Source organism: Rhinolophus sinicus, chromosome 12 (genome assembly GCF_057876585.1).
Source record: "Rhinolophus sinicus isolate RSI-liver-muscle chromosome 12, RSI-T2T, whole genome shotgun sequence".
NCBI classification, from domain to species: Eukaryota; Metazoa; Chordata; class Mammalia; order Chiroptera; family Rhinolophidae; genus Rhinolophus; species Rhinolophus sinicus.
This window is the reverse complement of record NC_142512.1, coordinates 7,489,523-7,561,611: the sequence shown is the minus strand read 5'-3', so window position 1 is coordinate 7,561,611 and position 72,089 is coordinate 7,489,523. Positions and strand designations below refer to the sequence as shown.

Below are 72,089 nucleotides of genomic sequence, written 5' to 3'. Positions count from 1 at the left end.
AACATCTTAAGAAGGTTGCGCTCAATGTGAATGTATTTAATGTCACTAAAATGTATATTTCAAAGGATCAAAATGGTAAATTTTACATTGTGAATACTTTACAAAAAAAATTTGTTAAAGTCAGTAGAGGACCACAACAGTGGCAGATCTGTGTCTAGACTAAACAAAATACCCAAACACAGATTTCCAATATTATCGGAGGGAAGGACACTTGACTTCACCCTTTAGACTCCAGGCAAAAGAAGCATCTCTGCTGCAAGACTGGACATGTCTTGGAATTTGAAGAAAGAAGTATGACATACAATAAGTCAATAACATTATTTGCCTACCCTCTGTGCTCATGGAACCAGCTGTGTGATATCAAGCCACTTTGAGTCCCACTTCCTTGTAGGTCAAAGGTTGATCCATCAGAGCTGTGGGAAGGATCAGTGAGGTTTAGTTGTAATGACTGAAAACAACAGCTGGCTTTCCTGAACACTTCCTACCTGTGAGGTACCTTGTGCTTACCTTGTTTGGGCTGAGGTGCTCAGGGTCAGCATTAGAAAAAAAGAGAGTTGGTCCCACAAGGAAGGGTCGGGTGGAGAGGACCTGGGGGAAGCTTCAGGCCTGATTGTCAGTGGGTATGACAAAGTCCACTGCCTTTCTGGATGGTCTCTCTGAGTGAACAGCTGTGTGGGTGGCCAAAGGTTGATGAGAGAGAAATCTCTTAAGAGAATATGTTTTTTTTTGTTTAAAGAGTCAAGTTCGTTTTTTTGGCTAGGATTCCTTCAAATAATTCAAAGAATTGGGACTTTGCTTTCATCAATCTAGTGTTCTTACCTGCCAAAAATGTTTGCATTTATGAAGAGTAATAGTGTCCTAGGAAAGCCAATGAGCAGAGTTACAGGAATAGACAGCACTCGCCTTGGCCAGGAAAGGGCTCTTCGGTTTGTGGGTTTTTTCCCCACTTTCATCCCACCCCTGGCCTAGCTCCAACTCTCCTACCCCTTGGCTTTTACAGTCAAAGGCTTTTTCCTGGGCTTCCTGCACCAGCTTCTCCAGACCCCAAACTAGACATTCACTTGCAGAAAAGTCTTCCTGAAATCCTGTTCCCACCATTTCGTGTCCTTACTTCTGAACGTAGCGAGCAGCTTTCTTCCTGAACTTGAGCCCCAGTTTGGCATCATCATGGTCAGAGCCCACTTCCCTTCCTCTCTCATTTCTTGTCCAACCCATACCATCCCCCCATCAGCTTCAGCCAAGCCCATCTCCTTAACAACCAGCCCTTTCTTGCCTCCGTACTTTGTCATGAGTCATCATCCATCATAAAAACTCCTCCCTCCTTATCAATTCAAGGCCACCATCTCTTGCAGAACCCAACTCACCACCTTTAGGAAGCATTCCAAAATGGCCATTTGGGTATTGGTTCATCGTGCCCAGTGTCCTCCAGGCCAGAGACTTTCAGTTTAAACATCTTAAGAAGAACAAAAGTCTGGTTTTTCTCAGCATACGGGACAGGTAGTCCCCTGGTGGTGCAGAACAGAAGAGGAAATGGGGAGGGGGTAATAGAACTTCTTAAACAGCTTTCAAGGGATACCCTCTTTTGGACCTCCACTTCTGGAGGCACGTGATGCTGCCATTCCTGAGCCTTGGAGGGTTATGTGGTATAAACGGGACCGCCTTTCATCTTTCCTCACTCAGAGTCAGCAATGAGCTTCCCACATCTGTAAATCAGTTACTACTGTTTGTCCTTATGCTTTGTACCTCCCGAGACGTTGCTGCAACCAAGGCCTCCTCCTTTCCCTTATCCTTGCAGTCTTCTGCCTTTGTTTTCAACCCTTCTACTGCAATGTTGGTGGAGTTTCATAAACACGCATCCAATCTGTCTTCTTTAACTAGAAGTCCCAACTGGTCATTTGTCCTTCTTGCTAAGTTCTTTCTGCCCTGACTGTATCTGGCCTCCCACTGCATCACAGACGCTGCTCTATGGCTGCCACTGTGGAATGCACTTCTCCAGACAGACACAGAAATTTTTTTTAACTGATGACCTGAGTAACCTTTGTTGACTTTGAAACGTGGAGTTGGTCACATGTGAGCTGTGTTTCATTACACAAATGACACATTTGGGTAAGCACATATGAATCACTGAACTCCCTCTAGCATCTGAGTCCAGGTGGTCATGCCAGCTGAAGCCCTGGGCAGGGCACAGTGCACCTTTACCATTTGCCAATTGGCAATGGGGTCAGTCGGGCTGTGTCCTCTGTAATATCATGGGTTTCCCACTGTGTCTGAGGCCCCTGTATGGAAATAAAGACACAGTATCACCAAGGCAAATGTAGCTCTCAACCTGCATGTTCTCATTTCCCCAGGGGGAAACAGAATATGACTCAGGTTACAGCACACGCCCACACACACACACACACGCACACACACACACACACACACACACACACACACACACACACAAACACACACACACACGTATGCCCCTGCTCCTACCCTGACCGATAACACCTGGTACAGGAGCTATTTCCGAACAACAGAGCATATGCCAAACTCCACTTCTGTTCTGGGCTCCATTGGTCCCACAAGCTCCTATCCTACATAGCACTCTAACTGGCCAGGTGCCCCGGAGAGACAAGGAAGAACCAACCCAGGTTATTGGGTTATTCCTTCCCTCCTACCTGTGTTGTGGGAGTTATTTAGATTGGTGGAGAGTTTGGGCCTCAATACAAATAACCAGGACTGCAGACCCCAACTTTAATGAGGTCCGTCAGAAAGAGGACAGCATCTTAGAACTCAGAGCTGTTAAAGCAGATACAGGGAGACTGGTCTCACATGGGAGTGCATGAGCTTCTCGTATGGTTGATAAAGGTGCATTGGTCCCTTTTCTGGGCAAAGCCTATGTGTTAGGCCCTGGGGGTACAAGAAAGCAAGAATCTATGGAAGATGCAACCAGGTAAATCGGAGCCCTCCACATGGCAAGTGTTGTGCCAGGGGTTGTAGAGAGTAGTGTGTGATCCCAAAATAGGGATTAGGGATGACTCCCATGAAAGGTGTCATCTGATGCAAACGATGAGTGAGACTGAGGCAAGCACGGGAGGCAGAAGGAGGTCCGCGCTGGGTGCAGAATTCTAACAACGTTCTACGTGGCCCATGGGAGGGTTGTGGTGGCATAGTGGGAGGTCACAGGGGTTTGGGGCTTGCACAGGCTTGGAGATCACATGAAGAGTTTGGACTTAATCCTAAGAACAAGGGAGCATCACTGGAAAGTTCCAAGAAGGGGAGTGATTCACATGTTGGAAAGACCTCTCTGATTGCCGAGCAAAAAACGAACAGCAAGGGAGGTGTGTAGGCTGTGGCAGGAAGTCCAGACCCCGGAAGTGGGTGCCAGCTAGATGCTGGTGGCTTGCACACGGTCATGCAGAAGAGCTGAGCTCCTGAGGTCGTTGGGAGGTAGACTCTCTGGGACTACAGATGGAGTCACTCAGGGAGAACTCTGGGTGGAGGTCATTTTTCTGGCTTTGGCACCTGAACGGTGACATTTACCACTACAGGGAACCTTAGGGGCAGTTCAGCAGGATTTGCTGTATCTTTCTTACAAAAGAAAAGAAAAGAAAAGAAAAGAAAAGAGAAGAGAAGAGAAGAGAAGAGAAGAGAAGAGAAGAGAAGAGAAAAGAAAAGAAAAGAAAAGAAAAGAAAAGAAAAGAAAAGAAAAGAAAAGAAAAGAAAAGAAAAGAAAAGAAAAGAAAGCAATAATGAGGACTGAAGACATCTCTTTCCAGAATCTCCACGAACCTGAAGAATGGGCCAGGTATACCCCCAAGCTCATCAGCCCTATCTCAGTACCTCCCACTGCCCAGCTCCTCATCTTAACCCTGTAATTGGATTTCATGTGCAGTGAGGAGCCAAGAAAACCCAGGTTGGGGCTGATTTCCGTAGCACCCACAAGCTAGCTCCAGCTATACTTGGTGACTTCAATTGTCACTCTCTGGCCCCCTCACTGGCCTGTACTTACACACAAGTGCATCCCAGGCACCGTAGCAGCCTGCAAACCCACCCTGCCTCCTTCACTTCTGATACATGAGTGCTATTGCCTCCTCCACCTGGAGCTCAGCCCCCAGCCCACCCTCCCCTGAACCCCAGGACCTCACTCAAAGCCCACCATGTCCCCAGGCCTTCTAAGACCCCTTCTACCTAGAGGCAAAGCAGATGACTTTATTTCTATGTTTCATTACACAAATGACACATTTGGGTAAGCAAAATTCATATGTTGACGTCCTAACCCCCAGCACCTCAGAATGTGACTGGAGACAGGGTCTTTAAAGAATTAGGTTAAAATGAGGTCATTGGTGTAGGCCCTCATCCAATCTACTGGTGTCCTTATGAGAAGAGGAGATTAGGACACATGCACATGCAGAGGGAAGACCACATGATGAAACAGGGAGAAGACGGCTGTCTGCAGGCCAAGGAGCGAGGCCTCAGGAGAAACCAACCCTGCTGACACCTTGATCTCGGGCTTCCAGCCTCCAGAACTGTGAGAAATAAATTTCTGTTGTTTCAAACTTTCCCACCCCCACCGCCACCCCCAGTTTGTGGTCCCTTGTTATGGCAGCTAAGCAGATTCATAGTGCTATGATACAGATAAGAAAATGTGCTCCGGGAGTGCAGAGGAAAAGATCAATCAATCCTGACAAGAAGGAGAGTCAGCATCAGGGTACTTGTGTGGGTTCCAGAGTGGACTGGCTGGGTTCAAACACCCCAATCTGCCATTCCCTGGGTGACAGTCCCCACCAGGTATGGGTGGGGAGGATGAAGTGAGATAAAGCAGGTATAGCACGGATCACAAAGTAAGCCCACAGTAAAGGGAAGCTGGTGCTTCCTTAGCTATTATAGAAAAAAACCCGTTATATAAGCTGATGTTGGACTTCACAGAGTGGCATGAACACAAAAGAGCTTCACTGGAGGAAAGGACCTTCCCAGCAGAGAGGACCCTGTGAGCCAGGGCTGGGAGTTGGGCTAGGCTGACCTGGGAAAAGGGGAATCATCTGTAACAGTGAGGAGAGTGGGGGAGGGGAGCCTGGGCAGGGGAATGGGGCGAGAGCAAGGGGAACACTAGGATACCAGACTAAACTTTGTCTCCAAGAAAAAGAAATCCATTCAAGGTTTGTAAAGCAAAGAACTGACAAGAGAGAAAGGGAATGCTGGCCAGCTGATGGAAAAAGGGTCTGCATAGAGGAAGGCAAAACAGAAAAACCAGTTGCAGGCTTCTGTGATGCAAACGAGAGTCCAGTGAGTAATTTTGGCTCTTCTGTTTGCCCATCTTAAATATTTATTTTAATGTTTGTATGCATAAACAATGCAAGAGCCCAGATGCATTCACCTCCTGCAGCTCTTAAAAGATTTCTGTAAAAGTGTTCCTGGAAGAGACAGTTAATGTCTTTGTTCCCTTGCCCTGAAATTGATTTCTGAGAAGCAGGGTCCTGCATTCGTGAGCTGGCTACAAAGAGGATTTCTCCGGTTCAAGACACCTCCTGGGCCAGGCTATGATGAGACTCAGGAGCTCAGGTTTCCAAAGAGAAAAGAGTCCTTAGGGAATTCAGCTGGGAGGTGGCTAATGAATAAATGCAAAGTGCTCACAATGCCCCGTCCATTTACTAATACTCTGCTGTTTAACTTTTTATCAGAACAGTGTGAGTGTGAGCCTTGTCTTTCTGCAGAAATGGAGACTGGCTGTGCCAAACCAGCATTTCTTTCTCAATTACCCACATTATTTAGGTAGCAGAGAAGTTGAAAGTTGTAGGTGACTTGGATGTTATCTAGTTCAACTCTCCTGTTCCGCAGATGAAGAAACTGAAGGCCAGAGAAGGGATTTGCTCCAATTCTTTGGTTCATTAGTGTGGTGGATAACGCTGGAACGTAGCTGTCAAGACTCCCCGGTCCATTGTGTCACAGAGCCCAGCACCCACTGGAGAAGTGCTACCCAAAAGAAATACAATGCAAACCACAGATGTAACTTTTAAGTAGCCACGTTAAAAAAGTAAAATGAAACAGGTGAAATTTACCTTAATAATGTATTTCATCCAGTTTATGCAAAATATACAGACTCCCTCTGGACATACCTCTTATTCCAGGAGCTCATGTGTGCTATGCACCTGTTTGGGCTTGCTGGGGATGAGAGTGGGAAGTAGGGGTCAGACTCTGAATAACAGCCTCTCCAAGAAAAGCAACCAGTGTGCAAGCCCACTACGCCACGCATTTTGCAGAAAATCTGCACTTCTCTCAGGAGCATTAAGCATATAGAGAAATATTCCCATGATAAAAGTGTAGGCTGTGGCAGACATTGTCCCAGCCTACGGTACACAGAGGACTTTTTATCCAACCACCCATTTCCATGGTGCTTTTAGCTGACAAAGGACGCCTGTGGGCTGCTGGTATTCTAGCTATTCCCTGAGGTGGCTGGAAGTGGGTGGCAGTGCCAACTCTTGGAAAGAATGCTGGGACAGAAGTGCCTGGGGAGATAGAGGGACTGCCCCTTATGCTGGAGCCCATGAGGTCAGCCTCGATGACTAATGTGGAATTCCTAAGCCCCTTGGGTCCAGGGAACTATACCAACTTCCAGAGTTCCATCTAGAACTGTACCAGGTTCCAGAATTCCACTTCTTTCTAACAGTCTGGAATTCCACTCTGATTCCTTTAAAAGCTACTGACAGCTGGCTTTGTCTCCACTGTGTCACAAGGCATCAACATACATGTCAGGGCCAAGTCCTTCTTCTCTGGTCTTCTAGACAAGTTCTGATGTTGAGGCCACTAAACAAGTGATCCAACTAGAACTGCTGATAAACAACAGGTTCCCAAGGTAACAAAATCCTAAGAACAAGGCTGGTATATTCCCCGCCACCAGCTGGCCGGAGGCATGGCTACCTGAGTGCTGATCAAGGTGGATGCTCAGATCAATGGAATTATCACGTCCCTCGGACAACATGTAGTCACAGAGCTTGGTTGCACAGTTTGCTTCTAAATCTACACTGCCCAACACATCTGGCTTTGAGCCCTTGAAATGTGGCTAGTCCAAATTGAGATGTGCTGTGTCAACTATGCATCAGATATCAAAGACTTGTTATGAGAAAAAGGACGTAAAACCTCATTGAAAATGTTTACATTGAGTCCATGTTAAAGTGCTAATACTTTGCATGTATTGGATTACATGCAATGGATTTCTAACATGAATTTCAAGCATTTCTGTTTACTTTCAATGTGACTACTTTAAAATTTAAAATGACATAAGGTTTCCCATTTTATTCCAATTGAACAGTGCTGTTCTAGTGAAGTGTTTCATTTGAGAGGCCATTTCCTGGGATTTAATTCCAATGCTATTGGTTGGGATTTGACTAGCAGTGTGGTGGTCGATGCCCAGGACAAGGGGTGTGAGATGGGAGCGCTGGCCAAGGTGCTGTTGAGCACCAGGGACCACCCTGGAGGCTGTGGCTTAAGCTTCGGCTGAGGAACCATCACTTAGACCCACATCTCTCAGGGGCTCCACTTATGGTGCCAGTGGGAAACCTGGATCAGGACCTCACCAGATGAGGTCTGAGCTATGTGATTGCTTCTCATCCTTTCAAAATGGAACATAAAATCTAGAGCAGACCATGGGGGCCCATCAATCAAGGGATCCTTGTGATGATGAAACTGATCTGTATCTTGATTTTGGTGGCGGGAGGATGAACAAGTAATAAAATTACATAAAACTAACTCCATGTGAGTTGACAATAATCTCAAAATAAAAATGTTCAATTAAAAAATCGGGGCCACCCCAATAAACTTTAATTTAAAAAAAATCAGGGCCATATTTGTACATCCATGTTCATAGCAGCGTTACTTGCAATAGGCAAAAGGTGGAAGAAACTCAAGTGTCCATGGACGGATGAATTGCACACAAAATGTGGAAGATACACACAGTGGAATATTATTCAGCCATAAAAAAGGAATTAAATTCTGACACATGCTACCGCGTGGATGAACACTGAACATGTTACAACAAGAGAAATAAACTATTCACAAAAGGACGAAAATTGTATTAGGTTGGTGCGAAAGTAATTGCGGTTTAATAGGTTAAAAAGAATTGCAAAAAACGCAATTACTTTCGTACCAACCTAATATGATTCCACTTATATGAGGTACCTAGAATTGTCCATTTCAGAAAAACAGAAGACAGAATGGTGGTTGTAAGGCACTGGAGAGAGGGAAGGATGGGGAGTTATTATTTAATGGGTATAGATTTGCAGTTACGCAAAATGAAAGGGGATCTGGAGATAGATGGTGGTGATGGTCGCACAACAATGTGAATATGTTTAACGTCATTGAACTGTACACTTCAAATTGGATAAGGTAGTAAATTTTATGTCGTGTATTTTATCACAATTTTAGAAAATGTAAAAATCAGGGCCTTTTGACCTAAAGATCAATGACTTCCTTTTACAATTCACCCTGTTCAAGGAGGTAGAACCAACAAGATATTGAGCATGTTAGTAGGAACCAGACTTACAGCTTCTGGGTGATTAACCTGTAAGAGAAGAAGGAGCAAGGTGTGTCCTTGGCAAACAGGCCAGATGTTGGGGAAGGTGTGGGCCATGGTAACCACACCTGTGTCCATGTCTCAAGCACATCGTACATCCAGACGAATCTCTTACGCCACCCAAAGGTAGAACCAAACCCATTAGTACAGCGTTAGCCTTGATCAAAAATATTAATAACTCTAAAGATTAGGGAGCTAAAAGCCTAGATAGAGATCAATGCCTAGAGCTCACAGGCAGGCAAAGACTAATCCCAGTATTGGCAGATTAGATCTACTCTGATGTGTGAAGTGGGATTGACATTTGAGGACATAGTTCCCAATACCATCTCACTAAAGTGACAAGGTTTTTCCTTTATAAACTAAGGAGGGTTGACTTTATGCCCCCCCCTCCAGTTGTATAGTTGAAACAGCCCTGAGTTTCCTAATTGGCAGGATGGATATGAAATAACACACTGAGTGGAGCAGGGGAGGGGGCCTTTTGCACCACAAGAAATCAACCACCCAAAGGAGAGGACATCAGTGTATCTCCACTGAGTCACTCTGAGTCATAAATAAGTGGGGAGAAGGGAGCTGCCAGGCTGGGAGTGTCTCCCTTCTCCAATCTTCAGAGAACACAGATAACAAGGGTCCAATTTTGGTTATGGGGCACTCCAGAATATAATTTTGTATTCCCTCTTAAATTCACATACACTGGCCAGAAGCCCCTGAACCATCTGGAATGTTTAAGAATGCCAGATATCTTAGCAACAATGTTCAGCCACTGGGGCATTTATTAAGACATGCACTGCCTGTACCTCCTTACTCTTAACCCTCACCATGGCCATCACATAGAACCAGAGCCAGACAGCAGCTTCGGTAGGTCTGCCTCTGACCTTGACGAAGACATGTGGACATCTATATGATTCTGCTGTTTATGGTGTCTCCTCGGCCACTGCTCCCTGAGCTAAAAGATTCAACTGTTTATGAAAAACAGTATTGTTTTCCCTCTTGGTCATCTAAGTCAAGGGAAATTTTTGTGTGGTGATGCATAAATCCCAGAAAGTTTGGTTTTAAAAGTTCTCTAAAGTGTGGGTGGTTCCTCAAGTTTGGCCAGATTTACTAAATATCCTGTGTCCATAAAACAAGCCTGAAGCTTTCACTGGAACACTCCTCAGGAGGCCCTCTGGACTCACAAATGCCCTCGTTAACAGGTTTTGGCAGTTGACTGTTGGATGTATGACTTTTAAACTCAAACTTAAAATCAAAGTTGCTAGAGAATATTGTTTCAACTCAGTTAAGGACAACCCTTTCATGATCCAAAAATCCCTCAATCAAGTCATTATAATGTGTCCCAGATAAGTTAGCTGTTCTCTTTGTTTCACTCAGTCCACCAATAATTATTTCTTACATGCCTGTGTAGCAAATGTGGCAATGCCAATGACTCTACTTCCTCTTCCTTGTGAAGAAAATTACTTGCCTGGGACCCTTCCACAGTGACCAAAGCAGTCATTGAAAATGAAGATGAAAATAGTGTATTGATATGGAAGATGGAAGGGCTTACCAAATACTCGTAGTGTGCATTCAATGCAATTTTTGTAAATATAGAAATAGTATGTGTTTAATGTCACTTTTGTAAATGTATATTTATAGATAGATAGATAAATAGATAGATAGATAGATAGATAGATAGATAGATAGATAGATGATAGATAGATAGATACTCATGTGTATATTTCAATAAAACAAATCCGAAAGGTTATCTACAAAAAGGTTCATAGTGATCTCTAAGTAGTAGAATTCATTTTCTTTTCTTTTAGCTTCTCTGTATATTTTTTTCCAGAGTAAACATGAATTATATGTGAAATCAAAAAATAGGTTTTAAAACAAACATTGGCACTGGAAGATGGTAGTAGATGTGGTAGTTATTGAAAGAGGTTTATGTGTGTGTAGTCTGGGGAGTTCAGAGATCTGGCTGTTATTATGAATATCTCTGCATGAATATTTTAGGCTAAGACAAAGAAAAAGGCAAATTTTGTATTTTCTCTAAGTGACTGGGATTCAAATTATATACAGTCAACCCTTGAACAACATGGGTTTGAACTGTATGGGTCCAGTTATGCGGATGTTTTTCAATAAACACTACAAATGTATTTTCTCTTCCTTATGAGTTTCTTAACATTTTTTTCTCTAGCTTACTTTATTGCAAGAATGCAGTATATAATACATATAACATATAAAGTGTGTGTTAATCAACTGTTTGTTATCGATAAGGTTTCCAGTCAAGAGTAAGCTATTAGTAACTAAGTTTGGGGGAAATCAAAAGTTATATGTGGATTTTCAACTGTGTGGGAGGTCGGTGTCCCTGCCCCCCATGTTGTTCAAGGGTCAACTGTGTGTGTGTGTGTGTGTGTGTGTGTGTGTGTGTGCGCGCGCGGTGTTTGTGTATGTGTTTTTGTGTGTATACTGGGGGTGCCAAAAAATGTATACACATTTAAGGGATGTTATCTACATATTACTTTGAGAAGTTGAACTGAATTACAGTAGCAATGTGTAGTATGACTTTTCCTCAAAAGATAACATTAATCAAATAAATGCTAGCATCACCATGCAACAGACTGGCCAGTCAAAACTAGCAGAAGAACGGTTGTTGTTCAAGGAATGCAAGACCATTTTGAAGTGTTATTTGAAATTCAAGAACGATCTCCTAACTTAACACGCCTTGACTTCTATCTATGGGAGACCTTAAAGGATGTGGTGTACCGTAGAAAACCGGCTACACTGGCGGTACTTCGGGAAGAAATTGAAACAGCCTGTGCAGCAATACAAGTGGACACTGTGGTCAACGTTGCTCAAGCTGTAGTTCGCCATAATCAGAAGTGTCTGGACGCTGATGGTAACCACTTTGAGCACCTCTTGTAATTGCAGAAGTCAAACGTGACTTGTATTCATCTTTTGTTATCAGTATATATTGAGTATTATAATTTTAACGCAGTTTTTTTCCTTTCTTAAAATATGTGTATGTGTATTTTTGGCACCCTCTGTGTGTGTGTGTGTGTGTGTGTGTGTGTACACACATATATATATGGAATATTTAATTATTTATCAAGTAGTCTTTATGACTGCTAGCATTGTCAATGCTTATATTCATTATTGCACCTGTCTTAGCTCTTATACCGGCCTTAACAATACGAATTCCATTACCTATACCATATCCACTAATCAACATAAATTTAGGCATATTATTTATACTCGCTGTATTAAGCTTAGCTGTTTATTCTATTTTCTGGTCAGGATGAGCTTCGGATTCAAAATATGCCTTAATTGGTGCACTCTGAGCAGGCACACGAGTAATTCCATAAGAAGTAACTTTAGCAATTATTCTATTATCAGTACTATTAATCATACATAGCAGCTGCTCAAATCTCTTCCCTCTCTCCTCTCATTTTATTTTTCTAAAAAAATCCCAGCTGCATTGGTTCTTCCCTGCTTCTCCCTCCTTTTTCTGTTCAAGCTCTTTTAACTTCCTTCCCCATTTTGTGTATTCTCACCCCCACCTCCCGGTTTTGGTAGAGTTATACTTTTCTTATGTAGATAAAATTAGCTTCTGTTAGCTTTTCCCTATTCTCTTCTCCAGCCTTTGACCCAAACAGGACAACAAAGGCAGGGCCAAGGAAGATTCCTTCTTCATTTTCCAGGAGGAGGTGGCAAAGATATCATTTAATTGTGTAGATATTTAATATATATGATTAATAGTACTGATAATAGAATAATTGCTGAAGTTACTTCATATGGAATTAAGACATATTTTGAATCTGAAGCTCATCCTGATCAGAAAATAGAATAAACAGCTAAGCTTACTTAATACAGCTAGTATAAAAAGTACACCTAAAGTTATGTTGATTAGTGGATATGGTATAGGTAATGGAATTCATATTGTTAAGGCCATTATAAGGGCTAAGATTGGTGCAATAATAAATATAAGCATTGACAATGTTAGCAGTCATAAAGGTTTGTTATTTCATTTATACACAGACACACACACACACACACACACACACACACACACACACACACACATACACACACACACACAGAAGGTGCCAAAATCAAGGTGTCATCAGGGTTGGTACCCTCTGAGGACTCTGAGGGAAGCATGTGCTCTGTGCCTCTCTCCCTGGTTTGTAGATGGCTGTCTCCCTCTGTGTGTGTCTCTGTCCAAATTTTCCCTTTTTATTAGGGGATTAGTCATATTGGATTAGGACCTACCGTAATGACCTTAACTTGAAGACCTTATTTCCAAACAAGGTCACATTCTGAGGTACTAGGGTTTAGGACTTCACCATCTAAGTTTGGGGGTGGGGGAACACAATTCAGCCTCTAACACCCACTGACAGCACCACAGCCTATGCACACTTGGTCCCTGCAGCCCCACCTTAGAGGTCACTCTGGGGGAACCCCTCCCCTTTTCCCTCACACGTGCTTATTCCCAAGCTGTCCCTTTCTTCCTGTCCTCATAGTGTCTTGCAGAAATTCCTCAGAAGTCTGGTTTGGTGGCCTCACCCTTCCCTGTTTTCAGCCAGAGCACGGGGTTTTTCCCTATGTTTCTGTTTCTCTGATGAATTCAGTGGAGATTGAGGAAACAGGAGAACTTCATAAGTGAACTCAAATCCCCTCGTTGAGACTGAAGCTGTTCCCGTGTTTTGATGCTCACTGGTTACAGGTTTGGACTTTGGGCCTCCAGAACAATGAGCTAGTAAATTTCTGTCATTAAAGCCACCCAGTTTGTGGCACTTTGTTACAGCAGCCCCTGGTGCCAGCCATGTTGAAATGCTGATACTGTGGCTCATGCCGAGAGCGGGTGGAACCATGGGGTGTGGGGCTGGGCCCAGCTGACTGCAGCTGCTTCAGACTGTTCAGCAAAGGCAGTGCAGCTACTGCTCCTGCTGTCGGGGGCTCCCCCTTATTTGCTCAGCGGACTGGATTCCCAATCTAGCTTCCTGATTCCTGATTCCTGATTCCTGATCTGGCAACCAATACATCCCAAAGAGACACAAACTTAAGCCCCAAACCTAGAAGAGCACCACAACTCTTTACTGAAGTTTTTCTTGAGGGGGAAGCAAACTGTGTTTGTCTGCACAGTTTCTTGTAATTAATGCTGCCTACTTTTCCTTCCACTTCCCTTCTCTCCCAAAGTTCTGTGCGGTGGGGGTGGGGTCTGGAGTGGGCTGGATGGACGGCTCCCTGCTCCTGCCCTGTCTATTGCCTGGGACACACCTGGGGCTTGGCCTCATTTCTAGGGGGTTCCTCGGGCCCTTGTGGGGATGGGTCTGCTCCTTAAAGCCTGGGTCTTCTGATGTAGATGCCAGGGAGGGTCTGCAGCTGGAGAGACTGGGGAACAAAGGGTATGTTCTGGCCACGCAGAGTCACTTGGATAAATGCTGGGGTCGGGTGGACAACTAGACAGAGAGGCACAGAGAGCTTTGGCCTAAGGAAAGTTGGGAGGAAGAGCTGGATCCAGGGAAGGGATCTGCTGCTTAGAAAGGCACAAAGGAGCCTCTTCTGGTCATGTAGGTGTAGCAAAAGGTTTGCATTAAAACCCAAATTCCTGGCATGGAATACTGGGGGGAATGTGGCTCATGACAATAGCAATTTACATTTGAAAAAATGTTTTAAATCGTGTCTTAAGGATTCATCATTGGAGGGCTTCTTAAAACTGGCGCGTTTCCTACTGAGGTCCCAGGCATGTAAGCTTTCATGCACAGGCTCCTGTGGCTCCTGTGGCCTTCTCCAGGGAAAGGACAGAGGGACAGACCAGACTCCAGAGCCCTCCCTCAACCTCCACCCCAGACTCCTCCTGGCTCCAAGCAGGTTACCCCACATGATTTCATTGGGAGGAAGGGCTCCATGATTACAAAAGTTTACACACACACATACACACATCACTGATGGAGCTAATGAGTTTTGTGTGAATATAAAATCATTCAATATATAAATATTCAACTTACCTATGCTCTTTTTTCAGGATCGTATCTTCTACATGAAGTTGACATGGATGTCTATAATTCATTTCTAATGTGAAAGATAATCTACAACACAAAGAACAATTCTAACGGGAGCTCTGTCTCCAGGGAAGTTACTCTCACGTCAAAACCAAGAAATTTTCAAGGGCAGGTCAACCTTTGGTTTAGATGCTCTTGGGAGGTCCTGTATGTACCTAATTAGTATTTCAAAATTAAGCCGACCGAAAGGACTGGCTCTTCTTCCCCCAAAGAGACCACAAGATCCAAAATGTTCTACAGAGATGGCGGCTGCCTCCGTGGGAAGCCACCTTCTGGAAAGGCAAATCCAAGCTGGCAGGGCTGCTCGTCTTCCCACAGATGACTGTTCCTGATTCAAAGGCTGTGCTTCCTCAGGAAGCAGGTCCTGGGGGCCATTTTCCTGACATTCCTGTCCTGGAGGACTGAAAGTTCTTACATTTGGGCATGGGGTGCAGTAAGCAGAGTGGCTGGAAGGAGAGACATCAGGTGGCTCCTGCTCTATGCCCTCCTTTAATTCTGTTCCCCAATCTTAGTGGCCTGCCTCCTATATAGGAAGCACTTTGCTAAGTGCTGGAGGTACAAAGAGGAGAAAGAAGCCATCCTTGCCTTTGAGGGGCTTCCAGTGCAGTTTCAGGGAGAGAGTCTTGTGCACACGATCAAATGTCCTGTAGGAAGTGCCAGCTGGAAGGTACACCACTCTAGTCCAAGCGGCACCAAGGTGATCAAGCACCGGAAACTTTCTGGAGCACCTGGCAAGTTCACGTGCATCCATTACAGGGCTTTCTTTATGGATTCTTGGTCTATAAATACCTCTAACCACCACAAATGCACTTTCTCAGAAGGGTAGAATTTCAGCTTTAGAAGCAAGCTTCATATCCATTAACCCCAGCACTGGTGTGAGGATGGAAGCCTCCCCACCCCTTCACCCCACCCCCCATGGAATGGCATTTTTTGATTACCCTCAGGACGGGGTACTCACTACCACCCTAGCAGGCAGGGGTTTGGACTACCTGGGCACCCAATGAGAGGCACCTGGGTTATAGAGCCTGCTTTCAGCTTTAGGGCACATAAAGGCTGAGGGATGATGTTCTCTGTGTGTCTGGTTTGTTCGGCATACCCAGGGCCCCAAGCACAGGGATTCCGGGGCCTCAGGTTGCATCTCAAGTGGTGTAACCGAGCGGCCAGCTGCCAGTGATCACTCTGAATGCATGAAGCTCCTCAGTGCACAGCATGTACCTCTCAAGGCAGCCAGCCCAGCCCAGAGGGTCGGGGCAGAGCACACGGTGCCTTCCACGGTCTGCTCCCTCCTCGGCCATGGGCCTGCAGTAACCTGAGCTTTGACAGACAGGGCTCTGGCCTGGCAGCTCAGCTCAACTTATACATCATGCTTTATTTAGATGTGCTGTTCTCCTTGCCTTGGAGACTTCTAATCTCACATCTCTTTACTTCTGCCATGGCCCAGGGATTTCAGTTCACTATTCCAAATGCATCAAAATTTCTTGCGAGCGTAGGGGCTGTGTCTCTATTGAGCTTTTGCTTGTAAAGTCACATTATCCAAACTAATGTCACCTCCAGCCCCAAGTCACCCTAAGTATGTCTTTCAACCCCTCTGCCCCCTACTGACCCCACCTTTCCTCAGCTTCAATGGCACTTTCAGTACGCACCTTACAGGGAGTATTCCATCACATCCTGCCTCCTGCCTCCCACCACTTTCCTCTCTGCCAACCTCCTCCCAGTAAGCCGCCATCTGAAGAATTTCATCTCATCTGCCTCTGATCTCCTTTGAAGTACATAGTAGATAGAATTCAGTGAAGAAACAAATACAATTTGAGCTCCACCCTAAAAAAAAAATCTCATAATCTATGGGTGGAGGGGCAGGGAAACGATTACAAATATGCAAGAGACACAGGCGGCTCAGAGTCGATAACTGTGGGTCCTCAGTAAACATTTGATTGCTTGATAAACAAGATATGCACACAACTGGTTTCTTCTTTCTCTGCTTGTTAGCCATTGCATCCAAACACCAAGTCAGCTTTCTTTCCTTACAACACACATCTTGGTTTTACGCAAAAATAAGGAGAAATGTCACCATGAAAATCATGGCAATTGCATTGGTGTAATGGTTTATAGTCTTCAGAGCATTCTGTGAACAAAGCATCTGTGTATGCCAGTGATGGCCTAGATGGCTTGGCTTCTCCAGCTTCTTCTAAATCAAACCCTCATATTTTATGGAAAAGATCAGAGGTTCCAGTGACTTTCCTGAGTTCCCGCAGGGAGGTGGACATGAAACTGGAGCTCCTCACTACCCCGTTTAATCCGCTCTGCCCAGCTGCCCCTCCTTCCCCAGCATCTCCTGGAATGATGCTCTCTTTACAGCTCCCCTCAAACAATCTATTGGGCAGGATCTTTGCTTTTAGAAAAATGCTGTGGCGCAGCACAATGAGACCCAACTTACCTAGTAATGACAAGTTGCACATGGCTTTCCAAACTGGACCTGGAAGTTCTCCAAACCATTTGGCCCTGATCACAGACCACCCCCTCCCCGCCCCGTAAGTTTCTTCTGCTTGCACAATTGAAGCCCACAGGAGTCAAACTCTTCCCTAATTCGATTTTGTTATCACTCTGGTGAAGACATTTAAGAAATCTCCATTTTACAAATCTGGGAGAGCTCACTTTTGGGGTGCATTAATTTTAGTAGGGTCCAAGTCTAAGATGATTTCTATGTCAATAGGAATATAATATTAGTAGTAATGCTGGTGAAATGGGCTCTTCAGAAAAAAAGAAAACAAAACAAAAAAATAAAATCCTGATTTGTAGGGTTTGCCGATTTCTGTGGTGTAAATACTCCCACCATGGTCAATTTCAAATTGCCAACATAATGTCATGGACTTGGCAAGCTACCAAGTGTACATGGTGTTGGAAAGAAGTGAGCACACTTGGCTTTAAATGAGTTAATACAAGTGGCTGCTGCAGCTACCACACTTACTGAGAATTTTCTGTGAGACAGGCACCTTTTCAGGCTCACAAAACCCTAGCACTGTACTGTGATTTATCTATAAAAGTAGAAATAATAGAAATAGCTACCTCACAGGTTTTTTGATGATTGAATGAAGTGATACAAAGTAAGTTAGAATAGTGCCTGGCACATAGTAAACATTCAATAAACAAACAACCACAATTGTCATTATTTCTCCATAAATTACCTCATTTAATCTTTCCAACGCCATTTGAAGCAGATGCCCACTAGGTGTCTGACAGGGGCCCCTGCTTGGTGAGCCTGTGTGTGGTTAGAGCTAAGAACATCACGTATTTATTGTCTGCTGGTCTGCGGGGAAGGCAATGCTATACATTCATTTTTGACTCCATCTCCTGATTTACCAGACCTCTCTGAAGATGACTGTGAGGGTTAATTTTATGTGTCAACTTGACTGGGCTACGGGATGTCCAGATAGCTGGTAAAACATATTTCTGGGTGTGTCTGTGAAAGTGTTTCTGGAAGAGATTAGCATTTGAATCCATGGACAGAGTAGAGAAGATTGCCCTCACCAATGTGGGTGGGCACCATTTAAAACATTGAGGGCCTGACTAGGACAAAAAAGGCGAAGGAAGGGCTAATTCTCTATCCCTGCTTGAGCTGAGACATTTATCTTCTTCTGTCCTTGGACACTGGTGTTCCTGGTTCTCGGATTTTTAGACTCAGATCAGGACTTACACCATCAGTCCCCCTGTTCTCAGACTAAATTGTACCACTAGCTTTCCCAATTCTTCAGCTTGCAGAGGGCCGATTGTGGGTCTTCTGGTCTCTGTAACTGCATGAGCCAATTCCTATAATACATCTCCTCTTATGCATCTCTATATATACCCTACTGGTTCTGTTTCTCTGGAGAATCCTAATACAATGACAAAGTGGAGAACACTGGGAAGAGAGTAGAGGCACATATGAGGAAGTTTTGCAACAGAGAAGAGCATTTGACTGAAAAGAACAATACAGACTGAGTGAGAGAATGAGGCAGGGGTGACCGCAGTTGGCTAGGTGGCGCCAACTCGATGATCAGCGGACCCCAGGGGCGGCTTCTGCACCAACATCTTTGAGGACATCCCACAGGCCAGGCCACTTACAGGTGTGTTGGCCCATCTTGCCTCACCCCTGGGCCAGGGCCTGCAAAACACCTGTCAGGTGAACTGGACACTGAACTTTGCGGGAGGACGCTGAGGGTGCCCTGGGCTAAAAGCAGGTGACGTCCTTCTCACCTGACCGGTACTCAGAGTTTATTCATTCCTTTCAGAACGTCCACTTTCTCCTGACCTGCCCTTCTCCATTTCAGACACATCTCAACGTGGTCTTCAATAAGTGGATGAGAGGGTGCCCAGGCTAAATGCTGTTCCCTGGAATGTGCATAAAGGTGAGGTGGGCTCCTCCTGGCTTCTAAGTGCCAAACTCTGGGCACCTTTATTTTCAGTTCATGAGGTTTCAGTGATTCTGTAGCAATAGGTGCTTGGAGGAAGGGAGCAGAAGGCATCCAGCTGACTAGTTCCTGCTCACTGCAAGTCAGGGTTGGGCTGCTTTGGGGTGAGCCTGGGGCTAATAGCTGCTTCTCTGAGGAACTGAGCTCTGCAACCTGGGCTCCCCCACACACTCTCAAAGATGGATGAGGCTGCAGACAGCACCCTTGCCAAGCTGCCCAAGGCAGGGGTGCACAATGGGGGCCTGTTCCTGTAGAAGTCAGGAATATTCCATGAGAAAGAAACCGAGAAGAAAAAAATGTTTAAATATCTGTTTTTGCTTCCCACGCTTCACCCACTCAAAACATTAACTTCATACCAAGCTCCCACTGAGTCAGTGTCTAGGGACTTGAGGCAGCCCCCGGGCAGGTCAGGAAGGGGCGGTGGAAAGCCGTTTCTGCGCTCGCTCTGGCTGCGTGTCAGCCCCACAGCCTAAGCCCCATGCTTCACGCTTTCGGTTTTTCTTAATTATTTGATAGAATCATTCGCACCGGTCACTTCCAACAGTGCCATCGGTGGCAGTTTTTTCTGAATTGTATTTCCCTTCTATTTTGGTATTATTTAAGCGGAAAGAGAATACCTGCAGACTGCTACGTTAATTGGTAAATTCAAGTTTCCTCCCTTCCGATCACACCTGCACCACGTCACAGCTTCAACCCGTTAGGGTTGCAGGCAGGGTTATAACTTCGGGGAAGCGAAGAAGTACAATTAGCTTTTATGCTACTATCACCTTTTTATAAAGTTTGACCTTTCAGTAGGAAAGTGGGGCTTGTTGGTTAACAGGATCAAGGAGCCTACCTTCCGGTATCCATTCTGGTCACTAAGAGAAAAAAGGGCAATTTTACTACCTAAAAATCGCTTTCATTCTTGCCAAGAGGCCCCGGGGCAGTCAGGAAAAGTTTCAGAAAGGGCCTCTGGGCTTACTCTTATCAGATAGCAAATGAGATTTTTAAAGCTACATGAATGAAGACAATTGGACTCTGGCATGTAAATAAACAGACAGATCAATGAGCCAAAATAAAGAGTCCCACAAGAGACTAGAAAACAGAACAATTTAAGAAAGGTAAATTTCCAATCATTGAGGGAAAGATGGATAAATATTGTTGGAAAAACTGGCAAACTATAGGGGGCAACGTTAAACTGAGTCCTCTTTCATGTCATTATACTAAAATAAATTACAGGTAAAAATATATATTTTAAAAAGAGAAAAGCTATAAGAGTATCAGAAAGGAACATGAAGTAATTTTTTCATACAATCTTGGGAGAGGAAAAGAAGCCTTTCTAACTAAGAGAAAACTCAAAAACCGTAAATAAAAATATTGATGAGGTTGACTGTATAAATATTTAAAGTTTCAAACATACCAAAAATACTAAAACTATGTTAAAATAGAAACAAAAAGGTGGGGGAAATATTTGAAAGACAGATTAGGAACAAAGTACTAATATATAGAGGGCTTAATATGAAAATAGGATTTGTGAACCACAAGTAAAAGGCCAACCACTCAATTTTTTTTTAGTGAGCAAAACATATAAACAAGTAGTTCACAGAAGAGAGTGAGAGAGAGAGAATGAGAGAAATAAAAAATGGGGCATAAAATGCAAAGAAAAAAGAAAAAGCAAATTAAAATCTATAAAATTTATTACCAATTAGGTTGATAAAGATTAAAAAGTTTGATCACGCATGGTGTTAATAAGATATGGGGCAATAACTACGGTGGGAAGTGTGAATAGCTGTGACCCTTTCCCAGGGCAGTTGGGCGCTTTCTGTCCACACAAGGATGCACATATGTAGTAACTGCACCTCGAGGAACCCATCTTGCAGATGCACCCCCTCATATGAGCAATGGCGTGGAACACTCTGCAGCATTGTTTGCGATGGCCAAAGACTGGAAACCATCAAAATGCTCAGCCAGAGGAAACTGGCTGAAAACATTATGAACATTCACACGATAGCACATTCTAAAAGGGAGCCATGATTCTACGTGTTCTAAGAGGAACAATCTCCATGGTTGCTGAGTGGAAAAAGCAAGGGGCAGGACAACATGTGTCCTATGACGTGAGTGTGTGTGTGTATGTGTATGCACACACTTGGGTATTCATTCAACAAAGCTTTACCGGCATCTCCTGTGTGCCAGGAACAGTTCTATGCCCTGAGGTGACAGCAGTGAACAAAACACAGAAACCCTCTGCGTTCATGAGCTTGTATTCTTATAGGAGGACAACAATAAGCTATAAGTAGCTAATGTGTTGGGCCACATGGTGGAAAGTGATATGGAGAAAAATGAAAAAGGGAACGGTGAAAAAGGTGAAAGGGAATATACAGAGGGTGCCCCCAAAAAACGTGTACACATTTTAAGAAAGGAAAAAACTATTAAAATTGTAATACTCAATATATACCAATAACAAAAGATGAATACAAGTCACGTGTATACATTTTTTTGGTACCCCCGGTAGTCAATAATATTTTGATAAGTTTACACAGTGACAGATGGTTACTAGAATTAGTGGGGTGATCACATTTTAAGGTATATAAATGTCAAATCACTATATTGCACACCTGAAACTAATATAAATTTATATACCAACTATACTTAAAAAGTTTTTTTAAAAAGATGTGTGTGAGGAGTGCAGGGGAAGGGCTGCAACTTCAAATAAGGTTCTCAAAGAAAAGCTCACTGTAGGAGGTGAGGGAGAGAGCTGTGCCCACAAACAGGGAAGGGACAGCAGGTACGAAAGCCCACAAAAGAAAGCCTGGTGGCATAATGGAGGGAGAGTGAGCAGGCCCAGGAGACTGCAGCAGTGAGAGGCCGGGAGGTGAGGTCCAGAGGAAGGAACTCAGAGAGTCTGTGGGCTGTTTGAGGGATTCTGGCTTTTTACCGAGAGGATGTGTGACATGATCTGACTTCAGGTTTTAAGAACAGACAGAGAAAATTTCCAAGGGATGCCCATCAGCCCATTTAATGGTTGGTCGCCTTTAGTGAGCGGAATGGGCAGGCAGGGTGGTGGGACGGAGAGAATTACTTTGCCTATTCCAGGAGATTTTGTTTCTTTGTTTTACCATGCATGTATTGCTTTCTTCAATTTTTTAAAGAGCTCTTTTGCGCCATGTGAAATGCAAAATGAAGAACTTTCCATGGAAAGGGCCCCTTTTATCCCTGGATGGAGGGATAATTAGGGATTGCCTAGATGTTGTCTTAGGTTGAGTTCCCTAAAAGCAGACACTGAGATGAAAATTTGAGAACAAGGAGTCTATTTGGGAGGTGGACCCAGGGGACACTGGTAGAGGAGTGGAGACGTGAGACAGAGAAGGGAGAGAGGCTGATGCAAGGTGTATCCTTGAACAGATTGCTACTCGGGCAACCAAGGCCCCCTCCTGCTGGGAGCCTAGAGTCCATGTGGAACATGCCTCCGTTATCCACCCAACTTAGGGGTGAGGAAGCTAGGCTATTAGACTACCAACTCCCATTTGCCATTCCTGAGAGGAGCCCCGGTGACCTTGACGCCCTAGCCCCTCTCTCCAGGGCATGCAAAGATAGTTCCCAGGTGAAAAGTTCCCTGGAATGGGATGTCAAGGGCATGTGCATGGATGGGAGAGGACATGGGTTATCTGCTGCAGAACACATTTTGCCTTTTTAAAAATACAGTGTTTTGCCCCTCAAGTTCTTTTCACTCGACCTTCTACAATGGACACGGCCCTTTAATTCATTTCACAAGATGGTGGAATAAATAGAAAGGAATGGAGTGAGCTTAGAGATGAGCTCAGGGAGTTTTGCAAAACCTACATCTCTCCTTCATCTCCTGGAGCCCATGAGAAACCAAGAATGCCCTGGAAGAGGACACGGGTGAAAACACCATCTGCCTAGTGCTCTGGTGGGCAAAAAAAAAGAAAAGAAAAAGTTATTTAAAAATATCTTTTGAAAAAACCTATGGTTTATTTATTTATTTATTTATTTATTTATTTATTTATTTATTTATTTATTTATTTATTTATTTATTTATTTATTTAGAAAAGGAATTGTAGCTACTAGTCCATGTTTGGATATACATAGTCTACCCCACTCTCTCCTCCACATCCATTCATGTCATTCTCTTTCTTCACACCCAGCCCTAAAATGCTCACCTCTTTGAGGAACCCTCCCAAAGGAATTCCACCTGCTCCCATCCAGACCCCAGTGCTGGTCGCCAGGTCCCCTTCCCTTGTCCATGACAGACATCCACAGTGGACCTGGAAGACTTGGATGTATTGAATTCAAATACTCAACCAAATCACTGGGCCTCTCTGACCCTCTGTTTCCTTATCTTCAAAATGACTGGGAGAGATTAAAGGATCTCTGTAAAATGATCTCGAACAACCCCTCCATTCATTCGCTCATTCTACGGTTCTAAAGCAGCTGGATTTTGAGACAGCCCGTGAGCTGACTCAGAACATGGTTACCAAAAATGGAATTCAAAAAGGTTCTGAGCAGTCCCAGTTTTGTTGGAATGAGGGCATAACCTTTCACATTGATAATTTTGAAGGGGACAGTTCTCAATTGAGTTTTCGAGTTCCTGAATATGCATTTTAAAATCACTTGTGAGTTCTCCAAAGGCCGGCCTTAAATCCTCTTTTTCCTCGTCTCCTCATATTTCAGGTTCTGCCTTGGGTTGTTGGTAAGCCAGGTCAGTGAGAGAGGAAATCCAAATAGGTTTGAGCCTTTGTTTATAGATTTAGCTATTGTTCTGCTTATATCCTTACACTGGTTGTTCATTTTTCTTAGGAAAAAGGTTTGCGTTTTGTTTTTGTTTTTTGAGGTGACCCACTTCACCCTCTACCTACCACTCCAAATTTAACTTGGGTCACTCAGCCCACCAATTCTCCCACACTGGCTTCTGCAAGTGTGCACATCAGGCCACCTGCATCAGAATTATCTGAGATGCTTGTTTAAAATGCAGGTCTCTGGGCCCCAACCAGACCCGCTGAATTATGCTCTCTGATCATGAGGGGGTCTTTTTAACACACACACATAAGGCAGTTCTTAAGAACTCTGAAGTTTGAAATCCACTGCTTCTGCTAGACCACCCTGACCTTCTAATGTCTTGAATGTGCTGAATCCCCTTCCACCTGAATTAGCTCTCTATTGCTACATAACAAATTACTCCAAAATAGAGCAGCTTAAAGCAACAAACACTTATCTCAGAGAGTTTCTAGTAGGAGCTTTTGCTAGGTAGTTCTGGCTCAAAATCTCTCATGGGATTTCAGGGGTGTTGGTCTTCTGAAGGGACCAAAGAATCTGTTTTCAAACTCACTCATGTGGCTCCTGGCAGAGGATTCAGCCCTTGTCACATGGAGCCTTCCACAGGGCTGTTCACATGACGTGGCAGCTCATTCCCCCAGAGCAAGTGATCTGAGGCAGACAGTGGGCCCCCAATACTAAAGTCACAGTCTTTTTATAACCTAGTCTTGGAGATGAAATACCATCACTTCTCCCATATTCTACTCATCAGAAGTAGGTCAGTAAGATCAGCCTGACGCTCAAGAGGAAGGAAATCAAGCTCCACTTCTTGAAGGGAGGAGTATCAAAGAATTTGTGGATATTCTTAAAAAGACTACTCCACCTCAACACCTTCACCAATGCAGTTTTTTCTAAGTGAAATCTCCCCACCTTGCCACCACACACACACACACACACACACACACACACACTTGCCATGCTAAATACTACTTGCTCTTCAAGTGTCAATCAAGCATCACTTCCTACCAGAGCTACCCTGTATGGTCACAGGGAGATGGTCCAATCACACAGCTCCAGGTGGTGCTATCCCTCGGTGATCATTGTAGATCTGTGTTTATTAAGGTAATTTTTCAGCAGGTGACTGAAAATAATAGACGCCTGTATTCTCAGATATCTGTCCCAACTGGCAGGTAAGAGCCATCTCAGGGATCCCGTAGCTCCACCTTGCATGGTCCACTGCCAGTCCTGGACTCACAGCAGAGCTGTTAGCACACACACCCCATCCAGGCCTTCAGCCTATATCCAACATTCTGGCTTGAGCTCCAGGCTGTGTGATTGTTTCCAGAAAGTTGGCAGCACTGAAAAGTGTGAGTTCTGGGACTAATCAGGGCAGAATCCCATGGCTATTTGTCAGGCACATCTGTCCTGAGGTGGGTGGCTGCACCATGCCTTCGTTGGAGGAGCCGTGAGCTGCTAACTTCAGGGTGATCCAGAACAGGTACTGTGGAATGGGCAGGGCCCACATAAGCCTGCGTGCAGAGGCCACGCTGTCTGGTGAGAAAGGCTGAAGCCTTGCAGTCAGGTGTCATTTCTCTGCTGGTGTCAGCTTGTGACATTCTCTTAACCTGGGTCTTCCCCATCTCAGAGTCCAGGACATTAAGTAAGTTAAGTGAACACACTGATTTGTACACTCCGTACAAATATAAGGCATTATTACACCAAACCAAATCTGAGGGCAAATTAGGGAGAAAGTCACTCTAGAGCTCTAAGATTTTGCTGAAATCAAATCAGGGAATATTGATTGCCATGGAGTGTTACCCAGCTATTTAAAAGAGTGAGTTAGATCTCTACCTGTTGGCTTCACTGATAGCCATGTATTGTTAAGTGAGAAAGGCAAAAGAAACGTATTTCGTAAGATCTCATATTAGTAAAAACAATGATATTTTGTTAAATAAAGAAAATACTTATTTAGCCGTTTATACCTGGAAGGCCATGGTTGTCGTGTTACATTACTCCAGGGAGTTTTGTTTCCATTGTAGTCTATGTGAAATTGTGTCCTTACTCTATCGCTCTGAGGTTGCGCAGTTCTCAGCATGTGCAACTATACAAGGAGGCCTATGACACTGCAGAGAGCTGGAGGGTATAAAAAGAAAGGTGAGGTAGTCACTACCTTTGCTTTGTTTCATAATTATCCTGTTTTGAGGTCACTTGAGCACCAGGATCTCTGATCATCTTCGTGGAGCATTCTAGAAGCCAGAACTTTCCCACCACCAGGCACATAGGTTTCTCAAGAGCGTACAGGAAAAGAAGCTCAAATATGGGTGCCCATACCACACTTGTACATCACAGCTGACTGACCTGTTTCCTCAGGACCAGGCCTTAGAAGCAGCTGACACTGAAGGAAGTGAGCATGAGAAAGGGAGGGGAGGAGACCCTCAGAAACGACATCAAGACCCACGGCAGCAACAGTTGTAATAAGGAAGAATTGGATCCAACCTGAATATCCATCAGGAGAGGGATGGATAAATGAATTCTGGCACCTCACAGCAATCCAAAAGAAAGGAGGCAATTTATATGCATCTACAGGGAAAGATGTTAAGTGAAAAAAAGCAAGTTGCAAAATATGTATCCCATTAAAAATAATTGTGTGTATTATGATATGTATGCATTGTGTGTATATATACATTAAATATATCTGTATTTGCACTGGGGGAAAAAAAGGTCTGAGAAGGTATATGCCAAACTGTAAACATGGTTACATCCTGGGGTAGATGTCAGGGGCTGGGGAGGGGAGGAGGGGACGGGGATTCCAGGATTTACCCTAGGTGCTCAATAGAATCAGGTGTTGAAAGTCACAAAAGGTGTTGAAGTCACAAAAACTGACCTTTGGCCAAGAGTTCCTAACATTTTTTTACATAAAATACATAGGACTAAAAAAAGGAAGACAAAAAATTTGAAACTAAATAATCAAAGTATTTTACAACAGATGTATGCTAAATGTACTGTGGGTGGCATTAATGCATTAAATAACCACACGTAGCAGCTAGTCTAATGACTAGCAGAATTTCAAAGAAACAATGAACATACACAATATTTCAAGATATGCACAACCATCACGTGGTATGAAAAGACCTGTAATGTCCACTGGTCACAAAGTCATAAGCACTATAAACACTTCACTGAAGCAAATGCTAAAATTCAGTGAGAAGTTAGTGAAAACAAAGACGTAAATTTTTTTACCACCCAAGTTCATGGATTCCTGAATTCTATTTGTGGACTCCTTGAAGGTCCATGGCACTCAGGTGAAGAATGTCGATGATTGCTGCATCCTAGAAAGTCAGCCCTCGGCTCTTGATTACATCCTCCTTTTCTTCTGAGAGGAACCACTTTAGAGAGTTTGTTTATTTGTGCAGATGTAGGGGTTCTTGGGATGTCGAGAGTCAGGCAAATAACCAAAAGCAGATGCCTCGGGTGGAGATATTAAATGTTCTGTTAGCTGACCTAAAAGAGGTCTTTTCTTTCCAGCTTTATTGACACATCATTGACATATAATATTGTGTAAGTTCACGGTATTGACTGGGTACTTTTATGAATTGCAAAATGATCGCCACCATAACGTTAACAAACATCTCCATTCTGTCACATAATAACTGTTTCTTGTTTGTGGTGAGAATGTTTAAGATTTGTTCTCTTAGCAATTTTGAAGTATGTTATACAGTATTATTAGCTATAATCGTCATTCTGGACATTAGATCCCAAAACATGTTAATCTGATAGCTGGAAGTTTGTAGCTTTGACCATCATCTCCCCATTTCCCCCAACATCCCCAGAGACCCTGGTAGCCACCACTCTGCTCTATGTTTCTCTGAGTTTGGCTTGCTTAGATTCCACATTTAAGTGATATTATACAGTGTTTGTCTTTCTCTGTCTGACTTATAAAATTGACCCTTCATTGAGACTGTGCCTTTGCTGGTTTAAAAAATAATTTTTCAATAAATAAAGGCTGCACTTTCATAAATTTGTTCAGTGGTGATGTGGTGGTGATGGTGATAATGATGGAATTGCAGATGGAGGAGGTGACCTTGAAGGTGGTGGTGGTGATCATGGTGGTGATGGTGGTGATCATGGTGATAATAATAGAGATGGTGGTGGTGGTGGTGGTGAGTGTGTTCTGTCCAAGAGCGACACACTCTTGGACATCAGGAGCCGTAATTTCCCCCGCATTCTGGCAATGGGACCTTAAAGAGGACTATCTTTGCTCTGGTGAACTTTCTTGAAACCCTAATTACACAATGTCTATTGAGTATTGTGATTGTCTTTGCTGGGCCAATTGAACTAAACTCCATCTTATGGCAGTGACAATTTTTCCTTGTAATGAAGAAAAGAGAGAGTCAGGGGAAAAGCAGAGGAGACTCTAATATCTCCAGGATTAAGGGGGAATTTGACCTGGATTCTGAATTAATGGAGATGCACTGAGATCCATGTTGGAGGTGGAGCTGCTCTTCACCAGGGAACAGAATTCAGATTTAGGCTTGTGGACCTCCCAAAGTAGCCACCTCTGATAGCAATTGTAATTTACTCTGTCGTGCTTCTGCTATCCCCAAGCCTTGAGGTCAGACGTGTTGACTGTTACAACCTGGGCAGAGCTGTGGTTTGGGAAGTTTCAGGGGGACCCAATGACTAGGTTCAGGAGAAGTGAGACAGCACTGACCTGAGACCTTGAAGCAACTGCTTTTGGAGTAAGACGGATGGCCAGGGTGACAGGTGGCTGTGAAAATGGTTTTGTGTCTGGGTGGTGAACACACAATGGGATTTATAGATGATGTAATACAGAATTGTACACCTGAAATCTATGTAATTTTACTAACAATTGTCACCCCAATAAATTTAAAAAAATAAAAAAAGAAAAAGAAAAAGAAAATGGTTTTGTGAAACATGCAATTATTCCTCAGAGCTTTCCAGAAAGTACCTGGGAACTTCGCATCATTCTCATGGTAGAGGCTCAGCCTCTTCATATCTCAGCATTAAAGAGCTGTGCTTCTCCTACAGTTTGTGTGGTCAGGGTCATCTTGGTCACTCATACTTCAGGGAGCCTGAGTCACTTAAAACAAGTATCCTTTAATTTTGCAATGACAGAAAAACAAATATCAATGAAAACGAAAATAAAGGGAAGGAGGAAAAGAGGGAGAATGGAGGGATGGCGAGAAGGAGGAGATCTATGGATACAACCAAATGGAGGAAGGAAATGGGGCTAGGGCAATGTCAAGCCGGGGGAACCATGGAACAGCACAGTGCTTTCTCCTGGGCTGAAATGCACCCCTTGCCCCAGTCTACAAAAACCTGGCAAGGCTGGCAGGAAGCAGGGACTGTCCGTCATAGAGAAGATACGGAAAACCAGAACTGGGTTTTGCTCTGGAGACCTGGGCAAGTTGAACTGAGGCTCGGTGGGCTAGGGGCAGGTGCTGAAGGCTTGGACTTGGCCCTGGCCTAAGGTCTGTTTGGAAGAGTAAAGGGGCCTCGGGGTCTCTTTGAAGCAGCCCAGCCCAGTCCTGCAGGAGAGAAAGGCAGGCAGAGAGTCAGTGTCCTGCAACAATCAGTGGACAAATGTGGGCACTGCCTCTGTATTGTTGCAAGGGGTCCAGAGAGAGGCCCTGCCCTAAAACATGTCTGAGCTAGCTGACAGCTCCATGGTGCTACAAAAAAACAAATATGAAAGCCCGGGCCAAGCGTAAACTGAAAGCAGCTTTGCAAAGTTTCAAAAACTCACCAGGAGACTAAAATTCAACTTGGCCAAAAATTCCCCATGACCTCACTCCTTTTTATGAGCAGCTGTCCTGACATTAATCCTGCCTCCTTCCATAATCCCTTTTTCATGAGACTGGAGAGAACCTGTCATGAGCCTGAAGCAAATACGCTCTCACAGAACCCTGTGCTACTTTGCAATGTGCATCACAACTGCAACTGAAAACATGACCGTCCAATGTCTCCACTGCCAGCTAGAAACCTGAGTGTGTCTGCCATGTTCACGGCTGGGCCCCTGGCACAGTGCTAGGCACAAGCAAGCCCTCAGCACATATTGGTCAGGTGTCCATTATCGTGGCTGCAAACATGGGAGGGAGAGAACAAGTTAAGTCTGTGAAATCGACCCTTCTGATACAGGCCAGAAAGGAAAAAACTTAATCAACTAGGAATTTCATCAACTAGACATAGATTGGTCCTTTAAAGGAACAGAAGAAATAGGTGTTAAGTTTTTTGTGTGTTTTTTCCCATTAGTTTCAGGTGTACAAAACAATGCACTAGTTAGACATTTCACCCCTCACAAAGTGATAAGTTTTAAGAGACTGTTCCTTCTATCCCTCCAGTATCCTCTAAGGAAAGGCACAGCAAAGGTATTTACTGATCCTTTGGGTCTAGGAGGAACTTTATAATAAAGCTGCCTGCTCAGTGCCTCACACTTTCTACAAAATCTGACAAAGTGGTTTTACCAGGCCCTGGACATGATGAAAGAACCACCTCTTCCCAATCCATTGTGTTTGGGGGGTTAGGACTTAACCATTGTAAATGACTTGCTCAATAAATAGCGAAGCACCAACTATGTGCCAGGTCATGGGCCGGGCTTTGGGAATATGACAGTGAACATGACTGACCTTGCCCAGGTCCGTGGCACCTCCAGACTCACTGTCCTTGCTCTGCTGGTCCAGCGGCACATGGGAAATTGGCTCTGTGTAACTGTGCCCCACAAGGACAGACTTCTAATAAAGACATTTCACCGCAGAAGGAGCGTAGCTGAACCTGAAAGTCAGCAGCCACAGGCTGAACACATCTGCCCCACTTGAGGCTACACCAGCAGGGGTACCACTGATGAAACCGAGGCAGAGGAGGAGGAGGGAACATGGCTATGGAGAAAGCAGCCTGGACTTGGAGTTGAGAGCCTGGGTTCCAGTCCCAAAGGGGCTCACTTACTTCAGTGTTGGCTGGTCAACTAGGTAAGCAAGGATCTAAGCCTGTGGGCAGTAAAATGGACATGGATGACCTCAGACATGTAAAAGTGTGGGCAGAGGGCCTGTTGCACTCAGAATGAGCTTCCTTCCAGCTGCAACTTTCTCTGGGACTAATTCTGCTCCCCACAAAACTCTCCCCACTGGCAGACACACAGAAGCGGTTCCACAGAGGCGGATTTCTAACTTGCCTGAAATGTTGTGGCTTCTCACATCCCTTTCTTACCAAAAATAATGGAATGCTCTAGGCAGGTGAACAATTGAATCCGCAGAGTAAGTGAATTGGTGCCATGAGTCTTGCTGGGCACTCAGCAGTATAAGTTTCCTAGAAAGACCTCAGGAGAGATGGGAGTGTTTATTCGCCCTAGAATATAGAGCCTAGGAGAAGAGACAGAGGTCTCTATACTAAGTCCAATGTCTTTTTCATGACAGTGTTTATCCTGCCTGACCCCATGCAGAAATTGTATCATGGTCAGGATCAAGGTATAGAATATAGGGTGGCAGTGGGCCCCACCTAAACTTGAGGTGTTCCTGAATCCCCTGTTGGCCCTGCTTGCTCCACCCCCACTCCCAAAGCCCCAGAGGCAGCCCACATACATGCTCAGTGCCAGGGACAGGCCCGGCCCAACCATGCCCTACAGGTTTAGGATGTTGTGGGATTTTCAAGTATCTGATAGCTAGCTGAGGCTTTGGGTCCCTGGGAAGAGATGGGGGTGAGGGAGGGGGGAGTGAAGGAGGAAGAGCAAGAATTTCCTGATTACCTCAGTCAGGGCTCTGAGAACATCAGGTCAGTAAATCTCAGGTCCCTGTTTACTTCCCTCCCTAGTCTCCCATTCTATCTTATCCAGCACTGATAAACTGCAGGCTCTGAAAATGTGCCCTTCACTTGATAAGGGTGGGGATTCCTAAAAGCTTCTCGGAATGAATGACTCAGCCATGGAGGAAAGGAGCCACACTGCCCAGATGTGGACATTGGCTTGTGCACATCTCCCAAAGCACTTCTGCGGTCTTTTTATCACCTCTGCGACACACGAGTGGCACTACTGGGCTGGGGTTCCTGCTCCTGGTTTTCTGTCCCCATGGACACACCTTAAGTCCCCGGTTGGGACTCCTGTGTTGTATCACCTGCTCCTTGAGACATCTCAGCTACTTCTGAGGACTCCATCAAAACCCAGGGGTCAAAATCCTCACCTCAAGGTATACATGTTTACCTCCCTGTCCTAAAAAAAAAAAAAAGACTAAGGGGCATTCATGATTTCTACATGAGGACCTGGGCCAACAAAAGGAAGAACTGGGTTTGCTGAACATGCTGCGCTCGTCAATTGTGCTGCTAATAAAATCCACAGCCCCTCTGTGTGGTCCTACCCCAGCTTCCCATTCCAGGCGGCTCCCAGGCCCCCCCAAGCATCTGGCTTGCACACACCTGTACCAGCACCTTTGTTTATGCAGTTACCTCCTTGAAGACTTTCCTGCAGCCTCTTATCTGTCAAGCAGCTGAATCTCCTCCAATACGTGCTCCCAAGCCATGGCTGGGCAGTGACAAAATGTGAAACTATCTGCTGTCCCAATAGCCCCACCAGAGCGAAAATGGCCAGCAGGCTCAGTCCTGTTGCTGAGGTTAAACATCAACTGTTTAAATGCCAATCGTGGAATTCGCAAATGGGTAAACACCGTACTGTGTGCGGGAACCAGAGAATTTGTTCAAAAGCAGCTACTCGGTATGTGTCAGAATGGGGCCTTAGTAACAGAGAAACACAGCAGGCCAATAAAATACATATTCTGGTGTTTCATAAACCTACTACAGCAGGGAGACTAATAGAAACAACTCTCCTGCCAAACAGAAAATTCCAGATGGTGAGGAGATAAATAAGAAGAGGCTGTGGAACATCAGAGAAAGCTAGTTCCCTCTTAGAAATGGAAGTTTAATATGTTTCAAGTAACCTGAGACACCCCAGGCCCCTCCAACTTGAATAGGCAGATGAGGTTACATTAGGAATAATCCATGTTCCATTCCGTGCCCCACCTGCTCGTGTTGGATGGACTTCAGGCCCTGGAAGGGCTCCACGCCTGTTCTGGGAGCACCAGGGATGTCTCTCGGCTTCTCATGAACAAAGCTGGTCCCGCCAAGTGTCCACTGGGCTCTACCAGACCTGGCTTCTGCTTGTCCACACTCAGGGCACTGGGCCCCTGCATGCTGGTACGTTGTGAAATCAAGCAGAAGCTCTCTCCCCAACTTTTCATATGTACTCCAGGGCCTTCCAGAATTTTAGCAAAAGAGTTATTTAAGAATGTGAATCATGGGTCCCCACCGCCATGGAGCTCAAGGTGGTCTGGATCAGGAGAGAAAGCTAAGCAACAGACACGACAGGGTACTCGGGATCACCCCTTTTCTCCCCATGATCAAGTCTTAATTACTGGTTCCTGTTGGTTTTGTCCATCTGCTTCTTCCCTGGGAGAAAGATTTCCCAGCAGCCTCCTCAGTGCTCATGCGAATGTGGCCAAACCTGTGAACCCCAGCTTGGCCTTGAACAGAGTCCTCCATTTCAAAAGGAATTACTCTTCTTCCTTCTTAAAAGTGCCCCAGGAAGCAATGCAGCTGGACTGCAGTCACAGATGCAAGCAATTCTCATCACAGTATAAGGTGCTAATGAGGTCTTTGGCTCATGCGTGTCTTGTTATAATAGACTGAGAATTAAATTAATCTAAACAATGCTATTTATAAAAACCTTTATTTAAATTTAGAAAGTACATACTTTCATAAAAGCAATTAAGCACCTAGAAAAAATATTTTTTTAAAAAAACAGTGTGACTGCTCTGCCCTCAAAGCAATAATGCCAAATCCCTAGAAATTCTAACACTCAAAGAGACTCTCTAATCCATAGCTTCCCAAATCCACTCTGGCTATAAAATCCCATAAAAGGATAGAAGAGATAAAAATTCTTGTTGGAGGAATTTATCATCTGCCTCCATGTCTATAAATGCTCCCTGAACACAAGATACAGTTATTCAAATTCACTGGAAACCACCTATACTTTTTCAAGAATTTATTCTGGCCAAGAGCTGAGAACCCAGCAATGGGTCTGGAGTTCCTCATCTGTGCAGCTGTCTCAATACAACACACAGCAGCCAGACTTGAGTACAAAAGTTTCCACGACACTCTGGGATGGAGAGAATGCATTTGTAGGGCAAATTCAATTTTCTCAAATGGTATTTATAGCAAGTACCACATTGCATCTTCTAAGTCTCTGTGAGGAAAGCAGGATGGATATTAACTGCTTCAGAAATACAAACACAGAAACTCAGGTGAGATCAAAGAAAAGAAAAGCCACCAATGGAACTATGCTTAGAAGATATACCCCAAATCTGAGACCAGCTGGGTATGCCCATCATAACAAGATCCCCTTATGTCTAAAGACAAAGCCTGTTTGCTTTGAGACTGAGTTGAGGTTAGTGTTCCTTGCTTTGGGGCCAGTTAGGAAGAGCTCAGAGAATGAGTGGACCAGTTCTAACTGTGATCTGACAAATAATAACTGGGGTCCAGCCAGGAATTTCTCCTCCACCAACTCCACCCCACAAGATAAGACTTCAAGAAGTATTAGGGGAGAAAATCCTTCATTTCTCAGCAGGGGACACCTAAGTCCCTATTGCCACTTTGTAAAACCTCCAAAGCAAAAACATGTCAATACAAGGTTCAGATGCCAAGTGGAACAGCAAGGTGGGATCACTGGGAACCCTGCCACTCTGGTTATTAAGCTAGTTTTCTCTTGGCTTCAAGTCCATCCTTTTATTCTATACTTTGAGATGCTGGGGTTGGGATTCTGCAGACCACATTCCTGCTTTCCACCCTGATTGGCTCTGCCCATGGGGCGTTAGAGGGAGCCTACCAGGCTGGAGGACGAGGAAGCAACTTCCTGGTTTGCTTCCTGCTTATTTCTGTTGACTTCCTATCCCTATTTCTTGCCCCTAGCAACGCTTCTTGTTCACTTAGGCAGTGTCAGTTCCTTCCAGAAGCATTCGAGTCCAGTTTTTGGTTTTCCCAAAACTCACAGAACCAACCTCAGCCAAAACAGCTTCCCCTCCTCAAGGGCAGGGGTACAATCCCCACAGGGGCTCTCCTCTGAGCTCATAGACACCAGCCCCAGCTGAGGAACATCCCCACTCCCCCACCTCAGAAATCTGAGATTCAGCCCACATGCCCCTTCTCCAAGGGTCTAACTTTCAGTAAGTCCAATATCTTCCCTTTGTTCCCCCAGCCCTGGAGGTGGTAACTGTTTCCTGCGGGTGCTACCTCCATTGATAACTTCATGTTCTCTTCCTGCCTTTGCCTGGTTAATAATTCTTTATATTAAATTATCTCTGGTAATATAACTGGTATGACTTCTGTCTCCTGCCTGGACCCGGACTAGTTAGGTCCTTAGCATCTATGGTGGGAACTAGAACCTGGGGCTTCCCAGCCCCATTTGATTGAGATGCTGGAAGGGATGTATCCACCCACCCACAGTCCAAATTCTGATCTGGTTTATCTCAGGCAACCTCCACACAAGCAGGGGAAGGTTCAAATTTAAAGGACATAGTGAAATCTGTGGCAAATGGAGCTTAATTGCTGTACAATTTCAGAGGGTAGCTGCAGGGACTCCTTGCAAAACATTCGAATGTTTTTCCTTGCTGGGCAGAAGTGAGCTGTATGGAAGTATCCTCATTATAGGTTTTCGAGAAAAGATGATCTTGTTATAGTTTGTGGTGGGACAGTCTCTGGAATCCGTATGCAAGTGTACAGGCTCTGGAAAAACAGTGTGCCCCGGGGCCAGCACAGAGAAAGCATCCCACACAGATAACGTGGGCTCCGTGTCCTCGCACACCACGTTGCTGGGTGTCTTGGATGACTTTCTCCTTCTCAGCTGGATGATGCTGGAAGACTTGTTCTGCCTCAGTGTCCGTCCACTTTCCTCAAGAGCTTTCATGCATTCCAGTTCTCTAGCTTTGCTTTTCTCAATGAGTCTTGTCACCATCAGGGAGGTATATGTGACATAGGCTGACCAAGGGTCATGTTTTTCAAGCAGTTTCAGGGGAAGCCCAATGTTTTCTGTGAGTTCTACCAGCAAAGAGAAATTAGGCAATTTAGAGGCTCTCGCAGACAATAATTCAATTCTTCAAAGAATTGGAGGGTGTTGGAAATACATTCTGAATTTCTCCCCCTCACGCATAATAGCCTTCCCATTCCTTGTGTTCAGTGGGAATAAAATCCAATCCAAAGTTGGGAGACAGAAGGACATGCCATAGAGTTTATCAATTAAAGAACAGCATGATAGTAAAGAGTGGGAAACTTGGAGTCAAGCAGGCTTGGTTTCAGATCTTTGTATAATATCAAAGTTTAGCTCTGAGCTTCTATTTTTTCACCAATAAAAAATGGTTACTATAAGCCTCTTGTAAGGATTAAGTAAAGTAGTATATTTTAAGGGCTTGGGACAGTATAGCTTAGGGCTTGAATGCATGGCCTCTGCACTTAGACTGTTTGAGTTCAAATTCCTTCTCTTCTAGCCCTTGTAAACCTTGAGCAAGTGTCTTAACCCTTCTGTGTAAAATGGTGGTTAGAGTAAGATCAACTTAATAGGGCTTTCTTGTGGATTAAAGGAAATAATTTATGTAAAGCGTCTAGCACAGTATCTGGCATATAGTAATCAGTAAATGGTAACTATGAAAATTTTGGCTATGTCTCCTTGCCTGCATTATTTTATTTCATCCTTATTGCACCTTAGAATGAATATTATACCCATTTAACAGAGGATGAGACTGAGGCTGACTAGGTGGCACAACTAGCAAATGGTGGGTTTGAACTCAAGTCCAATGGGCTCCAAAATTCCTAAACTTTTCATTATAGCCACTGGCCAGAAGTTTTAGGTGTTTGGGGGTGAGGGGGCTTGACTAGAAATTCAACACATTAGTTTACCAAGCAGCCTTATTCCTCTGTAGATATCAAATCAAGGGCACGTCAGTCCTTCCTTCTTCCCTTTGAAACGTCACTCCATTAGTGGGAAAATGCCTCAAAATTACTCTCCTGCAGCTTTTACCTCCCCCTGTTTTCTCAAGTGGTGCATACTTCCCTCGATTTTATATTTCTTTGGCCACTTCAGTAGGAGTTTGGGAGGCAGCGGAATTAAAAGGTTCATCTTGCCACCTCCAACCTGAATTCAGTAAAAAGCATTCTAAATGGGGATAATCAAGAGACAGTGCAGATCACACAGTTATTCCCAGGATGCCTCATGGGTGTTCAGGAGCTGGAGCTCATCTGGGGACAGATCTGTCAGGAAAGAACATGCTGCAATGGTATCATTCTGCCCAAGGAAAGCAAGATGTGTGATACAACGTCTCACTAGAAAATGTGCCTCAAATCTCCCAGGCACGGACTTGACTGTTCATCCTTGTCTCCTCAGAACAAATGCAGAATTCACAGATCTCACAGGTTAGGGCATTTGCTTATCTCTGGCAGAGGTGAAACTAAAACTGTCTAAAACTATCTAGAACAAAATGAGCAGCCACCTTCTTCCACCTCCCAAACACGCTATAGTCTCTCTACCAGTGTAACATGAGTGGCCACCCCTGTGCCCCACCTCTTTGTCTCCCCACCCCCCACCCCAAGTCCTCCAACTTTAGCGAACCCCACAGCAGAAGCTCCCGTAGTTAAGCTCCCATGCCCTACCTTCGTCTGTCTTCATCCGTCTTGCATCAATCCTCTTGTTCATTTTTAGAGGGTTCTTCACATCACAGGTCCAAGTACCTTTGGGAAAATACACTCATTAGCCAGAGCCATGGCAGTGACCTGAGAAGAAAGCAGTGACCCTGGGATCCCAAGGGAAAGATTTCTGCATGATCCTGCCCTCAGAGATGAGGACGCCCCTCCCATGGAAAGGAAAGAGTCTGGGTGAGCCCAGCACAGGAGGTCATGTCAGTCTCTAGGACTTCTGCTTTCTGGTCTTTGAGCTTTCAAGGACTGATTTCTGGGCACCCTGGGGGCTGTGTGGAGGTTGGACCATGGAAAAAGTGAAGAAAGAAAGGTCCCCACTTCCCAACCATGCCATCTTCTCTCCCAGAGCCCATGTGTGGTCATGTTACTGAAAGTGGGTCTAGTTCCTGCCCTCCGGGTTGCACTTCTTAAGCCTGGCACTGGTTGAGATGGGCAGCTGCCAGGAGTTAACTTCAGGACCCCAGGCACAGGTTGACATAGGGAAGTCTTCGTGCTCTATGTGGTCTTGTATGCGGGCAATTTGATGGGCACAGTGGTCTCATGGCTCTTGAACTTAGGGGTACCTGTCCCTGGAGGGCTTGCTATAATTCAGACTGCTGGGCCCCACCTCCATAACTGCTGATTCAGCAGCCAGTGTGCTAAAGCAAAGGTGGGGAGGGAAACGCAGAAGATTTGTAAGGTTTTATTATTAACTACCTAGTGTAATGATAGGAAAGAGATCCAGGAGAACTTTTCCGTTCCTTTCCAGTTCCAGAACTGGAAAAGACACATCTGAGAATTTTTATCTGAAAATGTGTTATTTTATATGTTCAGGTTTGCCATTTCTGTGGCCTTTGGCTGTTTAAAAGTACCATGAGGGCCGGCCCGGTGGCTCAGGCGGTTAGAGCTCCATGCTCCTAACTCCAAAGGCTGCCGGTTCGATTCCCACATGGGCCAGTGGGCTCTCAACCACAAGGTTGTCAGTTCAATTCCTCGACTCCAGCAAGAGATGGTGGGCAGCACCCCCTGCAACTAAAATTGAACATGGCACCTTGAGCTGAGCTGCCGCTGAGCTCCGGATGGCTCAGTTGGTTGGACCGTGTCCTCTCAACCACGAGGTTGCCGGTTCAACTCCCGCAAGGGATGGTGGGTGGCACCCCCTGCAACTAGCAATAGCAACTGGACCTGGAGCTGAGCTGCGCCCTCCACAACTAAGACTGAAAGGACAACAACTTGACTTGGAAAAAAGTCCTGGAAGTACACACTGTTCCCCAATAAAGTCCTGTTCCCCTTCCCCAATAAAATCTTTAAAAAAAAAAAAAAAATGTACCATGAAGCATTTCTATCATCACCTGCCAGTGCCCAATGAAAAAAGTCCCAGGTGGTTTCTAGCAAGTTCCCAGGTAATGCTGGCAGTGTTGGTCAGGAGACCAAATTTGAGAACCATCACGCTATGGAAATGCTTCTCTAGTGAGCACTAGAATTACCTGGAAAACTTGTTAACACACAAACACAGACCCCTGGTTGCCACCCTTCATGACTCTGATCCAGGAGCTCTGCTTTGGGGACCTGAGAATTTGCATTTCTAATTAACACCACGTAATTCAGTGGGTCTGAGGGCTGAATAATGACTCTAACTCCTTCTTTCAGCTGACTTGCTCATGTGTGAAACACTCCCCTTAGATAAGCAAGTCCCAGGTTTTCTACCCTTTTTCTCTCCTAATCAAAGAACCATTGTGGAAGGCAAGTGAGTGTGTTGTCTGCAGGACAACCTTAAATTCCACTGTATTTAAAGTAAATTATTCACAAATGTCAGCATTTTATTACACATCTAACAAAAGATAGCATCTTAGAGATTCATTCATACTCTCAAAAAAAAACAATACAAAACAAAAAAAAAAACTAGTTTTTGTCAAACCTCCTCTGATCCAGGAGTCCCTGCTATTGAGTCTTACTAACAATCGTGACAATACATTTTTAGGAGAATTTACAGTATCATTTTTCTGAGGCTGGGCAAGAAAAAATGGATCCAATAATCCTTTAAACTTGAGAGAGTTTTACATACTAGTAAGAAAAGAAATTGGAAGTGGAAGCATCCTATTTCTCCTTCTCAGACCTGCCATGGGACCTCAGAATTTCAGGTCATCCCTTCCAAGTCCCCAAAAACATCAAGTCTGTCATCCAAGTGTTACTCAATCTGTCCACCTACAATGAAGGGAATTCTTGACTTATCTTCCATATTTGTAGACCTGTTAGGAATGCATTTGTACTTCTTCCCCTATGTACAGTAGGGTTACTGAATTATGTCAGGTGGTGGGAAAATGTTTTGAGCTGGTGGTACTTTCAGAATTTTGGATAATTCCTTTTATTCTTCCTTCTAAGTTTCTAGCTAATGATCCCTGAAGCCTCAAAGAAGCTCAGTTATTAATGAACTGTTTGTTTCAACATGAGCTTGTGTCATGCAGGATCTCTGGTCCCGCTCCCCACATAAGAACACAGGATATGGTGAGGCCGAAAAGGAACAACAACGGAGCCATAGATAGGGGAGTCACACCACTATATTCTCGCTGGCAGCTGGTTGAGACACGCAAGCAAACATCTGCCAGTACCCCAATGAGGGATCTTCCTGCACCCCAGTCACGCTGGCGCCCCGGCGAGACACAGGAAGTAGGATCCACGTGACCCGCAATCCAGCATCCATGCTTGCTAACCCCACTTGCTAGCCTCAATCCGCCATCCGCTTCTCTGCCCACCAACCAACAACTCCTTGCTAACTGCAATCCGCCCTTGCTAGCTCAGCCACAGCAGTTATATTAGTGACTCATGGCTAACTGGTTACAGCTGATGGCCAACTAGTCACAGCTGATGGCCATCTACTATCTGAGCCAGCACCTTTCCATGTGAGGTTGAGAGCCTGGAAACTGCTCTCTGGGGCTCTGTCCCCACAGCTTGCAATTGTATAACCCACACTCTTGCTCAAAACTTCTCACTCGTTAGCCAGAGCCACGGCAGCGACCTGAGAAGAAAGCGTCATCATCAGACCCCGACAAAGCTCTCCGTGGCTGCTAAGGACGATTCTCGAGAATGGCAGGTTTTCCTCATACCTGCTGATGCGGGAACTAGGAAACTATAAAACCAAGGGAGGGGATGTTTGAGACAGCCTCAAAACTCATGGCGAGGACTTGTTTGTTGGAAAATAAAAGGAGACAAATAGTTGACATTAAGTCTGAAGACAAGCTGTGGGCTTTTATAATTTCCTTCAACCCTGGCACAAAGGTTCCATTTTGTCTCCCTATAAATGAAATGCAAAGCAGCAGTGTACAGACAGGAATAGCATTGATGGGAGGGGCAGGAGGCATACCATTGAAAGGTTTTCTTGTTTCTCCTACGGGCACGAAGGCCCATGTTCAATCCTCCCACCCCTACCCAATCTCTTATCCCACCATTCCCAGAATCTACTCTGATATGCTGGGTTTGGCCTAAATAAATTCAAAGGAGTTGACCCTTGCCTGGAACCTGCCACAAGTGTATGACCTTGATCATGATCCTTACCATCTCAGGACCTCTGTTATCTCACTTACGTGATGAGGATGGGGATGAATTCCTGTCTTGCTTCTCTCACAGAGGCATGGCTGTTATAATAAAATGTCTGGAAATAAATGTGCTTCTAAATCAGTGATCCCTCAGCTTTGCTGCACATTGGAATCACCAGGGATCTTTTCAAAATTCAAATGCCTAGCTCCCACCCCCAACATTGTGATTTAATTGGAATGTGATGCGACACAAGCATCAGAATTCAAACCTCGATTCTAATGTGCAGCAAAGGTTGGGGACCACTATTATAGACTCTAAACTAAAAAAAAAAAAAAAAAAAAAAAAAAAAAACTGCAGATTTATGGGATTTACAGAGTGTTAACTACATGAGAGATAAGAAACAGGTACAGGAGATTATTTCAGTCCTTTGGCAGGTCTTAGACACATATTTTCATTCAAGAATTCTTCGTTATATGTATTCTACGTACTGCATGCGTATCAGTGACCTTTAAATACTTAAAATGACCACGGAATTGGTCATTTCCACCACCACCTGCCAATACCGGAATTGACTGACTTAGATCAAAGGAGAACCAGTGCCTTAAAGGACTGAGCTAAGAAAACTGTGGCTGTAAACGGTATTCTCATGAAAGCTAATCTCACTCTCTGTCTGTAGCCATAAGCTGCATCCTTATCTCAGGAAACCATCTTGCAACAGGATTTTGTGGGTTCCAGGCAGGACTGATACATGAATGCACTGTATCAGTTGACATAAGTCAACCCCACTCAGATTTTTACCCCCAATAATGCTGTGAAAGTAGTGCCATTTGCATACTCACGACAGGCAAGACATTATCTTAACCCAGGGTTTCCTAAGCTGTGTCCCCTAGAATGCAAGAATCTCATAAAGTGTTAATAGGTGATACTTAAAGGGGAAAAAAATAAAAGATCACCCTGTACGGCCACATAACTTGCTTAATCCAAGGGGCACTATTTACATCGTCCGTGGTGCTGTGCAATGTAAGTTTACCAGGCCTGTCCTCAGTCAGGTGTTTGAAAACTGACATGTTCAACACATTCCTTTAGCGCAGGACTTCTCAGAGCCTGTCCTATGTTAACTTATTCTGTAACTCTCCTAAAGATACACTGATTTCCTCTAATCTCATTTGACCATGGAATCATTCATTCACTCATTTATTCATTCACTCATTGGGTGGGGCATCTCATGGAACACATAACCAGGAAAATGTGTGGATTCTGAAATCCTTCTGCAGCCCTTGTTTCAGAACTGTGAGCATCAGAGAATGTTATGACATAAGAGGATGGAAGGACGAACTTAGGGTATAGCTGGGTCTTCAATGACTCACTCCCTCTGAAATCAGCCTCAGAATGTTGGTCCCACGAAAGTGTCCGTACCCAGAAAACAAGCCAACATGAGGGCCTAGTTCTCTACTGGAAACTAGACCAATTTCCCTCTGTTCAGCTTCTTTCCTCTCATCTCTGCTCTCATCTGCGGGTGTCTTGTCTTGCTGGTGTCTCATCTCTCCCTTTCCTCCCTCTTCCATACCAAAGAGTCTTGTCTGGCGCCAGAAACAGAACCAGTTCTGAAGCAGGAAGCTGATGCAGTTTCATTTCACCTCTGCATGGTATCCTCCTCAACCTCTCATTTCCTCCCCCGCCCTCTGTTTCCTTGTCTGCCCGCTGGCTGCTCCTCATTTATTTTTGGCTGAAGAGGAAGCTGCCACTTAAGCCAGCAGTGTCTTGGAAGGCTTATCTCTAAGATCTGGAGAAACATTTCTGGGCATGAATCAATCTGGTGCAGTGTGTGTTTTATGTGCTGATATCCATCCTGAGTGTCCCCCCACCCCCACCCCTTCATCTTACAGGCTAAATACATGCTCTAAGGCCCTGCATTTCAGACCTGGGAAAATGCAGTGCACACACCACAGACTTCCCACTAGCCCCGCCTTATCATGACTCTCTCCACCTCTTTACCCTGCCCTGTCCCATGGAAGCTATGGAAAACTCTTGCCATGGTCTCACCTCTACCTGATGGGCTCTAGGTGGGGTGCATACAAGACAATGGTTTGATGTGCCTTTGGCAGCACTGATGCTGGGGAGCATTTGGAATCCTGGAGCTGTTAAGATTGAGGGAAGTAAGGGTGGGATGAACAAGCTGGCCTTTCAGGAAAGAAGAGGGGTTCTCTCCCTTCTCCCTGTGCCGGCCACCTTTTCTTCCTCGTCACTGTCCCTCCCCCAAACATACACACAACTTCAAGGAGAGGAGAAACAAACCCATTACTGCCCTTTGTTAAAAAATCAAGTTGCCAAAAAATTACGAATAGAATTGCCATATGACCCAGCAATCCCTCTCCTGGGTATCTACCCAAAAAATCTGAAAACATTTATACATAAAGACACGTGTGCTCCAATGTTCATTGCAGCTTTGTTTACGGTGGCCAAGACATGGAAACAACCAAAAGGTCCTTCGATAGGTGAATGGATAAAGAAGTTGTGGTATATATACACAATGGAATGCTATTCAGCAGTAAGAAAAGACGGTATAGGAACATTTGTGACAACATGGATGGATCTTGAGAGTGTAATGCTGAGTGAAATAAATCAGACAGAAAAAGCAGAGAACCATGTGATTTCACTGATATGTGGTATATAAACCAAAAACAACAAAAGAACAAGACAAACAAATGAGAAACAGAAACTCATAGACACAGACAATAGTTTAGTGGTTACCAGAGGCTAAGGGGGGTGGGGGGTGGAAGATGAGGGTGAGGGGGATCAAATATATGGTGATGGAAGGAAAACTGACTCTGGGTGGTGAACACACAATAGGATTTATAGATGATGTAATACAGAATTGTACACCTGAAACTATGTAATTTTACTAACAATTGTCACCCCAATAAATTTAAAAAATAAATTAAAAAAAATAATCAAGTTGCATCTGAAGGGAAGCTTTGGTAGTTGACACCATGTTCTCATATAGACTATGCCTCTTTCTGGAGGGAAGCAGTTATCTCTAACCTCATCTGGGGTGGGGAGGAGGGAGTCTAATCAGAAGTGTCCATCTTCTAACACAGATCTGGCATCATCAATTCACCAGTTATGGTGGGGGGTGGGGATACCCTGCTTGTTGATCATGCTTCTGTGCTCTATGTATTTTCTCTAAGGACTATGTGTTTACCTTGAGACATGCAACAGTGGAAATAGAGTTCAAGTATCTATGGCTATGCAGCATCAATTCAATCATTCGTTCATGCATGATTCAACAAATCTATGTTGGTACAGGTCCTGCGCTCACCAAAACACATCGTGAATGCTCCACATTCCCTCTTGCTTTGGGGTCTACCTTTCTCAATGTCAAGGGTTCACAAAGCAGGTTCGTTTCCCATGGAGAATCCATGTCATTTTTGTCATCGGAAAAAAAGTAGAGATATCCCTGTGCATCGGCCAAAACAAGTCACATCAGTCAATCTGCAGACAGCTATTGTGTGTCTCGTGTGCCAGGCCCTGCAGCAGGTGCTGGGGACACAGCAGTATGAGGCAGAGCCTTGGAGCAAGGAGCTCACAGACCCATGAGGAGACAGACAGCGAGCTTCCTAACTCAGCCTGAGTGGGGAAAGGTATCAAGAGATGGGTTCAAGAACAGAGGGTGGTTGTGCTGACTCTTGAAGGACAAGGAGGACGATAGCCAGTGGGCATTGTTTACAAGTCAGCCTCAGTGTTTTCAAATCCTGAATGAAGTGCTTCTTCGCTCAGGGGCCACATTCTTCTTCCAGGGTGCAGATCACACGGGCTGTTTCCAAGCGGTATGTTTTCTGCCTATGAACTACAGTGTTGAGTTGGCTGAATAAACGCTTACAAATTCACTACAGGAAGAAGCACTGGGCATTGCACACCTATCAGCTACAACTACAAATTTAATTTTATACGTATCCAAGGAATACGCACTCATAAATATAAAAATTACCATCTTAAGACCCATTAGGCACAAAGCACATGTGGCCATAGTATCTATAGATCAAGTTCCAAATTTTAAAATTAAATTTTCAGAATATGCCAAACAGACAGAATCAGAGGAGAGCTTTTCAACCTTTCCTTCTGTGGACACTTTAGGGTAGACTTGCACATTAATAGGCAGACAAGAAGGAATGGTACGGAAAAATAGGCAGCAAGAAATAGCCCTGCAATCTTATATTCAGGAAACTGAACATGAAAGACTTTAGGTAATTTGCACTCAGAGACCCCTCTCTGCCTGACAGCTGGCTCATGAGCAATGCGACCATGAAAATGTGTGGCCTCACAATGTCTAATCAATGTGAAAACGGAAGTCCTCCTCCCCTGCGATAAAGTGGGAATTATGAGCCTAGGGAACACATGGGGGAAACAGACAGGCATTTCCCAGGACTGGCCTCAATCCCTGGGCCAGGCCACCTCATTTTAGAAGTGCTCAAAGCACTAGCAATCCAGGTTAGCATTTGTTTTGAAGAAGGTGACTTACTTTTGAGACTTTGCCTAGAAGCAAAGAACTAACTTTGCTGCTTTATATAGGATTCAATTATTCCCTCAGCCTGTTGGCAAGTCCTCAGTATCACACAGTTTTCCTAGTTCACATCCAAATGTGAGAAAATCCATCCATCGCACGTTGTACCCAAATCTTGGGTCACAGATAAACTCAGATAATGATTAAATCGAAACTCCCAGTGGTCAAGGGTGAGCTTACCCCAGTTGAACCACAGTCCAAATAAATCGCCTCCTGAAACTTAAAGAGTTTGACTGTACTTTGCCCTGAATCACTTCGTTCATACTCAGCAATAATTTTACTCCTGAAACAAGTTACAAAATGGAAATTAAGCAAAAGGAAAATGCAATATTTGGGGATGAAGCAAAGGAAGGAACGCTTTTACATGGTACCCAGCACTGGTAAGGTTGGAAGATGGAGTGAAGAAGGCTAATTTCAATGCTACACAAAGACAACTCTATCCAATGAGCAGAAACCCATACTCCCTCCTACGTGTGGCCAGAATCACACTCACTAGCAGATTGTGAGGAGGAAGCAGAACAAACCATCTCCTTTCCTAGAAGAGCAATTCAAAGCATGTGGCATGTTGTTGATGGCCACTTGTATTTTGCTACATTTATTTGTCTGTGTCCTCATAACTGAAAAAATATATAAGTATTATAGAAAGTTTGGACAAATGTTATTTTGTAATCTCACAATCCCAGTGCCATCACACAACTATCACTTGTGTGCTCTCATCCAGTTCTCACATGGTTAGGGTCACAAAATACACATATCCATTTGAATCCATCATTTTTGCTCTAACTTTACATTGTATTTTCTCATGTCCTTAAAGATTCCTCATAATTACTTTAGAGACTGCTTAATAATGCATCAACTGAATGAACCAGTATTAATCATGTCTCCATTTAGGGACTTTAAGTTGTTTCCAATGTCAGCCACTGTAAGTGAAGAGCTGTGTCTTTCAAAATGAAAACTCATTGGCGCTTTTTCACTTTTTATAAATATTTGTACAGCAAAATCCTCAGAAAATGTTGGATCCTGATGGTTGCTAGTCTCCCCAAAATTTCATTTTTGCCAAAGCCACTACCCCTCCAATGCTGAGACGTGAGCAGTGTTTTCCCTGCTCCCCTATCTACATGGACAAACAGCAGGTCAGATGTTTGCTCCCATGGTCTCTAGGGTTCTTACCAGCTCCAAGGTCTACCATTCATTGGAGCACACTGACCGTAATGATGAGGCCAGAAACTGAAATGGTGTCTGTGAATGAGTGCTGCCAGTGCCGATGTGAGGCAGATTTCAGATAGGAGAACTGGAGCCAGAGTCCCCCACTGCAACCCCAGTCATAGGATGGTCAGGGAAGAAATTAAAAAGAATCAGCTCCCCGTGGCCAAGACCAGCTATGCACAGGGAAACTGCCCCCAAAAGTATCCTACACATTGTGATGCTTTGTTAAAACTGGATGTCCTAGCAAGGACATAGCAATAGGGTCAATGGAAAAATCCCCTCTAAACTTTCAAGGTTTGGTGCCTAGAGCTCAAGATGTAGGAGCCAAGTGTGGCCACCCAACAACCCTCTCCAAACAAGGAGGTGCAAAATACTCCACCCATTTGTCAAGACATGGGGTAATGGTTGAGGGGCCAAAGAACTGTAAAAAGCAAACCAATTTCCTATAAAAGTAGAGAAAGCATAAGCCATTTAGTGAAGGGGCCACCAGTCTCAATTCCCCACCCCAGCCCCATTATAAGGAGGCCATTCCAACAATATTACTCCCAATAAAAATTATAGATGCTCTTAATGAGGTCCCTGCCCCATCAAGAAATTGTCAAATTGTGTCCCATATTTTCTATTGAGAAAGCAAGGAAGTGTAGAAAAGATCCTTCTAAAATTTGCAAGTTTCCTCTAGCACTGTGCAAAGGATGGAGTACCATGGACTTGGAAATGTCAACATTTGTTCTCTGAGAAGTGAATGGATAAAAAGGGAGATTCCTTGGCTATACGACTTGGTGAAAGTGGCACCTTCTGTTCTTGTTCACTCAGCAATCTTCTGAAAATTGATATATCAAATAACACATAGGTATATGTCTCATTACAAATTATTATATTGGCATCTTAAATTATAATCATTTTCCTTGGAGTTTGGTCAAAATTAATCACTTCCCCAAAGCCTGATCACTTTATATCTTTAGTACCACTGGGACCTTGATAGATTAACCAAAATATTTTTCTAGGACCCATCTCTCTTCTAAGAGATTCTTATTTCCAACAGCTTATTAAACAAGTTCCTCTAAATGCTGCCTTTTCATCACATTTAAATCTGTTCAAAACAAAGCTCAGTATTGATTGTCACCCCATATTTCTACAAACATCTCCTCTGTCTTCACGTCCTGCTTCTGTTGATGACATCATCATGCTTCCTGCCCCTCAAAGTAGAAACTCAATTCCTCCTTCCCTCTTCCACCCCAGGATCAGGGTCCATTTTCCAAACAGGTTTTCGAACTTCTATTGTCTTTCCCCCAGTTTATCTTCCACATGGCTAATGCAAGAATTATCATTTATAAATATATGCATCCGTTCACTCAACAAATATTTACTGAATGCTTATTACGTGCCAAGCACTACACCAGACATGTCATTCTAAGCAGAGAAAACCAACTGAGAAAGATATGATCACGCCACACTTCTGTTCAAAACTTATTTACTCCTACTGCCTACAAGATAAAATGCAATTCCTTAGCATGGTATACAAGACCCTTCAAAATGTAGTCTCAGAAAAGCTTCCCAATCTTGCTTCTATCACCACGAGTGTCCCACTCCACACACCCAGACACACTTAATACTCCACTGACTATAGCACCCACGCTCGCCAAGCTCTCATGCCTTGACTTCTTGGCATGACCTGTTGCCTTTGTCCTGAATTCTCTTCCCACTCCCCACTTCTAAGGAACTGTATGTCCTCCAAAATCCAGAGCGTAGCTCAGCGACTCAGGGAAACCTTCCCTAAGCCTCCCAGGAAGAGAGTCTGTCCTTCCCCTGTGCTCTTGGGGAAAGACAAAAATGACCCTATTACAAGTAGCATTCACCACATTATACTGAGAAAATTGTTGGGGATCAAAAGGTGTAAGGTTTACTCAGTCTTGGGTAAACTGATAAAATTGTGATTGAAATCTGAAAAGCTGAGGATAAAAGCTGACACCCTACCCCCTGTATCCCTGAGATTTTCTGCCAAGAGTGCTTTGTGAGATCATCACCAAAGGAAGTGTCCTCCCTCCTGACCCTTCTGGTACCACGTCCCCAGCAGGTCTCTCAAGGGAGGGCTGTTTCTCCCCTCATGACCTACAGGTTTCTGGACCTGGAGGTGGGTACTTGTCCGCCTTACTCCCCACTGCCATTCTCAAACCATTTTCCTTCCTGCTCCTTGGAAGCTCATGCCATCAGACTATACCACCCCATCCACCTGGTTGTTGCCCCCTTCTGATCCCTAGCCTCTAGCCCTCAGTCACTGACGACGTTAGCTCCTGGCACACTGGCTTCCTTTGCAGCTTTACTCCTACCATCCTCAGTGGTTTCTTCATCATCTCATGAATGAGCCATGCAAATCTCCAGCACAACCTTCCTTGACCTACCTCACCTCCATTAACCTTGTCTTCGCCTCAGTCTCTGCCACCCACCCCTGCGGTCAGTCCACTTTTCTTATCATTACCTATAACCACAATCTCAGCGATGAGCATCCCACTCTGTGCTCCTCTGTCCTTCCAGCTCGCCCCCTCAAGCAGCTCCCCGTCTAGCAACCCCTCTATCTGGATCCACTCATTATACCGCCCTCTCTCAGCCATCCCTTCATGCCCTCACTTCCTCCTTCATCCTGTTTAAATCCCATGGTATATCATTATAACCTCTTGCAAATGACCTTCACCCCCCTTACCCATCTCTCCCTCTAACCATATTTGCATGAGCAAGCCCCAGTTCTAGTTAAACCCAATGGGTGGGCTGTCTGCGTGTGCCACCTCAGCAACTAAACATGGTGAGAGAAAAACACAGCTGTGCTGACTGGTCTCACATGAAACAATGATAGCTAGTTTCTGTGCTGTGCGCTACGTACTAGGTACAGTCTAAGCACCTTACCTATATTAATGATAATAATTTAATCCTCACAAAGATCATATGTATTAGATGCTATATGACCCCCATTTTATAAGCAAGGACACGAAAGCCCATAGGGATGTTCACTAATACATCCACAGTCACACAACTAAGTGACACAGCCAGGTTTTTCACTCAGGCTGTCTAGCTGCAGAATCCTCTTAATATTCCACACTCTCCCTCATCTATCAGTCAGTGTAACTAGCCCACCCTACTATCCCTCCTTTCCAAGGCTTTTCACTTTCCCACTCCACAAACAACTGTTTCAAACCTCCTCATCACCTCCCCTCCCTCTCCCTCTCAGCTGATGCCGTTGCCTCACCCTCCTTGGGGCAGTAACCAAGAATCTATCAGGAACTCCCTTGTCTCTCCTGCCCCACCCCATCACACCTGTCAACCGCTCCTGTGCATGCTGCCTCCCCTCCCACTACCATGGATGAACCATCCCTATTCTCATCAAAGAACGCCTCTCCATTGCATCCGGGGCCCCTCCCCTCGTACCTCCCTACATGCAATGGCCCTGGATATAGCCAACCACTCTCATGTTCTTGAAACATTTTCCTATTTGGCTTCCATGACACCACATGGACCTATTTTCCTCCCATGTCACTCCCCACCCTTCTTCTCAGTCTCCATGGATGATTTCTGAGCTCCCTTCTTTGTTTTATCTCCACAGGACCCCAAGGTGACATCAGTCAGTTCTGTGGCTTTACATCTCATTTTGGACAAATCTTAACTCTAGCCTGACCCCCTTCCCAACGTCCAAATTTATATATCCAACTGCCATCTGTACCTCTTCATTTGTATAGTATCTAATAGGGTGTCACTCTTCATGGTTCCAACAGAACACTTGACCTATTCCCTAATATGTTCCTCTCCAGTCTTTTCCATCTCAGAGAGAGGCACCAATTCACCAAATTGTGCAATTCAAAAACCTAAGGGTTGTCTTTGATTCCTCTTTCTTCTTATTATTAATACAGCTGATTCATTACTCTCCCCCCACCACCCTCTAAGATTATCTAACTTCTCTCCACCTCCATCCTTACCCAAGACATCAACATCTTGTCACTGGACCACTGAACACCTGCGAGGTGGTCTCCCTGCTTCCACTCTTTCCCTTACAATTCCTTCTCCACAGAGGACCCAGAGTGATAGGTTTTAAACATAAATCAGATTAAATCATTCCACTGTCAACACCTCCTGCTGTCAACAAAGGCTTCCCATTCCATTTACGATAAAATGCAAATTCCTTACCTTGACCTTCATCTAGCACGCGCCTGTCCTTCCAGCCTTAGCTAGCACTGTTCCCCCATCACTCACTGCACCAGCCACAGTGGTCTTTCTCCTCTTCTCAACATTACCAAGCCTGTTCCCATGTTAGGGTTCTTCTCCAGCTGCCCCCTCTGCCTGGGATGTACATTTCCCTTATCTTCACCTAGGTTGTTCCTTCCGAGAAGTTCCATTCAGCCTAAACGTGCATTTTCAGTGAGGGCTTCATGGCTGCCTAAAGTAACCACCAGTCACTACTATGTCTCCTATATTAATTCTCTGCATAGTATTATTCCTGATTGACATTTCTTATGATTTACACCGTTGTTTATTTTCTCTTAACCAATGAGAAGGTAAGTTCCATAAGAACAGGGATCTCATCTATCACATTCACTGTTCTGTCCTCAGGCACTTGGATCTGAATCATTACATAAACAGATGTTATTGCAATTGCCACAGCAATTTCTCCTGGGATTTCTAAGGATTATTGGAAATCCAAACATCAGGCAGCTGCACACTTGTTCAGTACACAAAGGAAATCATGGACTACAATAGCCACCACTAGTGAAGGTCAACTGGCAAAATGTGGGACATTATCCTAATAAATATGATGAATAAATGTGGCTAATGGAATAGCCTGGGTTCAAATCCGAGCACTGTCACTTACTGCTTTTAAGTGGGCAAATCATTTCCTCTGCTCTCTCTCTCTCTCTCTCTCTCTCTCCCTCTCGCTCTCTCTCAGCTTAAACTTTACCCATCTATAAAATGATAATGACATAACTCCTTTGTATGATTATTGCAAAGATTGAATGAAACACTGCATGTGAATTGCCCAGCAGAGCAACAGTACAATAACTTGGAACCACAGCAGTCCAGGAAATGTGAAGTGAAACCTGTCTGATATGAGAAGTCCCTGGGGCCTAAATGTACTGAATTCCAACTCAAGTTCTACTCCATTTTTCCTCTGAACCTCCATTTCCATTCCCACTGATCCAATATGTGCTCTATCCTTTCCACTCCCATCCAACATGACCAGGTGTGTGTGTGTGTGTGTGTGTGCGTGCGCGCGCGCGCGCGCGCACATGTTGTACATACGCATGTCTCATCTCCACCAGATGCAGCACCTGAGGTATCTTCCACCTGTTATTATTAGTGGATGTGACTGCCTTTTCACAGATGTTTTCTTCCCTCAGAACGATTGTAAATTTAGATGTGTGGCCCCTGTTCTCCAGTCCCTTTATCTCTCCTTCCAGAACTGCTCCTATGACACTCCTTTTGGGTAGCCAGCCAGCCTTCTAGATGGGCTTATATAGAACCCCACTCTGTGCCGCATCTATTAGGACCGTTTATCCCATTGTGTGTTACTTGATTGATATATGTCTCTCTCTTTCCCTAAACTGTGTTTCTGAAGGCTCAGAAGTAACATAATTAAATTCCAGTTAACTCTTGGCCCACATTTGTCTACTTTGAGAACTAATTATGGTCCAAACCCAAGGTCAGACCGACTTACCTTGTTTAGATATCCTCTTGTGCTCACTTCTCCTGTCTGGAAGATTTTGTAAGTCCCTGGTGCAGCTCATCTCACTACGTTTCTGAGAAACAGAGACTAAGAAAGGTAAACTGGCAAAATATAACAGAATGTAACTATTATGGATAGCTTTGGGGAAAAAATGGACAGTTGAATATATAAGAAACTGTTACCTGTGGTTAAAAGAGAAAATAGCAATTATCAATTCCTGAGAGGTTAAGAAAGCTCTTTTGAAATTAGGTAGAGATATTTAGTTACTAGTTTCAAATGAATCTTTCTAGGCACAAATATACACAAGTAGTACACAATGAAACATACTTCTAACCACATAGAAAATATGTATGGGTAATATGCCAGGAAATTTTGAAGTTCTGACAAAAGGAGTTTTTGTTGAGTCAGAAATCTAATTAAACAACAAGGGCTGTAATGTGTCTCCTTGGCACAGTGGAGGAGGGATGCATCAAATGCTTGTAAAATCTGGGAACAGGGCCCTCATGGAGTGTGTAGGGTGGACGTCCTCTCCCCAGCAAAGGCCTGGCCTGTAATAATCCCCCTTGTATATCACTGCAGAAAACCCAGCTCTCTCCTTGCTGTTCTTGTGTTTCTGTGATATTGTTATATACGTATTTCAGTATCTCAAGAGGGCAACTGGTAAGAGAACTAGCCAAAGTTCCTAATATAGAAAAGCTGCCTATTAAACAATTGTTTGGAGTAAAGTGTAGCATAGAATTAAGATCATGTGTTCAGTACAGGCCAACTGCTTCTCAGTTATGTGACCAGAAACAAGATACTTATACTTCCTAAGTCTCAGTGTTCCCATCTGTAAAATAGGGACAATAATAGAAACTCTCCGTGGATTGCCATGAGGATTTTTGTCATGAGATAATTCATATAAAGCATTGAGTATGAGGCCCAGGCCCACTGGTTGGACTGTTATCCTCTGCATTAATATACAGGACTGTGATATCTTCCACAATGCCAAAACAATGTGGTCCAATTTTCAGAGTGGAGAAATTAGTAACAAAATGCATCTCACCAAAAACAGGTCAATAAGTCGAAGATCAGGGAAGAGACTGGAACAGCAGGAGGTCAGAAGATGGGCGCAGGGAAACCTTCCAACACAAATGTTGCCACATGATTGTCCCCATATCTCACCCATCCCACCCCATTTACCCCACTCTTTAGATCCCAACAGCCTTGTTTATACCACTTATACCCTCTGCTCGCCAAACAGAGACCCTCTGGAAATCATCCCTGACCTGAGCAGGTCAGTCTGAGGTGCCTGTGTCCACTTGTAGTCACATGTATATTCACTTTCACACGTATACACATAGCCCTGAGTGGGACATCTGTATAGTCCCTGAGATGAGAGTCTACAAATCACACACATGGGCATGCGTGAACATGTGCACATTTGCATATGCGCGCGCGCACACACACACACACACACACACACACACACACTCACCCTGTTTAACTCTCCTAAGTCACCAGCCATGTCTGCTGTGCAATCTCCAGCTTTGATATCCCTTGTCCCAGCTGAGTTCTATTTCTCTTCTCAGGTCACTGCAGCCTGGTCTAAAATGACTTAATGAGTGAAATTGGGCCAAGAAGTCTCGCCAAATTCCTCCTGGGAATAATCTGGAGGCTTAGGTATGCAAGCAGCATTAAAGGGGACGCAGGGTGGAGCGCAGAATTTCAAGTCAGGAGAATTGGTTTCGAAATCCAGCTTCACTTTTTTTATGTCTAACCTTGAACAAATTACTTAACCTTTCTGGACCTCAGTTTCCTTGTATCTAGCATGAGAAACATCCTGCCTTACAGATGTTAAGACGATCCAATTAATGCAGGTAAAAGTATTTCATGAACCACAAAGATCTTTTGTGTTGAATACAAAGACTCCTGAACTAATGGTTTATGACTGGGGGCTCATTTTGGTAACAAGGATGCTGAATAACATTGGCATCCAAGGTGAGAGCCAGATGAACTCTAGAAAGCAGCTGTATCGTGGCGCTTTATTCAGAGAGTAACAAAGACCATGTAGAGGGCAGCCAGTATGGATGCTGTTTTAGACTCATCTGCTTTCCTTGGAGTGGAAGTGGGATGAGATGGGAGAGTCAAAGTTACATGTAACCAGTTTAGAAATTCAGAATGATGTGCCTCTGAGAAGTCTTCAGAATGCCTTGCCAATGAAGGTATTCACCTCCCAAGAGGAGTAAGAGTGAACATGGAACTCATTTCCCTCTGCCCATCATAGCCACTGGCTTACCAGAACTGCTGGGATGGCAGGGCCCACAGGCTGCACAGACTCAACAGCGGCTGGGCCCATATGGCCTGAGGTAGGCAGCCGCCAAGATGACCCCAATGACCCTTGATTCCTGGTACTCACATCCTTGTGAAGCCCCCTCCCCTTGGGTATGAGCTACACCTAGCAACTCACTTCTATCAAATAGAATATGGTAAAGTGATAAGACGTCACTTCTGAGATTTGGTTATAAAATTTAGCTCTCTCTCTCTCTGTCTCTGTCTCTGTCTCTGTCTCTCTCTCTCTCTCTCTCTCTCTCTCTCATTCTGAGGGAAGCCAGCTGCCATACTATGAGCTGCCCTATGGAGAAGCCCATGTGTCAAGGACTTGAGGGAGGATTCCAGTCAACAGCCAGCAAGGAGCAGAGGCCGTTAGATCAACATCCTGTGAGTAACTTAATCTTGCCAATAACCATGTGAGTGAGATTGAAAGTGGATCCTCCTGCAATTGAGCCTTCAGATGGGACCACAGCCCCGGCCAAAATAGTGTCTGTCTCCTCCTGGAGAGTCCTTGAGACAGGCAAACAGTTAAGTCACACACGGATTCCTGACCCACAGAAAGTATGAGATAACAAGTGTTTGTTTTAAGCAACTAAGTTTTGGGGTGATTTGTCACACAACAAGAGATAACTGATACGAGGCCCTTACCAGACATTCTGAGGAAAAATCCCACCCATGAGACTCAACAGAGAAAGGCTTTCTGCCAAATAATTCTGCCAGTAGTGGGAGCCATTTCACTGAGTAATTCCTCCTTTTAGTCCACTCCCATCTCTAGAAAACAATATCATTTCTGCTTGAAGAAGGGAACTTATGTACATAAAGAATTTGTGGCTATAAAATGTAAAAATGGAGCCATTGCTAACAGTCAATTTTGACAAGGCCATTTGGACACAGCAAACATACTGAGGTGGTCAGAAGGGTCAATATTGGAGTAAGGGATGGGACAAAGTGGGAAGGAGGGCTCAGAGATGCTGCTAGAGTGCTTGCCTTTCATATTACTTAAGAGGAATAGAAAGCTGAAATTTTAGTGGTTTCTTTTTAAGACCAAGTAAAAATGCCCTTGGCATCATGGCTTTGTGAAAGCAGCCAGATCAAAATGCCAAGTTCTATCAGTGAACTGTTTTATCTAACACTACTTTATAAATACTGTTTGGGTTCCACCTGAGCCCTGAAATCAGGATTGTCATCAATCTTCCCATCATGCTTGTGCACACACACACACACACACACACACACACACACACACACACCATAAAGGGATTCAGAGTTACAGGGTCTAAGAGCACAAGGTCTAAAATGATGTGAGTTTCAAGGCCACCATCTGTCCCATGTTCTATTCAGATTTGGGTTGTTCCAATTCAAAAGGCGGGACAACACCTGCTAAGAGACTGGAGCTTCACCAAAGACTCCACAGAGAGCAAGTCATTGTAGGGTCAGTCCTATGAGTGTCCCCAAATTGCTCATCCTCCTAGAACACAAGAATTAAAAAACTTTATTTGTAGTAAAAGTAAAAGGCACTTTTATGTTTGAAATGATCCTATTGGTTTCCTGACGTTCTCTGTATCTGTAAAGCCATTCATGTATCAACACTTAAAGAGAAGAATGTCTCCCATGGTCCCTTGTGGTTATGTCACCATTGTTTATCTTCCTCAGCAATAAATAATAGCAATAGGTACAGGTTACCACAATCCCAGACAGGCCCAGTTCCGAGAGATGTAACCAGCTGGGCTGGGGACATGTCTTTCTTTATAGCTTAACATTCTATCCTTCATGTCACTAGAGTTCTTGGTTCCTCAATTTCCTCCTGGGTAGAAACAAGGATACGTATGGGTGTGTCTGCTGCTCTACCATCTCCCATCCAGTTCTGACCTCCTGCATATCTGAAACCTCCTGGCACAGCAGGCCACAGAAACAGGAATGCACTCAAGTTTCCCAATATCCCACCAAATTAATTCCTTATGAGCCCAACTACTGGGTTTATACTAACAGAGAAAACACTGCAAGGCCTGAGCTTCAAAACTCGGCTGATTTTCACTCCCTGCCACATTTCAAAAGAGAAAAGCTAACTTTTGCCCTCTAGGGTGGGAAATGTGAAAGGCACAGTGAAAGCTCTGAGTGGAGACCACAACAAATCCCTCCTGGGCGCAGAGCCCACAGAGCCAGGCTAACAGTTTTCCATCCACTGAGTGGAAACTAGATGCAGGAGGTACCCAGACGGACCCTGTTTTCGCTCCCATGCCAACTGCTGTAAACCTGTTTCTGTCCTGTTGGAGCTGCAATGTAGAGCCAGAAATCTGGAAGAATTTAACAACCAGTCAGTTCAGACACAGGAAAACATTGTTCAAAGTAAACACTGGAATCCCTCCCTCATCATCCAGGAATGTGGAGCCAGCAGGGTTGAGATCAGCAGCTTCTCAGAAAAGCCCTGGCTATGGGGCTGTGCTTGGGGCTGCAGGCTAGGAGGGCCAGGCCGGGCTCCAGAACTGTTTTCTGGCTAAGACATGGTCAAGGCTGGGAGGTCAGCACACGGGGCTTCTCCCCTTGAGCGCCGTGCTGCCCACAGCTTCCGGCTACACAACTCACTATTGCCCCGCACCCAGCTTGCATGCGAGGGCCTCACGCTATGCCTGAACTTGGGAAAAGCTGGAGGAAAAGTGCCCTGGAGGAACTGAGTGGGGCTCAGGGTGCTGGGGACTTTCCATTTCCTTTGCCTGCGGCAGGCTGTGAAAGAGTCACTTTTCCAAGAGGAAGAAAGAAAGCTCTGTGTGCACGGGGAGGGTCCAGTGCCTCCAATCAGAACATGTGTGCTAGATGGGATGTGGCCACCAGCGTTCACAGTTCTGCGGACTGAGCCTTTAATTCCATCTTCCAAAAGCCATGTGCCAGGTCCCCGCCCCATTTCCTATGGCCCTGGGGAGCGGAGAGAGGACTCACTTCACTGGGGGCTGCATAATGGATCCCAGAAAAACGTTACGCATTAAGTCATTTGTGTCACTGTGTTCCTCTGCCTCAGCTCCACCCACGAAGATGCAAGCCTGAACAGAATTGTTAAAAGGTTTCTGACAGTCAAAATGTAAAAGAAAATCGCAAGTTAGGAAGGGTTCAAGGAGAAGAACGCAGAGTCCAAAGATTTGCCACAGGAAGCCCTGAGCCCAGGCCTCGGGGTGGGACTGCCAGGGCGTGTGGAGCAGCAGCAACAAATCAGGCGACAGCCTCTCTGTCCCTGACCTTCACCACGGCACTCACCCCACTCCTCAGCCCTGAGGGATCCACAGACGGCGTGTTTAATCCGCTCATTTTGAACCAGGTGAGCAAGAGGGACGCCGTCCCTCCTCTTAGGGAGCATATGCTCCAGACAAGAGATCATCCAGGTGGCCCTGGGGCCAGCAGCAGCATCACCTAGCATTTGCTAGGAATGTGTTTCCTCCCGTCCCACCCTGGCCTGCTGCATTAGAAACCCTGGAGTACGGCCCAGTGACCTATATCTTAACAAACCCTCTAGGTGATGCTGACGCACAAGGAAGTTTGCAAAGAATGCTTAAGAATCACCCAATCTAATTTGTCACCTCCTCATTGGATAGTAGAGAAAAAGCTGAAAGGTTAATGGTTTGCTGCAAGGAAGTCATAGACAGGGCGTGTCAACATGCTCCTAGATGCAAAACAGCTGTGCCAAACTGCGGTGTCATTGGAAACTTGTGAGTCCAGTTTCAGAAATACTTTCCACCTCACTTTGGTCACCCTTTACTGGTGGTTTCTAAATGCTATTTTGAAGAAGAGGTGGGAGCCATTTCTCCACTCATGGGCACTCAGACAGCTGCGATCTCTTTTAACTTGCTGCCGCCACTCAGCTGGGTGCATCACAGCTCCATCTGAAGGCGACTCGGAGAAAGCTGTTTGCCCTGTTGTCTTTGGGCTGCCCCCTCACCTACTTCTTGGTGGGCATAGGGGAGAGTATACAACCAGGCTTTCTAAATGAGTTAATTTTTAAATAAAAGTACCACCCAATAAAGTACATTTTCATTTGTCCATTCAGCAAATGACTTTCATGTTGCCAAACTCAGTTATTTGCTTTGTATTTGTTTCTTAGCTCGTCTGACCTATTGGCAACAATAGAACCCACTGGCCACTCTAGAAAATTCCTCTTTTCCTGGCTCCTTCTTCCTTCTGGTTTCACCACCTCACTGCCTGCTCTTGTAAACCCCTGCTGGACATCTCTCCTTGGGTGTTTTCTAGGTGCCTCAGAAGTACCCTGTTACACACACACACACCAAAACCTGCTCCCTCATTTGTCTTCCACATTTTATTAAACAGCACCACTAACATACCATTTGCCCAAGAAAAAGGAGTATTTTTTCCACTTTCCTTCATCCTCAAGATCCAAGTTACCACCAAGTCCTATCAACTGAGCCTGTAAAAATATCCTGAATCCACTCTTTTTCTACATTCTACTATTATGACAATAGCTACTACTACTACTACTAACAATAATGATAATGTCTCACAGCACGGTGCTCATGTTCCACATGTATTAACTCATTGAGCCTTCCCAACAAACCTGAGTTAAGTGCAATTTGTATCCCCTCTTACAGAGGGTAAGACTGAGGCAGAGATGCTCAGTGACTCGCTCAAAGCCATACATCTGTTCTGGTGGAGCCAGGATTCGGTTGTGGGTAGCTGGCCCCAGGATCCATGTGACAAGACACCATGCTCCTGGGGCCGCCTCCATAACCACAGGATACGCTTGTGGCCTCTGGATGGCCTCCCGCTTCCACTCTTGTCTCCATTCAGCAGGTCCTTGAATAATGTCATTTTTGTACATCGTTTCATTATAACGTGGACGAGGTGCCAGAAACTTAACTCTTGTTTATATCAATTAGCCTAAAACTGATTTCATTATGTGTCATTTTGCTTGAAGTCACAGATCCTATTAATGACATTAAGTGAGGACTTACTATACAATTTATTTTATATGCCCTGCAGCCAGAGTGGCTTTTGAAAAACAGAGAGCAGTACTCAGTCACTGCCCAGCCTAAATATTCCTCTAAGTGTTTCCACATAGCCCTTAGAATGCAATACCTACCGTGGCTGACTACCTCCCAGATCTCTCTCTCCTCTGTCTCTTCAATCACATTGCTCTTCTCTCTCTGTCTGAAACTCACCAAACTCTAGCTATTCCCCTACTTGGAATGGGCTTCCCCACAGATTTTCGCAAAGCTGGCTTCTGGTCATTTGCTCTATGTCACCCTCTCAGAAAGGCTTTCCCTAACTTCCTACTCTAAACTAGCCTTCAGTCCATCGCTATCATATCACCTTATGTTATTTTTATTATAGCACTTATCGTTATCTGAAATTGTCTTAAACTTGTTTGTTTACAATTTATTTTCTGCCTGTTCTCTTAGAATTTAAATTCCATGGGATGAAGGAACTTGTCTGTCTTTTCTCCACCTATATCCCAGGACCTAAAACTGTCTAAACACTTACTGAAGCACCTGCTTGTACCAGGCACGTGGATCAAAGGTGAGTACAGCAGAATCCCTATCCTGATGGGTGCCACCATCTGTAGTTCTACTATACTACAAGGGACGTTATGACAAAAGGAAGCACAGGTGTCATGAGAACATCAAAAGTGATTTCTCACCCAGCCTAGGAAACTCGAGACGACTCCCTGTAGTAGAATTAAATTCACTTCATTTCAACAGTTATTCTGAGCCAGATCTGCAAGTTACAGAGATGGATGAGACAGACCAGTGATCTATCTCCTCAGTGCCAGAATCACCTAAAGAAAGAGCATTTTAAAACACAGACTGTCACCTCCTCACCAGTTTCTGATTCAACAAATCTGGGGTGGGGCCTGAGAATTTGCACGTCTAAAGCGTTCCCAGGTGAGGCTGATGCTGCTGGTCTAGGCACCACACTTTGAGAATCACTAGATTGGACCATTTCCTTGCCTGAGACCTCAATGACTATAGCTCAGCACGATGCTATGTGTCACGTGCTCTGATGGAAATCAGGGCAGATGATATGAGAGGGGATCACACAGCTTACCCAGGAGAAACCAGCACCTGAGTTCAGTTCTGAATGACAAGTAGGCATTATTAAGACAAGGGAAGAAAATCATATCATGAAGTAGCATGATGTGATTTTTAAATTTAAAATCGATTTCAATATTGCTGAAGCATAAAGTATAAAACCAAGATTAGCTGAAGATGAGACTGAAGCTAGCACCGGATGCAAGAGCCTTGAAAGACGAGTAGCAGAAAGCCAGGCTGAATAAGAGCAAAGTGAGCATAATATACTCAGAGAACTACAGAAATTATGGCCAACACGTAGGGTGCACATGGGCGGAGGGAAAGGATTGTAGAGAGAACTGAATTGTAAACAAAGATGGAAGTCAAACCATAATGATCCCACCTTGGGGTTTGTGCTCCCTGTTTCCTCTGCCTAGAACATTCATGCTGAAAAGCTATATCTTTATCTTGCAGGCACTACGGTGACTTGAAAGGCTTTAAGCAGGCAGTAGCATTATCAGCTTTGCCTTTCAGAAAGATCCCTGTGGCACAGACCTATAGCTTCCTACCAAGGATTTGCACAGCCCGTCCTTCATATCAACTTGATACTGGGAGTCAATTGCCTCGCCAAGAATTCTATGCCCCCCATCTAGTACCTAGGTAGTCTTGTGTCTGAGTTCTGGCTACCTTTCAGACCTGGCCCATGAATGCTCCAATGTGACCCTTTATTGTTTTTTTTTCCCCATTCACAAGCTCGAAATAAAGGAATCCAAAGTTCATGGCAGTGAGAATGAACACAGGACAGAATGTGATCGCAACTAACTATAGGGATAAAGGAGAGACAGGGGTCTAGAATGATGCTCGGGTCCCTAAGTTGGGTGATGGAGACAAACAATAGCAGAGAGCCAATTTGGGGAAGGATGCTTAGTTTTATTTGGGATATTATACAAAATCCAGGTAGTTATGCCCAGTGAGCAGTTGTCCATATGAATCTGGTATCCAAGAAAATGGCGATGGTTATAGATATAGATTTGGGGGGGGGGGGGGAATGAGACTAAAGATTGTCATTTATCTCATTTACATAAAATGAGTTGAGAAAAAGAATGAGAACTGAACCACGACTGGGCAGAAGCCACCAGAGAGAAGAAAGAAGTGTGGAAGTACTCTCAAGAAGCCAAGAGAAAATACCTGCCGAGGAGACTGTGATATAATTTAAATTAAAAAAAAGAAACGTTTTTTCTTTGTCCTCTTCCTGGTACAGAGCTCCTAAAACCTTTGGAACTTACTGCCGTTTGTATGCTGCTGAAATGGCTCATGGCAAGAGCCCTAAATAGCTTCAACGTGCGGGGCAAGTGGCCAGAAAGACCAACCTTGTGATTAGAGCGTTAGAACTTTCAGCCCCACCCGAAGCTCCGTGGTGGGGGTGGGGCTGGGAATTGAGTCCTATTCGTCAATGGTCAATGATCTAATCAATCTTGGCTACGTAATGAAACCTCCATAAAAATTCCTATACAGTGAGGTTCTGGGAGCTTCCTGGCCTGTGAACACAGTGATGTGCTGTGAAGGAGCCATGGCTGGAAAGGGCATGAAGCTCTGTGCCACCCCCATCCCTTCCGTTTGACTGTTCCTGACTTGTAGTCTTTATAACAAACTGTAAACGTAAGTAAAGCATTTTCCCGAATTCTGTGTCATTCTAGCAAATCATCAAACCTGAGGAAGGGGCCATGGGAACTCTTACATTTATAGCCAGTTAGAAGGACAGGTAGCCTCTGGGACTTGAAACTAGTGTGGGAAGTGGGGCCAGTCTGTGGGACTGAGACCATAGCCTGTGGGGTCTGTGCTAACTCCAGGTAGATGGTGTCGAAATTGAATTGAATAGTAGGACACCCAGTTGGTGTTGGAGAATCGAAGAGTTGTTTGGTGTAGAAAACCCCACACATCTGTTTTCAGAAAAAAGATATCCCAGAGAGGATATGTCAGGAACCACAGAAACATCAAGAAACTCAAGGACCAAATGAGCCCACTGAAGTTGACACTAGAAATGCATTTATGAGGGCAATTCCATTAAATGGCAGGATAAAAGCCAGAATTGGGAGAGCTGTGGAGTTAATGGGAAGGGAGGAAACGAGGACAATGATTGTAATAACAAATCATAATGGAGGCCTGTCTGTGCCAGGACTGCCTTGAGATGATATATGCTTCATTTATTCCTTACTGTAAACCTAGGAGATAATGTCACCATTCTGCAGAGAGAGAAATAAACCTCAGAAAAATCAAGCAACTTTCTCAAAGTCCTACATTGAATAAGTGGTTAGAATTCAAAATCAAGTCAATCTGATTCTAAAACCAGTGTTCTTAACTAGTATGCTGTGATTGCATATATAGAAACCCAAATCATCTACAAATAAACTACTAGAATTAGTGAGTTTAGCAAGGTTGCTGGATATACGAACAGCATACCAAATCATTTGCATTTCTAAATATCAGACATAAACATAAAATAAAACTCCTAAAATGATAGTGTGTACAATTGCTTCAAAAATATCAAAGTTAAGACTAAATCTAACAAAAGTTGTGTGAGTTCTCTCTACTGAAAATTACACATTATTGAAAAAATAATCTTTAAAATCTAGATAAGTGGAGGGATATACCATGTTTATTGTAAAAATGTCGACTCTTCTAAAACAGAGCCATAAAATTCAATGTAATCTCAACCAAAATCCCAACAGAATTGTTAGTAGAAACTGACAAGCTGATTTTAAATTTTATATGGACATAAAAGAGCTAAGGAGAGAGAAGGCAATCTTAAAGATGCACACACTTGAAGAATGTAGTATGCTGGATTTCAAAACTTATAAGCCCCCAATAAATTTAAATTTGTTAAATATAATTATTTAATAAAATAATTAAAACAGTGTAGAATTGTTGAAACAACAGATAAATAGACAAATAGCATAGACTAGAAATCTCAGAGAAGTTTCTCTATGGCTCAGCACTGGGTGAAGGACAGTATTTTCAATAAGTGGTGCTAGATCACTTGAATATCCATATGGAAAAATAATTACATTTAACTCCCATCCTCTCAAAATATCCAAAAAATCAAGTCCAGGTGGGTGGTACTTACAAATGTTTATAATGTTAGAACTAAACAATAAAACTTCTAGATGACATAGGAAAATATCTCATGCCATCAGGACAGAAAAAGAGTTCTTAAAGTTAAGAATTTCTGTTCAATGAAAGATACCATTGAGAAAATTCAGATACCATTAAGAAAAGACAAGCCTCAGCGTGGGAGATTTTTGTACTCCCTATACCCAAAAAGGGCTTGTACACAGAATATATTTTAAATGTTTAAAAATCCCCCACAATCAATTTTAAAAAGACCTGAAAACTAGAAAATTGTCAAGAGACTTGACTAGGCTCATCACAAAAGACGATACCCAAACAGTAGAATAAACAAATGAAAAGGTATTCAACCTCTAGGAAATTTGCATTAAAACCACAATGATATGCCAATCTACCCCCATAAGAATGGCTAAAATTTATGTACACTGATAACACCAAGTACAGAGAAGATGGACAGCAATGAGACTGCCCATAATACTACCAGTGGGAATGTAAACTGAAAATAGTTTGACATTATCTATTAAAGACAAACATGCACACTCCATGACCAAGCAATTCCACATTCAGGTTCAGAAATGTGTAACATGAAAATGCATGTCAAAGAAGATTTAGAACTGCATTACTTATAATAGCCCAAAACTTGAAATAACCCAAATATCTACCTAGAATAAAATAGATAGTGGAGTGGAGTGGAGTGGAGTGGAGTGGAGTGGAGTGGAGTGGAGTGGAGTGGAGTGGAGTGGAATGGACAGCGTGTCATGCGGGAGACCCTGCTCGCTGCGCCATTTGTCATGTGGGAGACCCTGCTCGCTGCGCCATTTGTCATGCGGGAGGGCCTGCGGGGTCTCTGCTCCCGCTCCCCATACAAGAACGCAGGATATGGTGAGGCCAAAAAGGAACACCCACGGAGCCATAGGTAGGGGAGTCATACCACTATATTCTCTCTGGCGGCACTATACTCTCACTGGAGGCTGGATCCACACTGTCCGCAAACCGCCATCCACGCTTGCCAGCCCAGCCGCCATCTTCCTGCTAGCCCCCATTCTTTTCTCTCCTCTCTCTCCTCCACTCTCCTCCGTAGCCGCAGCAGTTATATTGGCGGCTAATTGGCTAACTGGCTACAGCTGACGGCCAATCAGCCACAGCTGACGGCCATCTACTACCCGAGCCAGCACTCCTCCACGTGAGGCTGAGAGCCTGTAAACTACTTTCTGGGGCTCTGCCCCCACACAGCGATACATTCATTCAATGGAACACTACATAGCAATGAAAATAAATAAACTATACTGATGTGCAACCCCAGTGAATCTCACAAACATATTATTGAGTGAAAGAAGTCAGGTAAAACAGTGTCTGGGAATACACTTCCTCAGTGTAAAGCAGGGGCATGATTACCACAAATTTAGGAGAGTACCTGTAATTACCTTTGAGAATTAGAGAACTGGTAAGAAATGGGAGAGGATGGGGGGAGTTCTGGGGATTAGCAGTGTCCTACTTCCTGACATGGTTGGTTGTTACCAGGTGTCCACTTTTGATAAATCACAAACATGTAAGCTGTATGTCTTTGTTCACTTAATATAATTTCAAATTTATTTAAAAAAAAAAATTTTTAAGAAATAAAGATGGCAGGGCTGGGCAAGGAAGTGAGAAGAGTGGACAGACATAAAGCAAAACTAGGGAAATGAAAGATTGCGTGGAAGAATTATTGGCTATTATCTATAATCCAGCCACTCCGTGATTGTAGGGTTACCTACCAGTGGGGGGGAGGGGATTGGTGTGTGTGTGTGTGTGTGTGTGTGTGTGTGTGTGTGTGTGTTGTGGGAAAATGGGTTCTTGGTGAAAGTCACAGGGAAGAATTCAAGGACACACCGATCAAGCCAAGCAAACAAAGCCAAGCAAGCAGAGGATTTATTAAAAGAAAGGAAGTGTACACTCCCAAAATAATGGGAGTGGGCAGGCCAAGAGAACAGCAAGTGCCCCGAAGAACAAAGAGGCTTAGGATTTTATTAGAATGAGGGCACAAAATATTCAAGATTTAGGGATGGCGTTATAGGCACTCCCAGGCAAGTCCTCACTGACCACTCCTTCCTGGGAGGTAAGATTGTCTTGTCCTTATTTAGCCTTTGTCAGAACTATCATGGCAACACAGGGGGTGGAGATTTTCCCTGCTTTTGTAATGCTAATAATATTACAATCTATTATAATTAGCTAAAGTTCACCTGAGGGGCAAGACGGGGTCCTGAGCCACCAAAATCTAGCTCTGGCTGGTCTGGTAGCTGCCCCTTTTCTTAAGAATAATCTCATCTCCTCCTTCCTTTGTCTCCCCTCACATCCTCCTTGCTTTCCTCTCCCCTCTCTTCCCAAGGCCCTGTTCTTTCTGCCTACAGTAACGCATGTATTAGTGTGGGTATGTGTATGCGTATGAGGGTATATGTGTATGTGTGTGGGGGGGTGGGGAGGTGTGGGTGTGTATGGGTGTATATGTGTGGAGGTGTGAGTGTGGGGGGGTGAGTATATGTGGGTGTGGATGTGTGCGTGCATGTGGACGTGGGTGTATATGTGTGGGTGTGTGGACACTCGTATGTGTGTGTGGGTGGGTGTACGTGTGTGGGTGTGGGGGGGTGTGACAGAGAGATTCTCTTTAGCATCAGTGAGGAGACTTGGACTGAGGTTGGGGGAAGAAGAGGAAACAAAAAATCGGGTGTGGTGGAAAACAAGGGGCAATGCGGTGGGGAGGGTGAGGGTCTTTGTGAGTGTGAGTGAAATAATCATCCCTGGGCCTGGCTGGAGAAGAACACAGCCACCAAAGATGTACTGCAGGCAGCCCGCACCTATTAAAGACCTGGCTATCAGCCAGTGACTTTGGACTGTAATTAGCAAATTGACTCTTGTCTCTCTAAGGCCAAAAGTAAGTGTCTAAAACCAGAACAAAATCTTTCTTTCCCATGTTCCTAAAAACCTTAGAAATTACAAAGGTAAAATAAACATTTATTTTAGAAATAAACAATGAAAATTGAAAATCAAAGTAGGCCAAGCATTTCTCAGGCAGCAGGCCTGACCTGCTACGCATTCCTAGTGTCTGGTTTCCACCAGGCACTCACTATAACTTGGCAAACCTTTTCTTCCTTTCTCATTGATTCCCTGGCACATTCCACACGGCTCCACCCTCTGGGAGCCATGGATTCACTGACCATCTTCTCTCTCTGCTGCAGACTCCATTCTGGCCATTTACGAGAGGCCACAAACGTGAAGGTGGCCCATTCCAACTTAAAATACCTCCTCCTCAACAGCCTCCTTTGAGCCTGTCTCCCTGCCTATCTGCCTGTCCTGTCATCAGAGATGCTGTGGCGTGAGGAACCCTGGGACTGCGGAAGTCCCATGAGGTCCTGGGGAAGAAGTAGGTAGGGTGAGGGTCAAGCGGGGGCTTGAGAAGTCTGAGCTGAGATGCACAGGCTGGTTGAAGTTTGAACAGTGAAAGACCAAGTCAGGAGCAGACAAGCAATAGTAGGAGGTCAAGCACACAACAGAGTCAGAGATCAGACAGGGGCCAGGGACTAGGAGCTCCACCACGAAGGAATATGGCATCGGAGCTCAGGCTTGCACCCTGGTACCAGATGCTAGGTTCACGTCCTGGCTCTGGCATCTGCCAGCTGTGTAACTTTGGGCTGGTTACTGACCTCTCTTGACCTCAGTTTTTTCTGGAAAAGTGGGAATTGGATGGGCGTGAGGATGGGGATGGGGCTGAGGATGGGAAGGGGGATTAGATAGCGTGATGATGGGCGTGGGGGTGGGGACTGGCAGGGGAGGGAGAGGAGATGGGCCTGGGGGTAGGGATGGGCATGGAGAGGGACATGAGCACGGCTGAAGACCATGGTCCAAGCTTGGTAACAAGTCCTGGGATGGAGAGCAGTTGTGCTGACATCCATTTTCTGCTCTCCACCCTCGTCATGCCTCTCCCATCCAGCCTCACTCCCTGCCTCTTCTCCAGTGTTTCCAAATGTCCATCTCCATTGTCCCCTCCCTTTCTGCTTTCAAACATTCCCAAGAATCCCCTCTTCTGAAAAATTCTTCCCTTGACCCCAAGCTTCCTGACTTCTATTTTTCTCCTTTTCTCTGCCAAAATTCCCCAGGGAGGGGCCTGTACCAGCTGTTGCTCTTTTCCTCGCTCCCCAAGGCCCGGCAGCCTGGTGTGCATCCTCAGAACCCTGACAGTCACTGGACAGGAAGGAACAGAAGGCCCAGCCATCAGGGTGCTCTAGAAAGTGTGAGTGTGCTGGCACACACGTACACACACACACACAGACACACACACACAGAGACACGCACACAAGCACAGAGAGACACACAGACACATGCACACACACAGACACAGCACACAAGCACAGACCAAACACACATGCACTCATGGGTACACACAGAAATACACACACTCATAAACATATGCACACACTGGCACAGAAACACATATACACACACATAGAGACAGCCACACAGGCATACGGACACACACAGAGACACACAGACGCAGAAATACACATAGGAATATACACACAAACATGCCCACACAGAGACACTCAGACATACCCAGATACATATACACACAAGCACATGAACATACACACACATAGGTACACATATGGAAATACACACACAAACACATGCACAGACAGACATAGACACACACCAACATACAAATACACAGGCACACACAGACACATCAGAAACACACACAGAGACACACACACTAACCCGTGCAATAAAGCAGCCAACAGGCTCTCAGTTTGATTAGAGGAGCTGAGGAGAAAACCCCAGTGCTACCCATTGCTCAGCCTGATGACTCCAGACCTCTAATGCTGGCAGAACCAGGAAAGCAAAGTGAGAATGCTACAATTGCCACACCTAGGGAAGATCCACACGTTCCAGGCCTAACCGTTCCATGACTGGGGAGGAAGCCATCTCCACATTTTGCTCAAGTCCCAGCTGTAAGCATTTGGAAGACATCCCTGAAATAACGTCAGCTGAGAAAGGGAGGGAAGTGCTTGTCAGGAGGTCTGGAGGAAGACTGTGACCTTGGGACCCAGAAGGTCCGCTCCCTGACACTGGGCAGAGCCTGAATTTGAACCCAGAAAGCCTGGCTTCCCATGTCCTTGCCCTTCTTTGCCTTTCTGCTTCTCTCATACTGGCTTGATGTAGCTCAAGCAAGTGTAAAACCAGAGCTGCCAACTCAGACAGAGTGGCCTCTGGGGTCTCTGGCTGCCAGAAGTGCCACCCTGGGATGGTGCCTGGGGACTGGGCAGAGGCAGGAAGGGAAGCACTTCCTCCTCTGTAGAAAGGAGAGTTTCCTCTCCTCTCCCCGCATCTACCCTGCAGTGCCTTCATTGATCATAAGATTTGCCAATTGTTCTTCTTTATACCTTTCATGTCCCTTAAATAAGTGACATGAATATTCATTATTACTTTTTTAAAAGTCTGCTGTTCCTTGTGGCTGTTAGTGATCTTCCCTAGAGGTTTCTATAGGTTCTGCATAGTAAAGGCACTTACCAGTCCTAGCTTCACATTTCCTTGCTGCTGAGCTCTGTCCAGATGCCAGGCATCTGTGGAGGAAACTCAACACGGTGCCCTGCCCCCCACCACCCAGGAGGAAGCTTGGGTAGAGTGTGTGCACGTTTGTTTTGGTTTGTCTTCCTGTTTAAATAGAGTTGTCTCCCTGACTGCACTGGAGAATCACCTGACCATTTTTAAAAACTGAGCCCTCTGCAGACAATTAAGCAGAATCCAGGCCATGAGGTTTGACATCGCTATGTTTTAGAGTCCCAGGGGGGTGTGCGACCAGAATTAGAACCACTGAAGGAAAATACCGGAGACTCTGGCAACCCTCAACAAGGACAGGCTCCTGTGAAGGGCACGGCCTCCTGGTAGTTGGGTCTGCAGTTTTACCTTCCCCCTGGACTCTCCTCATGGAGACACCTGGTGTTCCTGTATGTGAAATAGCACCCCACCCAGGCCTACCTGAGAGGTTTCTGAGCTCCCCCATGCTTCCTTCAGTATCTTCGTGGTTCTCCTGCCTGGTGCTTATGTTTGGTCTGGAAATGTCCCAGAGACTCAATCCCACTTCCCCTTTGTCCTCTCTTTACTGCTGTCAGGCATCCTCTCTCTGCCACCCACATCTGGTCCAGGAGCCTGAAGTCAGGGGTAAATGGGGGCATTGTGACATCAGCAGTTGCCATGCCCCCACCCTTGAATCTTCTAACCTTGTTCTCTTCCTGCTGTGAGCCCAGCCCGATCCAAGCATGCAGTCCTCAGACCCTAGTGTTGGAACAATCCTACCTGCCACTATAGTGAAGTCCTACTATGTGCTGGCCTTACATGTGCATGATCGCATTTGAAATCTCTGATACTGGAGGAGCAAATGAGATACTTGAGTTCATTTCATTTCAACAAATATTTATTCTGCACTAGACCTGGCCGGGTACAGAGATGGGTGTAATCGGTGGTTGACTTCCACAATCATCTAGAGAGCCTAATAAGACCCAGTTTTCTGGGTCCCACCCCAGATTTTCTAATTTAGTAGACCAGGGATGTGGCACAAGAATTTGGCTTTCTAACAAGCTCTTTTCAGTATCCTTCTGAAACAGGATGCTCTTTGGATGAACAGGAGAGAGAACTGTTGACACCAAAAAGCTATTTGGAATCAGCCCCTCCCCCTCCAGTCCAGTGACCTGTCCCATGTTTGCAAGGGGGCACGTGTGCACTTTCTAATCTCACCTGTGACCCCCAACTCTGAAAAATGCTCCAAGAATTGAGGAGGACCAGCACAGAGCAGGCTGGGAAGTATGGCCGTGTAACCGCCAGACAGAATCCTGGAGCCAGACTGGACTTCTCTATTACAGAATCATCGTGCCCTACTGGTAATTCCTCGGTAATGTTTCTCCCAGTGTCCATGTTCTCTGTCCCCCACCACTCCAGTCTCTGCCCACACCCTGTCCAGCCAGGAACCTAAATTCCCTTGGCCTCTCGGCAACCAAAGCGAGCACTTCCCATTGTCTCATCTTCTTCAGGGTTCTCTGGAATCTGGAGAGAGAGGCACATGCTGGAAAAAGGCCAGGACTGGACGGCAAAAGCTCTATCTCTTTGTCGCAGCATTATCACTAAGTGGTAGGAAAACTCACCCTAAATGTTCCCTACCACGTACCCAACTTTCCTACTGCCTGAGCAAGAGCCTCATTCAGACCCTTCGTCACTGCTGTTCCTCTCCAAAAGCCTTCCTCAGTCCTCTCATCCTCCCTTCTCTCCAGACTCCAGATCCACTGCAAGTCCAGTCCCACGTTCCCTTTGAGTCCTCTCCCACTCTGTAACTCCCATGCCTCTAGCCTCTTTTCGGGTCTCATGAAGGACACTCCAAACAAGGGCCGGAGAGGGCATGCATGGGCAGGGGAGGAGATGAAGTCTGAGAAGGTTCTGTCCTCTCTCTGGCAAGTGTCAGGAAGACTGTGGACATGTTTATGTGCACAGGCCAGGGGCTGGGAGAGCTTTGAAGTGTGGGGGATGGCAGCTGACCTACCCCACGGTTTCACAAGAACCTCCAAAGACGGGACACTTAAAGCCCTCCTTAGCTTGAAGGGACTCTTTGAGCTGCTTATAGGCTGCAGGTGACAGGGGCCAGGGCCCAGCTGCGAGCCAGACCCAGACCCCTAGACCGACTAGTTAAAGACCTGGAGTGACATTTGGGAGTGACATCAGCCCCACCACCTGCCAGCACACAGACGGGGCTGCAGGAGGCCATGCTAATCACGTCTGCGTCTATGTTGTTCATGGAGAGACTCCAAGCCTCGAAAAGAAAATCTACAGCCCGAGATGTTTTCCTCCCACTTGCCTGGCTTTGTTGGCTTTAGGGAGGTGCATTTTTCCCTCCTCTGTGGGCAGCAAATTCCCCACGAGTCAGCACGATCTGCCTCTGGGCTCACCCACCAGCTTCTATGGGCTGTGAGAGGGACTAGCTGCGCGAGTGTGCAATGCGAGCCTCTGTGCCTCCCAGCTCTGAGACACCCCAGGACTTCCGGGTTCCCGCAGTGCACCAACAGCCTCTTCACTGGCACTCCCTGTGACCTCCAAACAGGCAGGGCCTGAGCATG

General features: G+C 44.9%; 1 protein-coding gene and 1 long non-coding RNA gene across 5 annotated transcripts; one reads left to right on the top strand and one right to left on the bottom strand.

Moving 5' to 3' along the window:
* Positions 1–33,499: 33,499 nt before the first annotated feature.
* CDRT4 (CMT1A duplicated region transcript 4) lies at positions 33,500–69,629 on the bottom strand. Of its 4 annotated transcripts, XM_074320031.2 has the most exons (5): positions 53,988–54,088; positions 53,556–53,631; positions 52,502–52,583; positions 37,482–37,559; positions 33,500–35,876 (listed from the first exon to the last, which is right to left on the bottom strand). In XM_074320031.2, the coding sequence occupies exons 3-5, from the start codon at positions 52,569–52,571 to the stop codon at positions 35,398–35,400; spliced, it is 627 nt and encodes a 208-aa protein (XP_074176132.2). In that variant the 5' UTR covers positions 52,572–52,583; positions 53,556–53,631; positions 53,988–54,088; the 3' UTR covers positions 33,500–35,397. The 4 variants fall into 4 exon arrangements, with proteins under 4 accessions (XP_074176132.2, XP_074176133.2, XP_074176135.2 ...); XM_074320032.2 differs by lacking the exons at positions 53,556–53,631; positions 53,988–54,088 and adding an exon at positions 69,499–69,629; XM_074320034.2 differs by lacking the exons at positions 52,502–52,583; positions 53,556–53,631; positions 53,988–54,088 and adding an exon at positions 69,499–69,551.
* On the top strand, positions 57,037–62,512 carry LOC141568847 (uncharacterized). The gene is made up of 2 exons (XR_016018071.1): positions 57,037–58,130; positions 60,223–62,512. It is a non-coding gene; the product is annotated as an uncharacterized LOC141568847 (long non-coding RNA).
* Positions 69,630–72,089: the final 2,460 nt, after the last annotated feature.

Coding starts and splice junctions, on each gene's coding strand:
- CDRT4 (XM_074320032.2), bottom strand. CDS start 52,571: ATGAGCTGCACCAGGGACTTACAAAATCTTCCAGACAGGAGAAGTGAG. Junction 37,560..52,501: donor CAAGAGGATATCTAAACAAG/GTAAGTCGGTCT, acceptor ATTTTCCCAAAG/GTACTTGGACCTGTGATGTG. Junction 35,877..37,481: donor ACGGATGAAGACAGACGAAG/GTAGGGCATGGG, acceptor CTTTGCTGGTAG/AACTCACAGAAAACATTGGG.